Source organism: Pleurodeles waltl, chromosome 3_1 (assembly GCF_031143425.1).
Source record: "Pleurodeles waltl isolate 20211129_DDA chromosome 3_1, aPleWal1.hap1.20221129, whole genome shotgun sequence".
Lineage (NCBI taxonomy): Eukaryota > Metazoa > Chordata > Amphibia > Caudata > Salamandridae > Pleurodeles > Pleurodeles waltl.
Genome location: NC_090440.1, coordinates 1,937,867,539 through 1,937,939,627, shown reverse-complemented (window position 1 = coordinate 1,937,939,627; position 72,089 = coordinate 1,937,867,539).

Here is a 72,089-nt window from a genome sequence, read left to right as displayed (position 1 = left end):
ACGAATGGGATGTTTTTGGTTGGTTATATCAAGGAGGTTTAGAAGTGATTCTTTTACCTGGAGTTTTAAACACAGTACAGTTAGATCCTAATGAAAGACAATTCCAGGAATGAGGCTCTTGTAGATAGAAATTCATAATATTCTTCAACGAATGTTGTACCTGATAGAGATCTAGGAATTGAAGTTTTGTTGGATGAATTTCCTTGTGTTTGTGAAGATGATTAAAGGTTTTCTTCTGTTATGCGGTTCCTTCTCAGATTAAAGGACTGCATGTTTAGGACAGCAGAACAGCAAAGTGTGGTAAACTGAGTCTGTCAACACCATGAGTGACTGTCTGCCTAGCTCCTGGCTAGGTCACTGTGCCTCACCCAAACCCCCAATCCAACGGGGTAAATGATGATTATAGAAAACCTGAACATGACACTCTGACTCTCCAAGGAAGCCATGGAAACAAATCTTACCCCTTTATTGTTGCTACTCATGCATTCCAAGGTGAGACAAAGAGATCTGAGATATGTTTTCAATGCATTTATTGAAACAATCACAATCTGGCATATAAAGAGTGAGTTGTGATGATTAGGCAGATGAAACAAAGCAAGGTAATGAGCATAACGAACATGGTAAAGAAGATAAACAATCAACCCATGATGTATGTGGGTCTAGTTGTTCTGCCTGGTCCAATCTAAGGGACTATTTCCAGCCCCATACATAGAGATAGTGTCAGAAGTCGGCCTGTGCTTTAAAAATGGCAGTGCTCCCAGGAGATTGGTAGATCAGTGCCAGCCAAGCTGCATGTCACATAGCATGCACGTCCCAAGATAGTCGTGACCGGAATGCCCTCCACCCTATCTGGGCCAGTGCACCATTTATATAAGAAACCATACGGTGTTGGAAGTACAGTTCCGATACAATGAAGTGTATAGGTGGTAGAAGCTGACTCCTGAATAGGTAACACAAACTAGCATGTTCTGTACAGTGTTCTTTAGCCCTGGGCTGAAAGTACAAATTACATGTTGTGCAAAGGCTAACTTAACAAGCAGCTTGTTCCTCAATCAATCAGTGATTTCCAAAGTGTGGCTAATCACCCGCAGGGTCTCAATTCCTCCTATTCCTAGAATAATAGCAAGCTGACAAAAATATGTAAAAATCATTGCTAAAAGCAGCCTTACTAAAGCATATAAAATATGAACTGTAAAACAAAGCTAAAACATGGGTGACCAACTCGGGTCCAAGAGGTCCTTATGATGCCCTCTCCTGTCAGTTAGAGAAGACAGATTCTAAAAACCCATCTAAAATACTAGAAACAATAAAACCTCTAAAATCCTAAAGGCAATAAAGTGTTCACAACAACAAGCAGAGCAAACAATTAAAATGAGACAATTAAAAATAATCAATGTGCTTAAAAACTAAGGCGGAATTTAAAAGTCATCAGAGGGAGCCATGATGTCATCCAACACATCAATTGAAAAGGAATCCAAGGGGGATTTGGCATTTGCAGATGACAGAATCAATGCAGCCTTCGTGAGCAAATCGAAGGAACAGACACAAACCTGTTGAGGAAGTAGCATAGTTGCTGAACCAGATGTAAACATAAATGGAGTCATAGCATCTATGTCCAAGTAGGATGTCTCATAAAAGGCATCTTGAAGTAACCGTAGTCTCATAGGACAACTCCAGAAATGAACCCTCAATGGGAACATCACATGATCCATGTCTGTAGATAGTATCAATTGCTGTGCAAGACACACATCCAGTGCGCACTCAAAAGGGCACCAAATACCCCAGACACAGTCTGCACACAGTAGAACCATACTGGTTTAAAAGACAGAAAAACGTGGTTTAGTACCTGCATCAAAGATACTCCAAAGTGCTGTATCATATGTACACAACACAGCTGGATGTGCAGTAGTTCCACCACCATTCGGCTTTGAAATGGGACATCCATTGTGGAGCAAGAATAATAATAGTAAAATACCGCCAATTAATGCCAATACAAGCAGTATGCCTCCAAAAACACTCAAAAACAGGGAGTGTACAAAGGATGGAATTACTCCAAAGACAATCTGGAACTGCTAACAAAACCAGACCCAATCGCTTTAAAAAAGTGCACAATACCCAAGGTGCTGGAAGCATTAGAAATGTTCACCAAAGTGCCTTAGAAAGTTTTTATTTAAAAGCGACTGTATCTTGGCAGATGACCTCATCACTTGCAACTGGAATGTTTCAGGGGCAAATATAAGCGCCAAATGTTTTTGAAACAATAGTGTTTTTAGTCGGCTCAGCTTGTTGAAGTTAATATTAAAGGTAGGAGTGGAAGGCCACAATCTCACTACCCTAATCTCATGTGCGGGAGCAAATAACACATTACCAAAGCAGGTCACTACTTGAGAAACAGAAATCACATATGGGACACCCCCTCTCATGCCACAGGAGCCTTGATCACTCAACATTAAGTAACTTCCATTTGAAAGTAACTGACACACTGGGCTAATCAAGGGGATGGGAACTCCCTTCAAGTAACAAGCTAAATTAGCCACTGATACTCTACATTAGCTGTGTAAAATCACCTGTTTACAGATCATTGAGTGGTTCACAGATGTTTCACATTCACTATCACTAACAAACACTTACTTTTCCCCACTCAAACATTTGAAATCAAAAGGCAGTTCCCACACCTTGTGTATAAAACTCTCTCCTAAAGCTTCATATCTGCATACCAGAAAATGTTTCAAACATAATGTAAATTGAAACATTGATATTAGCAGTGAGATCTATTGTTTGTGTGTTAAATTGAAGGACAGGAATAACTATTTTGACTTCAGGTGCTTCCAGGGCACACAGTTAAATTTTGGAACCTGTAATGTTCAACTCAGCTCAACTCAGCTGGATCTAAGCTGAAGTGCATGTTGTCAGAACATGTCATTTTGTATAATATTAATTGCAGATGACACAATATTGCTAAGTATGTAAATCCAAATGGACAATGTTTTCATTCCATTTTCAACCGGCTAATGCTTTCTCTAAATTTGCCTGATCAGTTGGCCTTAAATGGGCAGCAGCTTCCATTTGAGAAGGCTTCCATATTTCATTGTATATTGCATACAAGAATAATTTTGAGCGTGGTGATCTAGGACCTAACAAGAAATCTTGTAAATCTATGTCATCAGAGGAGAGAGAGAGGCGCTCTTTTACAGCTGTCAAAGTGGAATGTTGCAACCATTGCTGATATATCTTACCCACCCTGCATATATTGACAATACCTTCATGTTGTCTCGATATAATAAGGGTCCGGCATGCTTGCTTTAAAACCTCGTGTAGAGTTTATAAAACATGCATGCCCACCATTTGTGTCCACTGGCCACAATAACAACCTGTTGGGACCTGAAAGTGTAGAATTAGATGTACCATTTCTAACCATACCATTGAGCTGATATTCTGGGTAATTAACCAAATTTTGGCAATTGCTAAATTTTGCAACTGAAGGAATACTGGGCACATTCATGTCTTTACCTTTTGCTAGACCTAGGCAGGTTGTCTGCTGAACAGTGTCATTAAGAAATGTCATCTGTAATGGAACCAGATATACTTTAAATAAGGTATCCATGCACTCTACTTGCCAACCTTTTGTTCTCCAAATTGATTTTAAAATAATTGTTTCTTTCCAATATTCGTAACCCTTAAAGGCTAGTTAGGAAACATTAATTTGAGTAAATTACTTTAGTAACAGTGAGCAAACTTATTCCCACTTTTGTTGCTGGTAATTTGAAATAATATAGTATCGGGTGAGTAGTATCATACCCAGTAATATATGTGAACTTATCTGAATATGTTTTAGAACTGCCCACAGGAGGAGTTGGGCAGTGTTCCCAAAGCGTGTAATTAAAGATTGTATCTGAGGGTACTCGCTCTATGTAGATTATGGAGTGCATAATGATGATAACAAATCATTTTGCCATAGTTTGCAGAGTTTATGTACATATCTTCACTTTCAAATACAGTATAATATTGAAACTCAGAAAACATTTAATCAACTGTTTTCACATCTCGATCGTCAGACACCATGCCATGTGTGATGATATCATCCATAGAAATAAAAAAAAAACATATGGAATTTGAATAATTTCTGTAGGACTAAGGGGGTCATTCTGACCTTGGCGGTCCATGACCGCCATGGCGGAGTGCGGCGGAAGCACCGCCAACAGGCTGGCGGTGCTTCCTGGGCGATTCTGACCGCAGTGGTAAAGCCGCGGTCGGAAAAGGGGAGCCGGCGGTTTCCCGACGGTTTCCCGCTGGCCCAGGGAACCCGCCATGGGGATTCCGACCCCCTTCCCGCCAGCCTGGTCTGGCGGTGTCCACCGCCAGAACCAGGATGGCGGGAACGGGTGCCGTGGGGCCCCTGGGGGCCCCTGCACTGCCCACGCCACTGGCATGGGCAGTGCAGGGGCCCCCTAACAGGGCCCCACAAAGATTTTCACTGTCTGCTGTGCAGACAGTGAAAATCGCGACGGCTGCCACTGCACCCGTCGCACCCCTTCAACTCCGCCGGCTCCATTCCGGGCCGGCTTCATTGTTGAAGGGGCTGTCCCGCTGGGCCGGCCGGCGGTCTTCTGGCGGTCGCCCGCCGGCCCAGCGGGAAAGCCGGAATGGCCGCCGCAGTCTTTTGACCGCGGAGCGGTCTTTCGGCGGGAACCGTTTGCCGGGCGGCGACCGCCGACCGCCGCGGTCAGAATGACCGCCTAAATGTTTCATATGGAACCTTATCCCAAACAATTACATCAGGAACTGGAACAGCAGAAGTGTTCACTAGGGACAAGTTTGCACTTTGTGGGAGGACAAGTGAGGCTTTAATACCTCATCTACCAGTTTAACAACAGAGCGTTCAGGAAGATAATGCCCATTTATATGTAGGAAAAAGACATTCACAAATCCAATCCACAAGAAGAGAGCAAGCAAGGTGAGTATAATCCACAAATAGGACCCTGGACAGATCAGATAAGTGTTCTTAAGCCAGTGAAAAAGTTGACGTACTCCATGAAGAGAAGTCATCAATGTCGACAAGGTAGCCAGGAGCAGCCTGTGTGAAGACAGAAGCCACTGCAGGCTAAAGGGAATTGATGGACGCCTCTAAAGGTGGTTCATCATAAACAACTCCATTGCTTTGTGAAGTAAGAAAGGAGTATAGACTTACGTCTAGTGCATTTCTGGTGCTTGTAACAGTAATTGGAATCAACAAAAGTTCATTCTCCGCCCTCCCCAGCCTAAGGAAAATAATTTCAGCATTGTATAAAGCTTGAAGAGGTATTTCCTGGATGGAAATAAGAGGGCGACTGGGAACTACCCAGGAATTCTCTGAGCCTATTGTGTAGTATTGGCCACATGATGCAATTTGACTTGATCAATGGAGACAAAACATTTGTCTTTACAACCAGCTGGTGGTGGAAGGATCACAGTTATAGTACCTTGAATTTTAAGGACTGGCACCGGTGCATGGTATGATGGGCCAAATTTATTTCTACATTGCAATTTTTTCTCAAACTAGATCCCCAACTTTAAGAATCCAGCCTGTGGATGCTGGTGTATCTCTCATTCCTAGAGTGGCAGCATACGCAGTAGACTGCTCATCTCAGAAGTGCTATAGTTCCTGTGAAACATTAATTTCTGTAAAAAAGGAGTTTCAGCTGCCAATGCACCAGGACCATCAACATCTGCGACATACATTGGGATGCCAAGCAGGACTTAATCTGGGGTACAGTCACAAAACAAGGGGCAACCAGGTAACCTTGAAACCTAGGTAGGTACTGTAGTAATAAAGGAAACCCTAAAGGGGAAGTGTAAACCTCAACTTCCACGGTGAACTAGCAAATAACCATCAATAGATTTGTTTTACTAGAAAACATAATATTTTATTTGATTATATAGCATGTAGAATCAGGAAAACAAGCTCATTGAGCTCTTATATCATGTGAATTTGGTATTACAGTGATGTTCCCAAATGACGCAACGATGCAGTGAAAGTGAGATAAGTGAATAAAAAAGTGTGCTTGTGCCATACAATGTGTACATAAATAGTAACATAGAGTTGTATGTTCCTAAATAACTTAAACACAGTACACTGATATTGTGCCAATGTTTTGACTGTCTGAGGTTAATACATCAAGGTCATCATCAGCACTAGGAATGGGAAACACCCATTGTTTAGTACTAATGCAGCAATTTGTGAACCAGTATGTCCAGAAATGGATCCGCAAAATATGGGTATTAAAACCCCAAGATATAGTACTGGTATCACCCCAAATCAATTCGGAATGGTTTCAAAAGCAAGCCAGAACATTGTATGAACCAATGTGAACTGTCAAAGTCATGACACTCCCCTGAATTCAATATGGAGTATTTTCAAAAACAAAGCAGAGCACTGCATGAATCAATGTGAACAAATTTCTAGAACATTGAAAACTTCACTGCATCAGTAAAAGTATGTGATGAAATCAGAAAGGAGCTCTAGCACATACATCTGTTCAGTATAGATGCAGGTGTGGCCACCCAAAGACCTCCTAGGCAGATTATTTAATGCTTTCTGGACTCCATACAGGTGATGAATCCAACTACAACCTGAACCTAATACTCTAGCTGTAAAGGATTGCTTTTAGTCTTGGGGTTTTCTCTCGACTATTGAATTTCCCTCAGGATGATAGGGAGGAAAATAATACACAGCTACACCCAGGCTTCCCATGGTACCCATGTATGCTTTGGAGGCAAAGGCAGGGCTCTGGTCTGAGTGAAAGGCAGCTACCACATATGCCCTGATGAAGACTTGCAAATCTTTAATAACAGTGCAAGCATCAGCCGATCGTTGAGGCCACACCCAAAGGAATCTAGTGCAATGATCTACAGCAAGTAGGATGTATTTGTATGCACCATCTGAATTCAAGGGACCACTATGGTCCAGTTACACACACACTGCATAGGCTTGTTTGAGACACATAGGGGTGTCTGCGGAGGGCACTTAATGCTGGAGCCTTTAAATTCCTGGCAAATGTTACAACTAAGGACATAGGGCCTGATTCTAACTTTGGGGGACGGTGTTAAACCGTCCCAAAAGTGGCGGATATACCACCTACCGTATTACGAGTTCCATAGGATATAATGGACTCATAATACGGTAGGTGGTATATCCGCCACTTTTGGGACGGTTTAACACCGTCCTCCAAAGTTAGAATCAGGCCCATACTGTTTTGTCTGTTTGTACAGACCATGCCACCACTAACATTTTTGTAATCGCAGCTACAGTTCCAGTAACGACTGCAGGCCTGACTCCTTCATCAGTCAGTGAATTCCTCACAATGTGTATTCCAATATGTTGTTGACTCAATGTATGTATTACATAATCCTGTGGCAGTTTGTCTTTGAGTTCTGCTACCTTTCCCCAAAGCACTTTATGCTTGATAATGTTTTGAGTGTCAGCCCAGGATGCTTGTTTCCGGTCCAGGAAAGACCTGGTTTGGTAGTTCTGGCTGGACTGTTCCCATGGGGAACAGGGTCAAGACTGATTTGCATATGGCTGGGTCCAAACTGGGGTAACATGGTGAGCAAAAGAACTGATGGATTAAACCCAGATCTGTGACTGGGGGTGAATGTTTGATTGGTTCTGCATTCTGTCCATCATTTGTTTTTGTTGCGCTAAGTGGGCAGGTATGCCCAGACGTGGGTCCCGCGCTCACTATGCCACGGAATTCAAGCTAGCCTGACTGATGAAGGGTGATACCCTTAAACCGGTCCCAGGATGCTTGTTTCCACTCCAGGGAGGACCTGGCCCGGCAGTTCAGGCTGGACTGTTCTCATGAGGAACAGAGTCAAGACTGATTTACATATGGCTGGGTCCAAACTGGGGTGGCATGGTGAGCAAAAGAATGGATCGATTAAACCCAGATTTTTGACTGGGGGTGAATGTTCAACTGGTTCTGCATTCCATCCATCATTTATGTTTGTTTGCTTTTGTTGCCCTAAGTGAGCCGGGTATGCCCAGATGTGGGTCCCGGGCTCACTCTGCCACTGGATTCAAGCTAGCCTGGCTGATGAAGGGTGACACCCTGAAACCGGTCCCAGGATGCTTGTTTCCAGTTGAGGGAGGACCTGGCCTGACAGTTCGGGTTGGACTGTTCCCATGGGAACAGGGTGAAGACTGATTTGATTATGGCTGGTTCCAAACTGGTTTGGCATAGTGAGCAAAATAATTGATGGATTAAACCCAGATCCGTGACTGGGGGTGATTGTTTGATTGGTTTTGCATTCCACCCATCATTTGTGTTTGTTTTCAAGTGTTTTGAGTCTCTGAATCCATTCAATCGATTAAGACACCAGTAATGCAGAATTTCATTAAATGACCAGATGCTGTAGTACGAATCACAAATTATAAGTGTCAGGAATTTGGGATCTGTATGTTCCAGTGCCAAAATCAATGCTTTGAGTTCAGTTACTTGTGCAGTGCAATCACCAAGGGACTGTGTAAAGCTTTCTTGAGGGTGGAATTCTTCATCCCTCATAACTCCATAAACAGCTGTACAAGCTGTGGAGTATTGGTGTTTAGTACCTACAGCTGGTTGAGCTGAACCATCAGTGTAAATAATATATTTATACTGGTCAAGAGGCATAATATTAGTGGGCACGGGGTATTCCAGTCCATACCAGGGAACCTCTTGAGTTTGCAAATTAGGGTCAAAGACATAGGCCCTCATTATGACTTTGGCGGTCTTCCATGAAGACCGCCAAAGCCGTGGCCGCAAGAAGACCGCTCACCATATCACGGGTACTGCCCAAAGTGTGGTGGAAATCCAGCAGTAGTCGTGCTGGCGGGCAAAGGCACTCTGGCGGTTCTACCATCGGTCCTGTCCTGCCAGCAGGACACCGCCCGCTGTATTATGAGCCATAGTACAGCCTGGCGGTGTCCTGCTGATGGGACGCTGCCAGCGGTGGAAGCACCCCATCCTGTTCCCTGCCGGACACCCTTCTCCCAGGAACAGGTAAGGTGATCGTCCGACAGGAGAGGGGTGTGGGAGGGTGTGCCTGTATGAGTGTGTGGTGTCTGCGTGTGTATGCGTGTCTGAATGTGGAAGTGAGTGCGTGTCTGCATGTTAGTGTGTATGCGAGTGTTGTGGTGAATGCATGTTTGGTGTGAGTATGTGTGTTTGGATGGGTGTATGGATGCGTGTGAGTGAATGCGTGAACGAATGTTGTTGTTAATGCGTGTTTGGATGCATGTGAGTGAATGCGTGTATGAATGTTGTTGTGAATGCGTATGAGTGAATGAGTGTATATAAGTGTACGTGAATGGGCGTATGCGTGGTGCGTGTGGATGTCTGTGTGCATGTATGCAGAGAGGGGGGGTACGGTGGTTGAAGGGGTGGTCTAGTGCTTGCTGGGTGGGGGTGGGGGAGCTGTCTACCGGTGACAGTGAATAAATTCCCTGTCACTGGTAGCCTTTCTGCCATGGTTTTCGTGACAGTGCTACTGCAGCAGAGACCATGGCGGAAAGCCGGTTCCTAATACTGCCGCAGTCCACAGAAATGATAATCTCTGGCCCTGCGGTTCCAACCACCGTGGCGGAATGAGTGGAGATGTGGTGGGTTGGCAGAGGCTAACCCACCACACTCATAATGTGGCGGTCTGCACCGCCAGCCTGTTGCTGGTGGGACTGGCACATTTATCCTGCTGGTCAAAAGACCGCCAGGGTCAAAATAAGGCCCATAGTCTACATCAGTGGCAGTCAAGCAAGTGGCCCATTGTATCCATCTAGGATGTAAAGATTTTGCATTTGGAACACTAGCCTGTGTAAAAGCCTTCAACTGGCATGACAATAATAATGTGCTTTCCCCCGAGGCAGTGGTCTTTCCTTAATGACAGCCATCTGAACTAATTTTGTTAGTGTATTGAAAATGCATTTCAGCATTGGAATATAAATGCTATTTATACGAAGCATTGTGTCACCTTCATTGAATGTGACATAAATTAAGCCAATGCCATTCGGAACTATCCAGATAACCAAGATTGTTTGGTTTTCACATGTGAGTAGATGTTTTGCTTCAAGCATGTCAGTCTGTAGTGATCTTAGTATTTGTGTGTGTTCTGGTGTTCAATGTTTACTGGAAAAATCTGGACAAATCAAATCATAAAGTAATTTTTGCGTTGGTCATAATCTGGTATGTACGTTCTGCCAAATCTGAAAAATCCTAACAAGGATTGTAGTTTTTTGTTGGTATTTAGTGGTTGTAATTGTGCACACTTCTGTGATACCAGGCTCTTCCCCTCATTTGAAAGCTCAACTCCCCAAACCAGGGCAAATACAGGACACAGAGAAAAGCAATTTTTGTTTTCTTAAAGTTGAATTTTTAGCCCTATTTAGCAAATCTCAAAACAATGTGATCTGCTGTTGCTAAATGTGTGTTTAAGTCATCATCCGTCAGATATATGTCATCGACATAGGACAAAGCTTCTGGATCAATATAATGTAATATGGATGTTACACAGGCAGACAACAGTCCTGGACTGTTCTTATATACTTGGGGAAGTTAGCAAAATCGGTGCTGAGAGCAGAGGGTTGAAAAAGTGGTTAGATCCCTGATTTCAGGTGACATGTTTTGGCAGAAAAAAAACAATTGGAAATAGCCAATGTTGGGCCAGATGTAGGAAACAAAAATTTAGCGACTCGCAATTTGCGAGTAGGTGCGACTTGCAAATTGCGAGTCGCTAATGGAAATGCAGGTACAATGTCAGTGTTCAAATAGCGACTCGCACCCGGAGTCGCAATGCAAAGAGCGAGTCCGCTGTTTGCGAGGTCGCTTTTTGCGACCGTGCAAAAAATGAACTCGCAATTTGCGAGTGGGTGTCGCAAATTGCGAGTTGCTTGTAAATTCGTTGCAGGTGCTGCAGAACACTCCAGAAACCACTCCAGAACACTCTGGAAACACTTCCTGGCACATGATGATGACAACCCAGCTAGGAAGTTTACAAATACACCTGGGAGAAGGGAGGATCACACCCTTTTTAACTGCTGAACTGCACACAGGAGAAACAGCAGCTGCAATGGAAGGAACTCCTAGAAAGAGAAAACTTAAATTCCCAGAGAAGGAGCTGGAGGTGCTGACAGAGGAATGCTGTCAGCACTAATGAATTATTTGGAAAGGCAGCCCTCAATGTGCCAGAAGCCACCAAAAGACAACTGTGGCAGGAGATCCAGGAAAAAATCAACTCCCTGGGGGTGAGCCACAGGAGTGTTGAAGAAATAAAAAAAAGGTGGTATGACCTCTGCTCTCGGACCAAGGAGAGGGTGGCTGAAAGGCTCTGGGAGATGAGAGGCACAGGAGGGGGACCATCTTCAGTACCACCACCCACACCCCTGGAAGAAAGGGTGGAGGAGACCCTGGAGCAGGAGGCAGTGTCAGGATTTGGAGACCTGGACACCTCAGAGCCCACCACATCAACCGTTGAGTACCATGTGACATGCCTGTACCCCTATCAATGCCATACCCCCACCCACCATTTACACAGGGGCATGCTCAACCAAGATAGCTCCATTTCAGGGTAGCAAACACCAGAATGATGCATTATGGGAAATGTAGTCAAGTAGGCAGTTCATAGGCAATTGTTTATTAGGAAGTGTGCAACAGATAGTAGACACTGACAATCTGTTCCCCATGTCCCACAGGTCTCCCACAAGACACCACCACAACCCACAGCAGCCAGCCCCATGAGGACAGCGCAGGAGCCGCCAGCACTCCCACCTGCACGGCCAATACCATCCCTGTTATGTCCACACCTGCTGCAACTGTGTTCCAGGAGGCTGCGCCAGCAACAGGCAGGAGTGATACAGTTGAGCACACAGGGCAGCCACCGCTGCGCAGCCGACGCAGGTACAGGAGATCAGGGCTGCAGGCTGCGTCCGGCCGTCAACCTACCAGCAACAGTGAGGCACAGCTGCTGCGTGGTCAGCGCCTGCAAAATAACATATTAGGGCGGGTTAGTGGTGTGCTGCACCGCTTTGTTAGAAATAACGAGGCCAGCATACAGCATCTGAATTCCAGAATTGACATTATTGCCTCAAACACTGGGGACCTAGCCCTGTCCATGAGGGATCTGGCGGCAGGACTACTGGCACAGGCCGAGGGTGGGCGGCGCAGGGACCGTCAGCTCCTACAAAGACTAGATCGGATGCCCACATCAATCGGCAGACTGGCCGTGAACACCACTGGCCTGTCTAGGAGGACAGTTGGCCTCCAGGTCGAAATGGGCCATTTTGCTGGAGATGTGGCTAGGGGCCTGGGCCGTATCACACATGTGATAGACTTAATGGAGGCACGGCATCTGTCCAGGGGCACAGGGGAAACACCCCAGGACAGCGAGGAGGGCTCTACAGTGAGCAGTGTCTCTGCCACTGACACCAGGGTGCTCCAGAGTACCAGTACCAGGCAGAGCACTTCAGAAGCACCAGGGACCAGCCAGGCTGGCAGGGGCCGCCGAAGGACATAGACATTACCCTGTCCCTGTTGATGTGGCACATGACATCAATGTGCCCCATGCATGGTTTGCATTTAGATGACCATGAACAGTTATTATTTGTAAATAGTTGTATTTCTACACAAATTAAATAGTTTTTTGGTTCCACTTAACAAATGGAGTTTTTGGTCAATAGGTGAGTATGGTTGGAGTTGACACGTACCTTCCAAAGTATTGGCTTGCGATGTGTTCCCGTCTCAGTCTGCCTTGATTAGCTATATTCCGATCCCCATGATGGCGATGTGGTTGCTCTTGCTCTTCATCCTCAGGATCTGGGTCTGCAGGGGTGAGAGGTAGCCCACGTCGGGTGGCTATATTGTGAAGGATGGCGCATGCGACCACAATTTTGAATGCTGTAATGGGGGTATACTGGAGGGCACCTCCACTGCTGTGGAGGCATCTGAATCTTGCTTTCAGTAATCCAAAAGTGCGTTCGATAAGGTTCCTGGTCCTCTTATGTGCATTGTTGTATCGCCTCTCACATTCATTGCTGGGTGTTAAGAACGGAGTCATAATCCATGGCCGTAGAGCATATGCACTGTCACCTGTTGGGCACAAACATTACACTGTTAGAAAGTCCTGGTTGGTGTGCACAGTGACCTGTCTGTATGTCTACAAGGTGTATGCAGCTCTACCTAGGAGGTATCCGTCTCCAAATTCCCCACGTTCCAGGCGTTGGTGTATCCCACTGTGCCTAAAAATGTAGGAGTCATGGGTACTGCCTGGAAACTTAGCTACAATGTCAGTGATGACATAATGGGCGTCACAAACAACCTGTATATTCAGTGAGTGGGTACACTTTTTGTTGCGGAAAAGATGTTCCAGGTTTGCAGGGGGGCATATTTGAATATGTGTCCCATCTACACATCCTATGACATGGGGAAAGTTAGCAATCCGGTAAAAGTCCAGCTTGGTGCTGTTTATTTCTGCCTCATTCCTTGGTAGGTATATGAAGTGAGACATGTGTGTGAGTAAGGCATCTAGGAAGGCCCTGAGGAACCTTGACACTGCACTTTGAGATATCCCACCTGCCACAGCAATGACCCCCTGATAGCTCCCTGAGGCCAAGAGGTGCAGTGAGCATAGCACTTGCACATGCGTAGGGATGGCGCAGCCGCGCAGAGTCTGGTGTTCTAGCTGTGGTTTTAGTAAATCAATTAATTCTAGTATGGCTGCGCTTGTAAGGCGGTATTTGTCATAGATCTCTTCCTCAGTTTGCTGAAAAAGAGTCTGCCTTGTTCTATATATCTTCTCCTGTCTGTGGCCCATTTACGATTTTGCACAGTCGCAAATAGCGATTTGGGCCATTTGCGACTCGCAAAACTTTGCTACATCTGGCCCGTTGTTTTCTATTTTTTGTGGACAATATTGTTCATTAGTGCTGTGCTGTGTGAATTTTGTATTGCAAAGGTGTGAGTATAACTATTTAAATGTCTGTAATCTGAGCCTATTCAATAGGAATTATCTGGCTGAGCTACTGAGAACAAGGGGTTGTTGACAGGAGATAAGCAGTGTTCAGTTACCCCCTGGTACTCGAGCTGTGAGAGAATCTCCCTCACAGGAGCTTTTGCTTCATGTTTTATGGGGTACTGTGGTTGCACTTGCGGGCTGGACCTTATGTGTATTACATTATATGGAGAGTCCCTATCCCAGCCCACATGGCTGAGGTATATTGCTCGGGCTTGTGCAAGAGCCCAGTCTGCAGTGTACGCTCACTTTACTTGCTGTGGAACGATGACTGAGAAAGATGGTAAAATCACATCTTCCCTTGTTGGATGGTTCAAACAAACCACGGTGGCCAATCTTTTTCAGCAAAGAGAAAGTGTTAATATTTCCCAGAAAATTACTTGAATTGTCTGCATTATGTCCCTCTCAATTTTTATGTTAAATTTACAGACTCAGGCCCTCATTACAACCCTGGCGGTCGGTGTTAAAGCGGCGGTAAGACCGCCAACAGGCCGGCGGATATAAAAATGGAATTACAACCACGGCGGAAACCGCCAACATAGACAGACACTTTAACACTCTGACCGCCAAGGCGGTACAAACAAACAGCGCGGCGGTAACCGCCGACAGAGAGGCGGAAGACAATGTACCGCCCACCCTATCACAAGATGCCAATCCGCCACCTTTTCCGGGGCGGAACCAACGCGAACAAAAACACGGCGTAAACAGTACACAGAAGGGAAAACACTCACCTCTCCACACCCCACGAGGAACCAGGACGCCATGGAGCCAGAACTGCAGATACTGCCGTCGCTGTTCTTCCTGCTCCTCTATCAGGAGCTCCAACGACGGCGGCAAAGACCACAGTGAGTACTGCACCTACAACACAGGGGAGGGGGAAAGGGAGGGGGGAGGGAAAAGAGAGTGACACACACCCACGCAACACGCAACACCCCCACCCACAACACCATACACACAAATACATGCTGCAACATTACATATACACCCCCACCCCCACTGGAAGAACGCAAGGACAAAAGGAAATGAGTTGAACAAATGAAATCAATAAAAATCCAGTAGTCAAAACTCGAAATACAGTATATACAATTATGTACACCAACTACACAAGTCCGGATAGTGCAACAATCATTGTCCGTGGACCCCTGGGCCCAAAATGCATGGGCGAGGCCCACACTAGATACCAGACTTTAAACAGAGAGAACACTGCAGGGGCATCAGATCGAAATGAAACAGGCACCTCAGGGGGAGGGGGGGCACCTCAGCCTGAAGAATGCATGACACCACTGCTCCACGAGGGGGCTCCATGCCCACTGCTGTATACTGGAGAGTGCAAAGCCACAGTCTCTCAAGTCTCTCCAGTGGGTGGTTTGCCCACTGCTGTATCCTGGGGAGTGCAAAGCCACAGTCTCTCAAGTCTCTCCAGTGGGTGGTTTGCCCACTGTTTTATCCTGGGGAGTGCAAAGCCACAGTCTCTCCAGTGGGTTTTGGGGAGTGCAAAGCCACAGTCTTCCAAGTCACTCCAGTGGGTGGTTTTCCCACTGCTTTATCCTGGGGAGTGCAAGGCCACCGTCTCTCAAGTGGATGCTTTTCTCCACTGGTTCTGGAGGGGGCTTTGTGCCCAGAGTGCTTCATCCTGCCAAGGACTGAGGAAGTGGATGTGATACTCCACTGGTTCTGGAGGGGGCTTTGTGCCCAGAGTGCTTCATCCTGCCAAGGACTGAGGTAGTGGATGCCTTTCTCCACTGAACGTGGTGCATCATGGAAGCTGCCCAGGCTCCTGGAACTGACCACCAGCCTCGGAGGACTGACCACATGGCTGCGGTGGTGCCACTGGCTCAGGATGTCACGGGCCGCTGGCTGTGCTTGCGGCGGTGTCAATCGCGGCGGTGCTTGGGGTGGCCTCGGTGGGAGTGGTGCTGGCGGCGGCCTCTGTGGTAGCGGTGCTGGTGGCGGGCTCAGTGACTGCGGTGCTGGTGGCGGGCTCAGTGACCGCGGTCCTGGTGGTGGGCTCAATGACAGCAGTGCTGGTGGCGTGCTCTGTGGCGGTGCAGATGGCGGTGCAGGTGGCGGTCATCTCCGCCGTACAGGTTTGGCGTTGACGTGGACAGAAGGTGTGACACTGGTCCCTCAGTCCGTGCCACCATGCCCTCTCCTGACATGCCTTTCATTTTCTGGCCCTTCCCCACCATGGATGGTAGCGCAGCTGTCTTGCCACTATCCTCTTTCGTTTTCCCTGAGCCCTTGGTGGCAGGTGTTTTCTGCTTCTCCCTCTGGGATGTGGGCAACTTTTTAACTTTTGCAGGTGGCAGAATGTCCTTGCCCTCGCTCCGTGGCACACTGGCAGCCCTGATGGTTGGCGCACTCAAGGTGAGGTGCTGGGTTGGGACCTGGAAAGCCTGGGCCTAGGGGACGGACGGAGGGGAGGTGTAGGGAAGAGGTCACTATTAGCCAGGAAATGTTTTTTTACACACTGGGACGGGTAGATGGAGGGGGTTTGGAAGTGGAGGAAGAGGTAGTGGTTGTAGGAGGTGTACGTCTGCTGAATTTGGGTGAAGGTGCATGGGCTGGAGGCTGTTGTGAGGTGGATGGCTGTTGGGTGGATGTGTGCCTGCGTTTGTGTACTTTGGGAGGAGGGCTCACAGACACACTGGTAGAGGACACGGGATGTGTGAATGGTAGTGGGGGTGGTGAGTGCACGTGAGCGGTGTGTGGTGATGGGCGTGCTGGTGATAGAGGTAGTGGCTGAAGATGTAGTGCATGCAGGTGTGAGTGGAGACGAGACTGGGAGGGAGGAGGGGGACACAGTGGAGGCAGTGGATGTTGGTATGTCTGCATGGGTATGATGCTTGTGTGAGTGCCTGTGGGATGTGTGGTGCTTATGTTTGCCTGAGCCACTTTTGTGTGTTGAGGTGTGTGCATGCTGGTCTGATGGTGTGCTTGGGATAGGCTGAGGTACAGGGGATTGGGTCTGGGTGGAGGAAGTTGGAGGGGGGAGGCTGGACACAGGGACAATGGCTGCCATCAGTTCTGAGACCAGAGCCTGAAATGCTCTCTGTTGGGCTGCCTGGACAGAATGAATGCCCTCCAGGTATGCATTTGTTTGTTGCAAATGCCTCTCAACACCCTGGATGGCATTCACAATGGTAGACTGCCCACAGTGAGGGATCTCAGGAGGTCGATAGCCTCCTCACTGAGAGCAGCAGGGCTGACTGGGGCAGGGCCTGAGGTGCCTGGGGCGAAGGAGATGCCCACCCTCCTGGGTGAGCGGGCACGGGACACACGCTGAGGGGCTGCTGGGAAGGCGGTGCTGGTAGGGGGGATGGTGGCTGTACCTGTTGATGCAGGGGCAAATAGGGGCCCGCTCCTGCAAGGGAGCTCCCATCAGAGGAGGAGTCGCTGTCGCTGCTGTCACCTCATGTCCCTGCCGTGGAGCTCCCCTCTGTCCCACTGGTGGCTTCAGACTCAGTTGTCTCACCCTCCAGGGCCAAGTGGGATGCAGCTCCCTCCTGCTCCGGTGCCACTGCTCCTCCGCCTGATTATGCTATTGCACACAAGAACAGGGAGACCACAAAAAGGGGGGGAGACAGAAGAAAGACATGTTCAGTGCATGCAATACCACTACCGTTGGCGGACACTACAGACACAGCAGCCCTCTGTACTACGACATGCACTTATAGTTCCTAGATTATTCACAGGGCCATGGGCTACAAGGCCTATGCCCGATTGTTGCACACATGCAAGTCACAGGAGCCTGACTAGGGGTACATGGTTCTTACCACTGATGGGGTTGGGGTGCCACATAGCCTGCCTCACAAGGGACCTTGCCTACCAACTTCGCCCTGGCCTAGGGGAACCCACTGCCCACCTCCCCCACCCAGACACCTCGTAATGCGCGCAGAGTCAGATGAATGTGACTGTACTCACCCCCTTGTTGCTGCTGTGATTGCCGCCAAATATCCTTCTTCATGTGGGCGCTGACCTAGAGGAATAGTACAGGGGAAAAGCAAAAATATTAACCCTCCGGGTCGTCACAGTCATTGGCCCACGTTCCCACCCTTGCCCTGATGCACATAGACTCACCGTCCGCTCATGCATGGCTCAGTCCCGCTCCCCCATGTATCTTCCATCCACACCACTCCAAACAGGCATTGCCCATGCAGCATGCTCACAGTGTACTCACCTGTTTGTCTAGAGGACCGTAGAGTAGCGTGTACTGGGGGAGAAACCCATCCACTAACTTCTCCAACTCCTCCGAAGTGAAGGCAGGGGCCCTTTCCCCAGACACATGAGCCATTGTCGCTTCCAGACTGAGGTCACAGCAGCACTTGCAGTGTAGGTCCTCTCCTGTTGAAGGTCAGGTATCAAGTGAGTGAACAGACAGAAAATGGCGGTCACGTTCGCGGCGTGCATACCGTCACAGCCGGCGTACATCATCATTGGCTCCTGGAACCCATAGGGTCCAATGTTAACCAATGCAGGATTGCGCCGCGGTCTTCGACCGCTTACCGCGACAGTGTAGAACGCCAGCGCAGTTACCTCATATCCCTTTGTCCCACCTTACAGGTCAGGCAGCTGCCATAATAACTGCGTCACACCTATTTAGGCCTTGCATACACACAGTAACAGGCACATTGCGGATTAATGTGTGCTAATGACATTTTGTGATACCTCAGTGTTGGCTGACTCTCTGCTAGCTGTTTTCCTCCATAGGGCACGTCCGCTGGGGCAGGTGATAAGATGGCGGCATCCTCCGGTGTACAGACCGCTGGTGGACCTGTCGACAATGGAAGAGAGACACGTAATAGTCACCTACAGACTTGATCGTGTAACAATCCATGAACTGTGTGCCCAGTTGGAGCCAGACCTGATGTCAGCTATCCGCCGTCCCACAGGGATACCCCCTCTAGTGCAGGTCCTGTCAGTACTCCATTTCCTGACAAGAGGGTCTTTTCAAACAGCAGTGGCCATTGCATCAGGGATGTCCCAGCCAATATTCTCTAACGTGTTGTCCAGAGTGTTGTCTGCCCTGCTGAAACACATGCGCAGCTACATCGTTTTCCCTCAGGTGGAGGATTTGCCTACAGTGAAAGGTGACTTCTATGCCCTGGGACATATCCCCAGCATCATAGGTGCCATTGATGGGACACATGTGGCCTTGGTACCCCCCGCAGGAGTGAACAGGTGTACAGAAACAGGAAGAGCTACCATTCAATGAATGTGCAGATGGTGTGTTTGGCCGACCAGTACATCTCCCATGTGAATGCCAAGTTTCCTGGCTCAGTGCATGACGCTTACATTCTGCAGAATAGCAGCATCCCTTATGTGATGGGGCAACTCCAGAGGCACCGTGTGTGGCTAATAGATGAGGACATGGACCCTATACCCTGTGAATAGTTGTCTAGTTGTCTGGGTCTGGGGTTGTCCCTACGGGTTAGTGTGTGTCTAACAGTTGTCCCTCGACATTTGCAGGTGACTCTGGGTACCCCAACCTGTCATGGCTACTGACCCCAGTAAGAAATCCCAGGACAAGGGCAGAGGAACGCTACAATGAGGCACATGGGCGAACTAGGAGGATTATAAAAAGAACATTCGGCCTCCTGAGGGCCAGGTTCCGGTGCCTCCATATGACAGGTGGTTCTCTCTACTACTCACCAAAGAAGGTGTGCCAGATCATCGTGGCCTGCTGTATGCTGCACAACCTGGCTTTGCGATGACAGGTGCCTTTTCTGCAGGAGGATGGGCCAGCTGGAGGTCTTGTGGCAGCTGTGGAGCCTGTGGACAGTGAAGAAGAGGAGACAGAAGAAGAGGATATTGGCAACAGAAACAACGTTATCCAGCAATTCTTCCAGTGAGATACAGATAAGAAGATATCACTGCCTCACACATCTCATACTATTGTTTGACCTATCATAAGTCTGTCACTTTCACCCAGTGTATGGACCCTGACTTGTCACTTTGCCTTTCCATTTAACAGATGTGGGTCCCACTGTGTGACCTCTGCTATATTTTCTCATGGACTACAGCTGTCTTACATCGGTATGTTGACAATAAAATTGACATTGCTATATTCCATAGTTATTGCAAATACACATTTGTGAAAGCACAGACTGACTCCAGATTGTTTTGGTGATTGATGTGTGTTTATTTTTGTACAAATAAGTGGAGGGGGTTGTAAAATGGTCAGGGGGGATGGTGGAGGAATGTCCATGGCAGAGTCCAGTCTATTTGGTTCACAGGTGCATTGTCCAAAGAAGCATAGGAAGTGGAGCTAGGGCAGTTTATGGATGGGCAGGGTGACAAAGTGGGACAGAAGGATGACATTCAGGGGGGTCTCATTTCCTGGCGGGGGTCTTGGCAATTTTCTCTGTCTTGTTCCTGGATCTCAGGGACCGTTTGTGGGCTGGCTCTCCATCTGCAGGGGGTGGGGTGCTGGTGTCGTGGTCCTGTGGCGGTGCCTCCTGTCCACCGGCCCCGGCGGAGGTGGTGGGCTGTTCATCATCCAGGCTAGTGTCAGGGGCCTCTTGTTGTGCCACAGTGTCCCTCCTGGTGTTCACAAGGTCCTGCAGCACCCCTACAATGGTGACTAGGGTGGTGTTGATGGACTTCAGTTCCTCCCTGATCCCCAGATAGTGTTCCTCCTGCAGCCACTGGGTCTCCTGAAAGTTGGCCAGTACCGTTGCCATTGTCTCCTAGGAATGATGGTACGCTCCCATGAAGTTGGAGAGGGCCTCGTGGAGAGTGGGTTCCCTGGGCCTGTCCTCCCACTGTCGCACAGCTGTCCTCCCAGTTTTCCTGTTTTCCTGTACCTCTGTCCCCTGAACCGTGTGCCCACTGCCACTGCCCCCAGGTCCCTGATTTTCTTGGGGTGGTGGGTTTGCCTGGGTTCCCTGTAGTGGTGGACACACTGCTGCTTGACGTGTCCTGGGGACAGAGGGATGGGCCCGCTGGGTGGGTGCTGTGCTGGTGTTTCCTGAGGGGGGAGGCTCTGTGGTGGCTTTTGCCAGTGTCAGGGGAACCGACTGTCCTGAGGTCCCAGATGGACCGGGCTGGTCATCTTGATCCAGTTGTACAGAGCTGCTGTCATCACTGTGGGCCTCTTCTGTGGGGGGAGTGGACATGTCTGGAACCTCCTTTCCGGTGACGTTGGGTAGGGGTCCTGCAGGGGTGTAAAGGCATGATTATTGCATCTGTGTGTGCCATCGTGTGCAATGGGTGAGTGACCCTGTACTCCAGTGGTTGCATTCTTGTCTAGGTCCTTGTGTGATATTTGGTTTGGGGTCTGTGTGGGTATCTGTTGTGGACGTGCTTTGGTGATGGGTGTCCATGCTTTGGTGTTGCATGCAGGGCTTGGTGTTGGGGTGGGTGGGTTGTGATAGTGGGACATATGTGAGATGTTGGAGTGATGAGGGTGAGGGTGGGGGTATGTGATGGCATGCAGGTAGGGTGAGGGATAAAGTAGTGAATATTTGCCTTACCAGAGTCCATTCCTCCTGCTACTCCTGCGAGGCCCTCAGGATGCAGTATTGCCAAGACTTGCTCCTCCCATGTTGTTAGTTGTGGGGGAGAGGGTGGGTGCCAGTCCTCTGTACTGCAATCTGGTGTCTGGAGACCACGGAACGCACCTTCCCCCGTAGGTCATTCCACCTCTTCCTGATGTCATCCCTAGTTCTTGGATGCTGTCCCACTGCATTGACCCGTTTGACGATTTTGCGCCATAGCTCCATCTTCCTAGCAATGGAGGTGTGCTGCACCTGTGATCTGAATGGCTGTGGCTCTACCCGGACGATTTCCTCCACCATGACCCTGAGCCCCTCCTCAGAGAACCTGGGGTGTCGTTGAGGTGCCATGATGTGGTGTGGGTGATGTGTGGGGTGGTGTGTGTTGTGATGTGTGAGGGGATGTTTGTGTGTGTTGTCTGAGGTGCGTGGATGTTGTGTGAGTGATAATTTTGTGTGTCTGTGGATGCTACTGTTGTTTCTGGTGGTGTCTCTCTCTGGCCTTCTTTTGAAAATTTGGTAGCAAGGGTTTGTGGGTGATGTGGGTGTGTGTTTTATATTGGATTGGGTGTGTGGTAGTGGTGTGTGTATGTGGATCAGGTGTGTGTATTTCGATTTGTCCAATGTGGTTGTGTTTTGTAAATGTGTGTGTATTTTGAGTGCAGCGGTGTGTACCGCCAATGGAATACCACGGTTGAAAGACCGCCACGTGGATTAGTGGGTCATGATAGTGTGGGCGTATTCCTGTTGGCGTGACGGTGTCGGTTTTGTTATCACCAGTTTATCACTGACCTTTGGTGTGACGGACTTGTGTAGGTGTCTGGATTTTGGCGGATTCCGAGCTGTGGGTCGTAATAGCTGTAGCGGAATTCCGCCGCTGCGGCGGTGTGTTGGTGGTCTTCTGCAAGGCGGTAAGCGGGATTTACTGCCAGGGTTGTGATGAGGGCCTCAGTCTGGGGGGCGGTACACCTGTACGGGGTTTCAACTTCTATGTAGTCATTAGTTACTCTCACATCCAGAAACTCTTGAAGATTCTGGTGAACTATTGTGACCTCCGCTGCACTATCTAGCAGAGTTAGAACCCCCTGTTCTGCAGTAATGTTCTCAATATGTTTGGCATACTTTGCTGAAATTCCCGCAACATTCTTTTTTTTAAATTGGAGTTTTTTGTTGAAGAAGTTTCTTTTCCTTCTTTATGATGATGTCAGATGAGCATTGTGAGTCCTTTTTTGGTTTCACATACTCCTCTTGTCTGAGTTCTGATTGCCTTGATTTCTCGGACTATTTGTTTGATAAGTACTGAAAGGAGCGGGAAGGGAGTGTATCAGTATACAGATACCAGTCAGGTTGTTTCAAATGATCACAGTTATACAAATTATAACACTTTCCTGAGTCCTCAGGCCGTGGAGAATCCATGTGATTTTATATTTATTATATTTTTGTTTGTCCCAGCATTTTTCAGAAGATTCCTGTGTTTGCTTGGTATTATCCTTTTCACAATTACTTTTAAGCTGTGGCTTATTTGGTCTGGCCCTCAAATTATTGCGAACTATACCTGTATAGGTCTCTGCAATTATTTTTGGTAAGTCACAGTCCTGGTCTATTAAGGGAACATGCGCAGGATGTTGGCAAACCACCAATATTGCTGGCTCCTCTTTCAATTTCTTAAAATAATTGTGGATACTGTAGCAAAATTGCCAATTACTTTCATCCCCAAATCCAAGACAGGGGCAGCCTGGATTCATTTTGCAATTGTTTTAACACCTCCTGTAAAACCGCAAGAGATGGTGTGCCATGAGTTATGTTATATATTGCAGCAAAAACTGTGCACCAAGTACCACAATCATCAATAGAGGGTATCATCCCAAGTGGCAAGCACATTGGGAGAATTATCTGTTTAACTTGGGATCCCATATCTGAAACACTTCTTCCAGTCAATTTGTTTTTTGAGCAATCCAAAATGGAATTTCCTCCCGTTTGGTGGGTACTTTACCCATTTTAGTATTAATCCCAGGTGTAGCCAATTGATGTTGGACAGCTAGAGCAGCCCTCGCTGGGGTAATATTCAATGTACGCCTTACAAATTGTGTTAAGCATTTATATAGTCTGACTATTTTTATTTTAATATGGGCAGATCTGCGGCTGCTGCTAAATTTTGTATATTTGGATATGGTGTTTAGGCAGCTAAAACCAGCCATGTGGCCCCTGTCATTACTGAGGGGACCCAATACGTGTTCAACAACATGTGGTAGGGCACATTGGAGCCAATTTTCATGTTCCTGATATGTCAAGGGTATTTGTAATTATCCTATGCTCTATATTGTGCTGGTGGGTTTGCCACTGTTTATCTATGAAATATATTTGAGTTGGCATTGACTGCAGGAATGGTGACCCATGAATAAAATGTTTCAGTTTTGTATGCATTGTGTGCCTCAATCACGAATGTAACATCTCCACCCCCAGTAGCTAGCCCATTTTGAAGTAAATGTTGTGTGACAGCATGTCTACAGGTTACTGTAATAACTACTGGATTCTGTATTTTTTTAAAGCGGAATTCAGAGAAGGAAACACTAAGTGGGGTATCCATTTAAATTCTCAATATTGATGCTACCTATACAGCTGAGGAGGATGAAAACTATTCAGGAGATCCGTTAAACAAGTACCTGACCTTGATAGGTAGGTGGCGCCATGTTTAGTGGTTCCTACTCAGATAGTAGGACTGCGTGTAACTAAACAAGCAGTTTGTCCCTCATATTCCTAGAATAAAAGAAAGCTGATAAAAACATATAAAAATCATCACTAAAAGCTGCCTTCCTAAAACAAATAAAATATGAAATGTAAAACGAAGCTAAAACATGGCTGAACACCTCGGGTCCAAGAGGTCCCCACAAAACCTCATGACATTGTTCTGAAAGGAAGAACAGTTACACATAAGGTGAAAGTGTACTTCAGGATCTTAAAGATATGCTAGACATTATGTAAGGGAGAAATAATTACACCAGTAGAATGTTCAGAATGGGTGTCAAGTATTTTATTGCACGAAAAGTAGTAGGTAGATGAGATTGTGTGTTGATCTTCTATCATTAAATAAAAATGTAGTCATGGAATGGCATCCTCTTACAAACATTTAGGAGATGCTAGTACAAATGATCATAAGACTGCCTATCATCAAATTCGGTTAACAGAACAATCACAACAACTCACCTTAGTCATAACCCCTTTGAAGCTTTTAAATATCTGAGGAAGCCTTTGGTCAGGCATCTGCTTCCAATGTCTTCCAAAGGCTCATAGTTTCTCTCTTTAAAGATTTTCAGGGGGCTTAATATATCAGGATGATAAGTTCAAAAAGAATTCAGTTGGGGAGATGACCAAAGAGAAGCTGTTAAGGAAGGTAAAGATTTCATTCTCAACAGTTATGTTTTTAAACTTTTTGTTCAAGGTTATTCTTGTGAGGTCATTGTTGATTCAATTGCTATTGGATTAGGTGCCATACTATGACAAAGAGGTAATGGTAAAGAAGAGACACTTGCTTTCAGCTCGCAGACACTTAATGGAGCTGAATTGAGATACAGTGCAACTGAAAGGGACGCATTAACATTTGTGTGAGTGGTCAATAGACTGAAAACATACTTGTGGGGTCAGAAATTCAAACTCTTGACTGATTACACACCCTTGGTTTACCTCATGGGGGACAAAGGTTTTGATTAAGTATCATTTAGGGTAAATGCATTGATTACTTCTTTACAGAGGTTAAATTTTGAGATAAGCTATGTCCCTGGAAGTGTGAACTTCCAAGCAGACTGTTTGTCAAGACTTCCTCCTAATAGCAGTCAATGTGAAGATGACATTGACGGTTCCTAGTAAATATGTAATCGCCACATTGAATACACCTGAAAATGTGAATTTGAAAGATTCCCAATATCAAGAGGTAATTAAGATTATAAACACTGGAACAATAAATTTGTCAGGTATTGTCAGAATTGAGAATCTTGAATAATTATGACAGTCAATTTATTTGTACCATCAGAAAATCTGAAAAAGAGATTGATTAATACTGTTGATTAAGGTCACCTAGACATGACTACTACAAATTTATTTGCAGTCATTATTGGTGGTTTCAACAAAATGGTTGAAAATCTTGTCAATAATTGTTGTTGTGAATGCTTGCTCTCTGACAAATATTGGTATACAAAACAAACTCCTCTGGTAAACACTGACATGCCCGAAAGACTTTGGGATAAAACAGTTATTTATTTCCTTGTGCCTTGTCACCATTGATTATTTTTAAAGATGGATGTATTACAAATCTATGAGAGAAATGACCACTGATGTTACAATTGAATTTCTAACATAAGGCCCTGATTTATTTAAGAGGGCCTACTGCCTCCTTGCGGCACATTAACATCATTGTTTTTACACTAATGTGGCTCAATGAGGCAAAATTTGCTGCACCATATTTAGAAAAAGGTGCAATGCATGCATTACACCATTTTGTAACCCCTTGCACCACATTATGCCTGCCCCAGGCATAATGTATGCAAGGGGGGCATTCCCCCATTAGGGAGGCCACAAAAATGGCACAAAGAAATCTTTAAAAGATTTCTTTGGCCCATCTTTTCAGCATTTTTAATGCCTGCTCAGAGCAGGCATTAAAAGGGGGTACACCATTGGTTACAATGGGCCCCTATGTGCTGTTCAGGGTTAGTGTCAAAATGTTGGTGCTAACCCTGAACAGTACATCAATAGCGTAAACAATTCTGACGCTATTGCCCCCCACCGTGCGCCATGGTGTGCCGTGTTTTAAATATGGCGCACACATCGTGGCAGTAGTGAGGCGCTAAGGGCGCAAGGAAAGTTGCGCTGCACTGTTCGCAGCACCACTTTTCTTAAATCTGCCCCTAAGTTTTGACATTAGAAGTCTGGTCTCAGTTAATGGCACACAACTGGTGCCACACAAAATGAAAATATATTTAAAAGAAGGTGGAATTAATCAAATTAGTATGTGATTATGTTCATCTCACTATAATGGAATTTTAGACAGGGCAAATACAATTATCAAGGAAGGTGTCCACACACAAACTGCATCTGGTTTACTAGATGATGACCTGCAGAGCAAAATTTGGAGTTACATAACACTTCACATTCAACAGCTAGTATCACACCATTTGAATTGTTGCGTGACGGAGTAAGTCTGTGTAAAACCTTTCCCCCATGGAGGGCTGGAAAACGTAAAGTCACCAATATTACAGAGGTTAAACAATGAGTAAAACTGGAACAATCATAAACAAAGGAATACTATAACAGAAAATTCAAAGTCCAAGACAAGAACATAAAAATTGGGGTTTAAGGGGTAATAAAAAAGTTGTATAACTCGAGGAGAATCACATTCTTCATCCTTCCCAGATGGGCTTTAGGCCAGCCCACAGCACGAAATCTGCCCTGATTGGAATGACCGAGGAAGTCAGAAAACGTATGGACCTAGGTTTGCCGTCCGCTATCGTCCTGCTGGACCTTAGCGCAGCTTTCGATACTGTCGATCATGATAGTCTACTACACAGATTAAGGGAAATTGGGATCTCTGATAATGCCCTTAAATGGTTTTCACATTTTTTAGAGGGGAGAACATTTCAAGTCCTTGATCGTTCCTTCCTTTCAGATAATTTCAAAAGCCCTTGGGGAGTTCCGCAGGGCTCCTCTTTGAGCCCTACACTTTTTAATGTTTACATGATTCCTCTGGCCAGAATAGTGGAATCTTTTGGGCTCTCATTAGTGTCATATGCTGACGACACGCAGCTTGTGGTATCCTTTTCCCCCACCCATAAATCCCTCACAGCTCAGCTTGGTCCCTGCCTACGGGCAGTTTCCAACTGGATGGAGACATGCAAACTCAAGCTCAATGGGGATAAAACAGAGGTTATGATCATGGGACATCACTCTCTCCCTCCTCAAGTTACCCTGATACTTGAACTGTTAGGAGATCTCCCAGCACCAAAGAATCAGATTAAGAGTCTAGGGGTATGGTTAGATCCCTGGCTCTCAATGGATGTACAGGCAAAGAAAATATCGTCCACAGGTGTTGGAATATTCAGACTTCTCAGGAAGGTATTCAAAATTGTCCCTTTTATTGCAAAAGGGCTCATAATACAAGCTCTCATCAGTTCCCGTATAGACTATGGTAATGCCCTATTTTTGGGCTCCCCAAAATATGTTACAAAAAAACTACAGGTGCTGCAAAAACACGGCCGCTCATCTCCTTTTCAACCTCCCCAAACACCATTCGGCCAAACCAACCCTTACGGCCCTGCATTGGTTGCCCATAGAGCAACGTATAAAGTTCAAGACGCTCTGTTACTTTCACCAAACCCTTCATGCGAAGGGCCCTCATCTCTTATACCATCTACCCAGGTTCTAAGAGCCAAGCAGACATCTCAGATCCTCTTCGGCAGCCCTAGCAGTCATTCCCCCTATAAAGAAAACCAAATGGGGCAGAAGATCTATGGCTTTCCTGGGTGCCAATCTTTGGAACTCATTGCCCATTTCTCTTTGGCAGACCAGGGATGAATTACATTTTCGTCGTCTCCTAAAGACCTTGGTGTTTTAACTCCTGTGTATTGATGCCCTCCATACCTACCTTACAGAGATCACTATCAAGAGCGCTGGGAAGCCTTAGGGCAGCCAAGCGCTATACAAATTAAATATAACGTAACATATAACCAAGGGTCAATCAAAGTTTTAGGTTCTAGAGTTAATTTTTAAGTTGGAACAGAATTCTGTAATTTTGAAGAAAAAAAAGGTTGGTAGAAAAGAAGCAATATGATTCCCATTCACCATGCTCAAGCTGATTTTATTTTTATAAACAAAGTGAATATACAAAAGGAAGCGCCTTCATTATATGTCTGTTCAGTCAGAACGTGTTTTAACTAGAGACACTGAGAGCAATTTGTAAACGCAGCAAATACATGCTCATTCTTGCTATTTAGGCTAAACACTCTTCTTAGCCTGCGGCCCCGAAGACAGGCATCTGCCCTGAACATGACACGCAGAGTGAAAATGTGCCTTTTAAATATATTTCTTCTGTTCTTTTCGCGCCAGAGGTGGCACATAGCTAGACTCGCCAGTGCTCATATGAAGTTATTCGTGCAAAGACACAGCCACAAACACTAATAAACACAACCCACACAAAGACACACAACGACAAAAATGCACCCACAAATAAAGACCCAGACACAGCCACACATTCTCAAAAGAAACACAGACTCATATCACATTGACAGAAAAATGCAGAGGTACTCAAAGATGCATAAGCAGACACTTGCACACAGACACAGGAAGATACATACGCTCCACCCACACACATACAAACACAAACGCACACACGGAGATACGCAAATCGTAAAAATCATTGCCTTTTGGTCCATTTACAAAGGAAAGATTCAGTTCTCAGGCAGCAGAAGGATTATTGTTTTGTATCCCAGATGAAAGCAAAGCTTTTCAGCAGCACCTAAAATAAGGATATAATTGAAACCACTGATAGCATTAGAGCTAGGAATGTTCATTTGATACTTGTGACTTTACTGACAATATAATGGTTTCACCATTTGATGGTGAATTGGTGAACTCATCAGATAAGCCTGAATATCCAAAATAAAAGTGGTCTCTGTACAATCTTTCAGAGCCTGCCATTTCTTATGCTCCCTCTTAAAGCTCCACCAGCCTTCCTTGGCTTTAAACCTTTTGGATCAGGGGTGTTTCCAACAATGGGAAACAGCATACTGCCAATTAAAAGCAGAGACATTGGTGCAAAGACCACAAGTAATACCATGAGCACGTGAGACCATAAAATTACTGTTGAGTCCTTTTGGGCTCCACGAAGCTCATTTTGTTATCATGGTGCATACATCCCTAAAAGGGGGTGGTATCAGCTTTTAAGGAGTGTCATCTGTTTACCACCAGTGTACACTCATCACACTAGACCCATAAGAGCTAAAGATTATGAAGGAAGATAATGTACTATATATTTCTTTAATTGCACCCTCATTACTTCCAAAATTTAACAAAACATCTGTTCTACTCTACTGCAGTGGATTCAAAACCGTCTACCCGTTGAGAAAAGCCTGGTTTTACTCCAGCTACTTTTTTGTCTTCAAACATTTCTGCAATTGTAGGATCTTAACCAGTTTCTATGTGTGAAATCCTCCCTCGTGGTTGCTGGCTCAGATTTTAGAGGCAATAAAATGGAGTGATTCTCCATTTTCCTAATTAGATCTCTTAGATTTATTTTTACTTTCCTAAAGCCAGCATAAGAAAGCACTGATAGCTCTTGAGGTTTGCAAAAGGATGTCAACACTAATCTGAGAATGGTTTGTCATGTGGTCAGACCTCTGCCCTGATTGCCATCATAGAATTAGTCTGTAGCAGTCTATCTATGCCTTCAGGAAGTTCATCTATTGCCATCATTGTCTACCTTTGGGTCTAATGCCAACAGCGTTGTTCCCTGAAGGGTTTGAAGCATCAATTTCACCAGAAGTGTTTTCTGAAGAGGGAATAAGAGAGCCCTCCATATCTTTAGTCAAAATGCATAAGATCATTTGCAATTGACAACAGCTTAGATTATAGTGCTGACAGATGAGCATCCTATCAGAGGTTTTCTGTAAACTTGACCCCTAAATATTTACAGGAACAGACTTGTATACTTGCATTGACAAAGAAAACTTTCTTTGTGCCTTAGAGAGAATCATTGTCTTGGTTTTGTCCATATTGATAGTCCAAACGATTCATTTTACAGTGTTCACTAAGCCCTGTGACCGTGTGCTTTCGGCCTATCAGGGTATATTATCAAGGCATCAGTGCACATTAGATAGGGTAGATATAAGGCCCCTAAAAGAGTCAAAAGCTGTACAGAAGTCCACAAAGCAGCAGCATAACTTCACAGCTAACTCAATGGACCTCCAAGCTAGTGACCAGAGAACCTGACAATGGTCTGTTGTAGATTGGGTATTACAGAATCCTCATTGCTCACTGGGAATAATTCATTCTATTTTTGCCACCTTTAATGCACTTCAATACAATACTTGCAAAAGATTTTGCAATAGTGTCAAGTAACAATATTAATCTGTAATTGGGGGGCAGGTGGGGCGTACGATCTCCTTTTTTTGTATATAGGTGTAATAAAGGCACATCATCATCAACTTGGGATCCGACCACTTGAGACTACCCAACAAAATTAGGGGCTTATAATGGAGGCTCACCATAGAGGGTTAACACCAAAAATCAAAGTGTGGGAAGATTTTCAGGTCCTCCAGTGCTGGTACTTTCAAAGAGCTGATTATTTCAGCAATATCTTCGACCCCTTGCAACTGTAATAGAACTAAGCCTGGAGCATATTGCCAAATCAAATTTGGACCCCATTTACAGTACGTCTTTATTACAAAGAGGAGATATAATGGACTCATTTGTCTCCAGCACAGCATAGTTCAGTGTATCACAAGTAATCTTGAGTTCCTTGATGGAGTGGCCAGGCAAGATGACCCACAGGATGTGCTTCCAGGGCACTCTGTAATCCCCCTGTCAACATCCTCTATAATCCTGCCCTAAATTCTATTTTGCTACCATTGCTTGTGCTCTTCTACACAGGATGCCCACGGAGCTGGCTGCGATCGAAGACTCAACCAGGACTGAAGGCCGGGGTGATGAGGTGGTTGCTGCAAATCCTGAGACCTCATTTTACCCTTAGTGCTGCCAGAGTCCCCGACCATAGCAACCTTCTACTTGAGTAGTGATGGTGTCTGCATCACCTGTTGTTGCCGGGAGCTGATCTAGAGTAGTCTCTGCCCCAAGCAGGGAGTGTGGCCTGCCATTGTAATTTTTAGCCTGGAGTGTACTCTGGGAGCGGCTACTGATTTCAGCTCATCATTTCTTTTGCTGTTTCGGGGGACGCCCCATTTTAGGTGTGGAGCCCCAGACGCTGGAGGCCTTCAATGGCTTATTTGATTGTTGCGACTTGTGAAGTGGGGGAGGAGTGCTGTTGGCGGCGGGTGCCTGCAAGTGATCCTGTTCTACACTAACCAGCGTGTAGCTGGTGACGCTGACTTCTGCCCCTCTACTCTATAGGTGACGCCGGAGATTGTCCCAGCACTCCCCTCCGGGAGGGGTTCGTGGCTTGTCTTGGGAACAACCGCCTGTCACAGCTGGTGCTCCTGGAGAGTCAGGTGGTTGGACACTGGCTGCTTTCTGGGACGGCATTGACCAACTGTGGAGAGGTTTGTGCCCTAAAGACTGTTTTGTGCACCCCAGGCTTTACCCTTGGGTGCAACTGCAGGGAGTATTGGGTTGGTTGACACCTCCTCTTTGGGCTCAATACCTGGTTTCCTGTGAGGCAGCCAGGGCTTGCTCTGGCTGCAACCCTCCTTGGCCCTTTCTCTTCAAGGCAAGGGTAGTCGCTTGTTGTTTCCTTCATTTATCCCTGATGCACGACTATAGCTGTTGCTTAATGGAGGCCCTCCATTGGGGTCCCGTGGATTAACAGTGTTTGCCTTGCACCTAAAGAGCTTCTGACTTTGCCACACCTATGTAATTGAAGCTAGAGACTGTGGTGGCGGTGCTCTTCTTCATAGTGGGTGTTGCTGTTGGGACCTTGTGAACATGTCCTAAATGGTGTGATTGACAAGAAGGGGAAATCTGTACCCCAACAGGGCAACATCATCACCCAGTAAATCATGTGGCAAGCCATGTCATGGGGTGGTGCGGGGCAGACCAGCTCTCTGCTCCTCGCATTTTTCAGTACAGGGAGAGAAACTGTATCCTAAGGGCTACCAAGAGGTGGGGACTTTGCAGTATGAGAACCAAAGATTGCCGTTTAGCCGGACTATACACAAAAAGTACAATCCCAAAGAAAATCATTAGTTAACAGAAACTTATGGCAATGTTTCTTAAATACATGCTCTTCTATCCCGCACACTTGCGTGTGACAGCCAATAGAAAAATTCCTCCCATGAGTTTGGGTCTACTCCCAGCTGAATGAGTTGAGGTGGTTCAGGTGGATGGACCACAGGAGGCCGAGAGCTGCCTGGAGCCCCAGGGACTTCTGCACACCAAACTACTTGTGTATTAGTACAAGACGATAGCTCCTAGCAGGATGACTGGCTGTTGTACTCTGTGGAGAGCATTACACAATGGCACCCCCACTGGGGGATATAACACTGGATAATCCAACTGGAGGCATAGAATGACGTGGGTGCTTTGCTTAGGGGTTACTCCCTGTTTTCGCCTGTTATCACCGCATGATTCTGAACTATGATTTGCTTGGAAACAATTCTCATGTGTCTCTTCTTAGCATGGTTGGGAGGATCGTCTTCCTCTCTGATGATGTGGCGGGTCTCTTTAGGGGGGTATAGGGAGGAGGGCTGATTGAGATTAGTTTTGATCACTTTAAAATGGTGGTAACACATTTTTATTGTGCAATTATGTTGCACAGGAAATTTAACTCTATGGGGGTTTAGGGCAGTTGGGGTAATACCCCTCTGAGGCACCTGTCGTAGTTTGGACTCTTGCTCTGAGCAAGACTGCTGGTCTCAGGATGACAGTACTTTTGTTTGTAGGTGACTAAGGGGGTCATTCTGACCCTGGCGGTCTATGACCGCCAGGGCCACGAATGACGGAAGCACCGCCAACAGGCTGGCGGTGCTTCCTAGCCCATTCTGACCGCAGCGGTAAAGCCGCGGTCAGAAAACCGTGGCTGGCGGTTTCCTGCCGATTTAGCCACGGCTGGGCGAATCCGCCATGGCAGCGCTGCAAGCAGCGCTGCCATGGGGATTCTGACCCCCTTCCCGCCAGCCTGTTTCTGGCGGTTGTCACCGCCAGGAAGAGGCTGGCGGGAACGGGTGTCCTGGGGCTCCTGGGGGCCCCTGCACTGCCCATGCCGCTGGCATGGGCAGTGCAGGAGCCCCCTAACAGGGCCCCAGCCAGCTTTTCAACTGCACCCGTCGCACGGCCGCAACACCGCTGGCTCCATTCGGAGCCGGCTCCTGTGTTGCAGCCCTCATTCCCGCTGGGCCGGCGGGCGCTAACATTGTTAGTGCCCGCCCGCCAAGCGGGAATGTTAGAATGGGGGCAGCGGTATTTTGGCCGCGTGGCGGCCAAATGCTGGTTCCCGCCTGGCGGGCGGCTACTGCCGCCCGCCAGAGTAAGAATGACCCCCAATGTCTCTTCCTACAACTAGTTGTACCTGTTGTCCAAACCTTACCAGCTTACTAGCAGTACCTCACCAAAAACATAATAGTAAAAGGTGATTTGTAACAGTCGCTTACACATGGGCTCAAAGTACAATATCTCAGGGTTGTCGTGGTTAAACGGAAATTACCCTTTTCTCACAGATTTATTATGTCTCATACAAACAAAGGCAATAACAAAGATGCAGTGAAGTTATAATAGTTTATATTCAACATAACTGCAATTTGTGATAAGTTGCATGAACTGCAATGATTAGGATAATGAATATACCAAGCAACAGTATTGTGAAGAAGAGAGTCATTGTTATAAAGACCCCCACCATTGTGTAATATATGAAAGAAATATATGTATATGTATAAGATGGAATAAGCCCTAATACCCTAAGGAGAATAGTTCTAACCTCCTACCTAAAACGAGAGCTGGGTTCGTTAAACCTAACTCCTGTTATCCTGTTAAAACAAACTAGGATTCACTACACCCTCCCCATTGCCGTAACAGGTATGATGAAGGTAAAGTAACCCAAACGCTAAAAAAGCTGCTACTGAACTAAAAGCCAAAAAAAAAAAAAGAAAACTCAAGCTAAAAATTGTCTTAATGACAAAATAATTGCTGTGTGCTAAAATTAGTTTAAAAACATTCAGAGATGTTAATATCAACCATGACAAGTATAGAGTATAATCGCTTATTTTGGAACCGGGAACTGGCAAGCAAATTCATCAAATCATGTGTGATATGCAGGATCTTGAAGAATGTCAGCGAAGTCACCATCCAATGATCTTAAAAACGAGTCAACATCGTCTGAAGTGAAATCGAGAGCTGGACGGACAAACGGATCCACAGAGCAGAAGTGAGCCACATTCACCGGTGTATCGATACTCGCTGCAGCGTCCTCATCCATGTTAGATCTTATAACAGAAGGCATATAGGTGGCCTCGCGGAGCAACCTCAGTCTCAAGGGGCATGACCATGTATGAACCCTCATCGGGGACATCAGCAGTTCGTGGTCCACAGGAGATGTTGGTGCAACAGCAAGACAGACCATAGGCAGATGTTCAAAGACACACCATATGCAGCGGAATACCGGTTGTACACACCAGAGTAGAGGCCGGAATGACAATGACCAGTCAAACTCCAGTTCCACCAGCAAAGGTGTACCGAAGATCCGAACCATGCGTTCACTGCACAGCGGGGTTGACGGGAGCGGCTCCATTGCTCAGTGTCGCTGGAAAGAAACAACCACCGCGTATCAGAAAAAATAGCAGTAGCAGTCCGCCAATTAAAGCCAAAATAATTGGGAAGCCACCAAACACACTGGAAACGAGGGAATGGATGGCTGATGGGATGACTCCGAAGACAGTCTGGAAGATGGACACGAAACCAGACCCGACAGCCTTAAAGAAATGAACAATCCCAGTCGTGCTTGAAGCATTGAATATTCTGGATATCAGTTCTCCAAAGTGTTTGGGGAAATTGGTATTTAAAAGGGATTGTATCTCGGCTGATGATCTCGCAATCTGGAGAGCATACGTCTCTTTTGCGGATGTCAAGGCGACCTGTTTCTGAAACAATAGCGCCTTTAGTCTACTCAACTTGTCATAGTTCACATTAATAGTATCTATGTGGGGCCACATTTCAGATACTTGTATCTCTCGTGTGGGGGGAAACAAAACATGGCCACAACACGTAACGACCTTCGTGACTGAGATTGCGTAGGCAATTCCAGGTCGCAAGCCGCAACAGCTTTCATCATTCAGTAGAACATAACTCCCATTAGAAAGTACATGAAACACTGAACGAATCAAGGGGACGGGAGTACCCTTAAAAAAACAGGCCAAATTCGCGACCCCCGCATTGCAAAGTCCGTGAAGAGACACCTGCTTGCATATCATGGAATGACAAACAGCAGTCTCACATTCACTTCCGCTAAGAAAGACCTCCTGTTCACCGTTCAGACATCGATACTCAAAGGGCAACTCCCACTCTTCCTTAATAAAGCTATCCCCCAGCCGTTCATATTGTCCCACTGCAAGATGTTTCAGGCAGCTTGAGAAACGAAAGGTCGAAAACTGTAAATTAATAATGCTGTGTAAGAGCCAGATAGTTGAAGGACTCTCTGCTACCGTGAAGGACAACTTATCTAACTTCTCTACTTGAAACAAGGTGAAACGAGCCTCCCTTTTAGCCATTGTCTCTTGTTCCCTGGAAAAATTAAAAGCAGTGAATAGTTCACTCCCATTAATGTATTTCCATGGAATGTGGCCACTTCTCAGTGTCTGCAATGCCCAACCCAGCTGCATGATGGAACGTAGCTGTGTTTGCCCATGATATAACCGGGACAAATCAGTCTGAGTGATATCAATAGCAGATGACACTATATTTGACAGTGAATAAATCCTGTTGGACAGCGTGTTCATGCCATTGTCGACAACAGCCAATGTTTTTTCCAAATTCTCTTTATCAAGTTGCCTTAAACGTGCAGCAGCCTCAATTTGGGAAAGTTTCCAAATTTCATTATACATGGCATATAAAAACCGCTTCGAGCGTCGTTTCCTAGGACCTAATAGGAAATCCTGTAAGTCTATATTGTCAGAAAGAGTGTTCAGGTGTTGTTTAACCACTGTTAAAGTGTTTGTCTGTAGCCATTGCTGGCACAGCTTACCCACACTGTATGTTGTTATTATACCAGTATGTTGACCTGATAGAAAGCGAGGGTCTGGCCTATGAATGGAAAAAACCCCTGAAGAGTTCAAAAAACGCCTTTGACACTCATCAGTGTCGGTGGGCCATACCAACCATCCGCTGGGACGGGAAAGTGAAGAATTATAAGCACCAGCCTTAACCATTGCATCTAGCCTGTCCTCTGAAACATTAAGAAAGTGTTGCCAATCTCTAAATTCTGTCGGAGTAGGGATACTGGGCGTGTTCAGATCTTTAATTTTTGCTAACCCAGACATGAGGTCTGCTCAACAGTGTCCTTTAAAAAAATCATTTGTACAGGAATCAAGCATGCTCGAAACAAAGCCTCCCTACCCTGTATTTGCCAGTCTTGTGTCCCCCATACACTCTTCAAATCGATAGTGTTTTTCCAATATTCGTAACCCTCAATTGAGAGCCGGGAAACAAAGGGATCTGAATAAATCAGTTTCGTATCCGTTAGCAAAAGTTTTCTAAATTGCTCTGGAGGTAATTTAAAATAATAAGATTCAGCTTTCTTTGTATCATGCCCAGAAAAGTATGTGAATTTGTCACTGTAATACTTTGGACTCCCCACCTGTGGTGTTGAACAGTGTTCCCATTGTGTGTAGTTAAAGAGAGGCCTATATCTAGTTGCACGGTGCAAGTAGTGATGTCCCCAATTGTTATAGCAGAACATTTCCCCATAATTCATTGTATAATCATATACATCATCACTTCCAAAAGCGGAGTAGTCCTTCATTTCAGTTAGCATTGAATCAGCTGTTTGGACATCCCAATCATCAGAGACAACATTAGGTGTAATAACATCAGACATTGAAATTTTGAACACGTATGGTATTTGAATTATCTCTGTAGGCCCATATATATCGAACGGAACTTTGTCCCACACAATGCCATCAGTTATTGGAATAGCAGTAATATTGACAGGGGACAAATCACGTCGGACCTTATGTGAAGAATGATGTGGCGTTAAAATTTCATCAACAGGCTCCACCGCGGAGCGATCTGCGATATAGTGACCATTAATTAGTAAAAAGAAAACAGTCACAAAACCAACCCATAAAATTAATGCAATAAATGTCAAACAGAACCATAGATAGTTCCATGGATATATCAAATAGTTTGTCTTAAGCCACCGATATAATTTGCTACTTCTCGAAAGTTCGTCAGTCTCAGATGAGGATGGATCCGAAGAAAAATCATCAATGTCTACAAAATAGCCAGAGGAAGTCTCTGCAAACACAGGACCCGGTGAATTCTCATTCATCGCTCGTGGAAGTTCTTGATAGACAACGTTATTAGTCGTGGAAGTGTTCGTGTAAAATACTGCCAAATCCTGAAGCGGGGTGGTCACCGAAGTTGTTACTGGAACCAACAAAAGTTCATTTTCCGCCCTCCCCATGGTCAAGGAATTGTCCGGAACAGCAGTTGACATAGTTGTATAGTCAGCAGTAGTGATATTCATCCTACTATGTAGATGGATGTCCTGTTGGGTAGTGAGAGGGGATCGGGAACTACCGAAGGGACCTCCTGGTCTACTGTGAAGAATCGGCCACATAGTGTAATTTGATGTCATCAATGGAGATAAATCTGTTTGATTTGGAACCAGACAATGGTGGAAGGATAACAGTCCTGGTGCCTTTTATCCCCAAGACCGGTACAGGTGCTCTGTATGATGGACCAAACTCTTTTTTCACAGCGATCTTCTCACAAACCAGATCCCCAACGTTAGGAATCCAGCCAGTCGAAGTTGTCGCCAATTCCCTTATTCCCAAGGTGGCAGCACTTGCAGATGATTTATCATCACGGAATTGTTGAAGCTCCTGTAAAACAGTGAGACGTTCTTTTATGTCAAATGGTGTTTCTGCTGCCACCATACCAGGGGCATCAAGATCGGGGACATACATAGGTGTCCCAAAGAGAACCTCATATGGAGACTTTCCCCCCAAGGACCGTCTTGGCAGATTATTCAGTGCTCTCTGGACCCCATATAGGTGATGTAACCAACTGCGGCCTGAACCTAATACTCGAGCTGTTAAGGACTGCTTTAGATCACGTTTCCGCCTCTCCACGACCAAATTTCCCTCTGGATGGTATGGTGAGGAGTAATGGAGTTCAACACCCATCGTTCTCATGGTGTCCCTGAAAGCTTTAGCGGCAAATGCAGGGCCCTGGTCCGAATGGAATGCTGCAACCGCATATGTACCGATAAAGATCAGCAAATCCTTTATAACAGTCCGGGCGTCAGCCGACCGCTGTGGCCATACCCACGGGAATCTAGAACAGGAATCCACAGCCACTAAAATGTATTTATATGCACCATCAGGCTGCAAGGGACCACAATGGTCCAGGTATACACAATGGAGGGCCTTGTCCGACACTAAGAGAGATGTCTGCGGAGGGCGTTTGATATTTGAGCCCTTAATCTGCTGACAAATGTCACAGCAAAGGACATACTGTTTAGTCCGTCTGCATAGACCAGGCCACCAGTATCGTTGTTGTAGAATTGTGATAGTGGCCTGAATACCAGCATGTGCAGAAGTGACACCCTCATGTGCAGCTTTAATCAGCTCTAATCTCAGGTCTTCATTGGGGATCACTCGATCACCTACCCCTGGAATTGTGGCATAAGCAACATTCTGTGCACTGATATGGTAAGTATAGTTCGTAGGGTGTCCTTTTGGAAGGGTCTTACCTGCAGCCTAAGCTTTAACGGCAATCAATATGTCATTATCCAACCTCATCCGAGAACGAGTCACTGCAGCCACAGAAGCCGTAGCTACTGATGCTTTGGCTGCTTCATCAGCCAATATATTGCCAGCAACGTGTATTCCTACACGTTGGTGTCCTAATGTATGAACTACATGGACACATGGTAGCTTCTCCTTAAGATCAGCCACCCTTCCCCACAACATTTTGGGGGTCATTCTGACCTCGGCGGTAAAAGCCGCTTACCGCCGGTCAGAAGGCCGCCACAATACCGCCGCGGCCGCGGTCAGCCGCCACGGACATTCTGACCCACAACTGCAAAACCTCCGAAAATCCGCCCTCCACTGCAGTCCGCCACATCAGCGGCCAGCGGTAAACTGGAGAAGACCAAACCTCCACCGCCACGCCAACAGAAATACGCCCATCCCATTATGACCGGCAAATCGACGCGGCGGTCATTCAACTGCGGTATTCCATTGGCGGTACACACCGCCACGGTCAAAATACACACACCTTTACAAACCCCTACCACATTGGACAATTTGAAAGGCACACACCTGAAACACATACACACACCACTCCCACACATCCAATACCATATAAAACACACACCCACATCACCCACAAACCCCTACCAACAAAAACCAGAGACGAAGGAGAGAGAGACACATCAGAGAATAGATAGCCAGACACACAGAGGCACACCGCAACATCACACACACCACATAGAAGCACAAAGCACCACACACCAACACACACATCATCACATACACCACCCCACACCTCATACACACCACCCCATGGCACCACAAAGGCACCCACGCTTTTCGGACCAAGAACTCCGGGTCATGGTGGAGGAGATCATAAGAGTGGAACCCCAGCTCTTCGGCTCACAGGTCCAGCACACCACCATAGCAAGGAAGGCGGAGCTCTGGCAGCGGATCGTGGACAGGGTCAACGCGGTGGGACAGCATCCCAGAAATCGAGAGGACATCCGCAAACGATGGAACGACCTACGGGGGAAGGTGCGCTTGATGGTCTCGCGACACAACATCGCAGTGCAGAAGACTGGCGGGGGACCCCCACCCACTCCACCCGAATTCACAACATGGGAGCAAGAGGTACTCAACATCCTGCATCCTGATGGCCTCGCTGGAGTACACAGAGGAATGGACTCTGGTAAGTACAAGGCCAACCACTTCACCCCCCCCCAGCATGCTAACCCCCACCCTCACCCCCAACCCCCCAGCACACATCCTCCCTGAGAATGTCTCCCCAGCACAACCCACCCAACACCAACCCCTGCATGCCACCCCCAAACTATGGACACCCATCACCTAAGCATGACCACTGCACATACCCATCACCCCCCCCCCCACAAAACACCCTCACAACATCTCCCCCAAGGGAATGCCAGCACTGGGGGACAAGGGCACCCATAAAACGCAAGCTAATGCACACACAGAAACAATAACTATACCCTCTTACCCCATGCAGGACCCGAACGACAACACACCGGTCAGGAGGGACCAGAAATGTCCATCCCACCCCCGGAACAGGCCACTAGTGATGACAGCAGCTCTGTCGACCTGGAACCTGACGACCAGCCCGGACCATCGGGGACCTCTGGGCAGTCGGTTCCCCTCACCCAGACACAGGCCACTGCAGACCCAACCCCCTCTGGGAACAACAGCACAGCTCCCACCCAGCGGGCCCATGCCTCTGTCTCTAGGACAGGTCAAGCAGCGGTGTGTCTACCACTACAGGGCCCCCAGGGTAACCCACCAACCCAACAACAACAGGGACCTGGGGGCAGTGGGAGTGGGCACACCGTCCAGGGGACAGAGGCCCAGGGAAACAGGGCAACTCGGAGGGCTGCTGTGCGACAGGGGGGGGAGGAGAGGCCCAGGGAACCCACTCTCCAAGAGGCCCTCACCACCATCATGGCTGCCTACCACCCCTCACAAGAGACGATGGCGACGGTACTGGCCAGGTTCCAGGAGATCCAGGCACAGCAAGAGCAACGCTACATGGGGTTCAGCGACCAACTCAGCAACATCTCAACCGCTATGGGGAGCATAGTCCAGGCCCTGAACCGCATAGAGGACACGTTTCGGGACCATGTGGCATCACACAGGGCCCCTGTCACTAGCCAGGAACAGCCTACCACCTCCGCCGGCGCTAGTGGACAGGAGGCCCCACCACAACGACAGCCCACCAGAACCCCACCTCCTGCTGAACAACAACCGCCCCGCAAAAGGAGCCTGAGATCAAAAAAACCGACAGAGTAGGATGTCAAGTCCCCCGCCAGCATCACATACCCCCTGAAGTCCTCCCACTGTCCCACATTGCCACCCTGTCAAACCTTGAACTGCCCCTGCTCCATCCTGCCACAGGCATATGGACAATGCACCTGTGAGACTGAGAACTGTACTCCGCCATGGACATTACTCCACCCCCACCCATCACTGTTTCACTATCATGTACCAATATCTATGCACTAATAATAAATCACACATTGCACTGAAATCAATCAGGACTCAGCCTGTCTTATTTACAAATGTATGACACATTACATATCAATTACGTATTGTGAACATTGTGAATTACACATACCGAGGTAACTTAGCATTAGTCCATGGGCCAACCAAGCCGAGGTCACGCAGTGGCTCATACAGCACAGAAAAGGGAAAATCAAACACGATGATGTGGCACACCTTCTTTGGTGAGTACATCAGGGATCCCCCAGTCATATGCAGGCACCTAAACCTGGCCTTCAGGAGGCCAAAGGTCCTTTCGATGATCCTCCTAGTTCGCCCATGGGCCTCATTGTACCGTTCCTCTGCCCTGGTCCGGGGATTCCTTACTGGGGTCAGTAGCCAAGGCAGGTTGGGGTAACCAGAGTCACCTATTAGCCACACACGTTGTCTCTGTAGCTGCTCCATCACATAGGGGATGCTGCTATTTCGCATCACATACGCGTCATGCACTGACCCTGGGAACTTGGCATTTACATGGGAGATGTACTGGTCAGCCAAACAGACCACCTGGACATTCATCGAATGATAACTTTTTCTGTTTCGGTACACCTGCTCATCGTCTTTTGGGGGTACCAAAGCCACATGGGTCCCATCAATGGCACCAATGATGTTGGGGATATGTCCAAGGGCATAGAAATCACCCTTCACTGTAGGCAACTCACCCTCCTCTGGGAAAATGATGTAGCTCCGCATGAGTTTCATCAGGGCAGACAACACTCTACTCAAAATCTTTGAAAACATAGGCTGAGACATTCCAGATGACATGGCCACTGTGGTCTGGAATGACCCAGTTGCCAAAAAATGGAGGACTGACAAAACCTGCACCAGAGGGGGAATCCCTGTGGGTTGGCGGATGGGGGACATCAGGGCTGGCTCCAGCTGGGCACACAGTTCATGGATAGTGGCACGGTCAAGTCTGTATCGAAGTATTATATGGCGTTCTTCCATTGTCGACAGGTCCACCAGCGGTCGGTACACGCGAGGATTCCTCCTTCTCATCCCAAGCACGGTGCCTAGGAAGGACAACATGGAGCACAGAGTCAGCCAAACCACAGGTACGTACAGACAGCTTGCACAGTTAAAGAATGGCAATGGGTTGAAAGGCGTGTATGTGTGGCAATGCAAGGCCTAGGCCTGTGTGTCGCAGTCAAAATTAAGCCATGTAGGCCCTTGAAATGGCGGCTGCCTGACCTGTGAAGTGGGACAATGGGATGTGAGGTCAATGCGCTGGCGGGGCACACCGTGGCGGTAGGCGGTCGAAGACCGCGGCGCAAAGCCGCATTGGTTAACATTGAAGCCTATGGGTTTCAGGAGCCAATGACGAAGTGCGCCGGCGGTCGCGGTACGCACCGCCGCGGTATGCACCGCCGCGGGCGTGACCGCCATTTTCTATCTGCTTAATCACTCGAGACCTGATCATCCACAGGAGAGGACCTATACTGCAAGTGCTGCTGTGACCTCGGTCTGGAAGATACAATGGCTGCTGCGACTGGGGAAGGGGCCCCTGCCTTCACGTCTGAAGAGTTGGAGAAGCTCGTGGATGGGGTCCTCCCCCAGTATGCACTACTCTACGGTCCTCCAGACCAACAAGTGAGTACACCGGGTGCACATGGAATGGGCTATGCCTGTGTGGATTGGGGTGGATGTAAGTTGGTGGGGTGGGGGGCGAATGAGGAGTGCAACGCCCGACAGATGAGAGCATGTGCCATATGGCAAAGTTGGTGGGGGGGGCCAATCACATCTAACATGCAGGTCATTGATGATTTCCTCCTTTCCACCCTGTACATGTCAAATAGGTCAGCGCCCATCAGAAGATCAAGATTTGGCGTGCCATCGCCAAGGAAGTCCGGAACTTGGGGGTCCACAACAGACGGGGCACCCACTGCCGCAAGAGGTGGGAGGACATCCGCCGCGGAACAAGGAAGACCGCAGAAACACTGCTGGGGATGGCCTCCCAACCTAGGAGGGGTGCCAGTCGCACCATGACCCCCCTGATGTCCCGGATCCTGGCGGTGGCCTACCCAGAATTGGCTGGGCGCTTTAAGACATCACAGCAGACACAAGGGGGTGAGTATCAGCACATTCTCCTATCTTTCTGCGCAGTGGAGGCGTCTGGGTGGGGGAGGAGGGCTGTGGGTGACATTAGGCCAGGGCGCTTTCTGTAGTGTAGTCCTCTCCCTTAGGCATGGCCCTGTGCCCCCGGCCCCCACCTCGGTAGGGTGACAAGTACAGCCATTGAAGGTCCAGCATCTCCCATGTGCGCGTTTGACGTCTCTTGGCCTGTTGTCCTAGTCAGTAGTACTGAGTAGTGTACCCCGAATGCGCGGCTTAGTGCATTAGGCTCCTGTGTCTGTCCTCTCCGCCAACGGTGTTGACATTGCATGCACTCAACCTGGTCTTCTTTTTTCTCCCCCCACCCTTTCTCTTCATCTTCTTGTGCATGTGTGTATTAGCATCATCAGGCGGAGGAGATTTGGCATCGGAGCACGAGGGAGCTGCAGGACACAAGGCCCCGGGGGGCCAGGAACAGACACCGAGGGCACCAGTGATCCGGAGGGCGAGGGGAGCACCACGACGGGGACCGCTGGTGAGAGCAGCGAAAGCGACACGTCCTCGGATGGGAGCTCCCTAGCGGTGGCGGCAACATCCGTGCCCCCCGCCTCTACAGGTACAGCCGCCACCCAGCGCACCAGCCCCGCCCTCCCAGCAGCCCCTCAGTCTTCGCTCCGTGCCCGTTCGCCCAGGAAGGCGCGCGTCTCCTTCGCCCCAGGCACCTCAGCCCCTGCCCCTGTTGCCCCTGCTGCCCTCAGTGCAGAGCTCATTGACCTGGTAAGGACGCTCATTGTTGGGCAGACGACCCTTTTGAATGCCATCCAGGGTGTGCAAAGGGAGGTGCAACAGAGCAATGCGTACCTGGAGGGCATTCATTCGGGTCAGGCTGCCCATCAACGAGCGTTCACTGCTCTGGCCTCAGCACTGACGGCAGCCATTGTCCCTGTTTCCAGCCTCCCTCTTCTTACTGCCTCCAGCCTTTCTCTGTCTCCTGTTCCTCAGCCTATCCCATCCACACCATCAGACCAGCCTGCACACACCTCAACACCCAAGAGCAGCTCATCCAAACACAAGCACCACAGATCCCACAAACGCTCACCCAAGCAACACCCAGATGCAGACATGCCAACAGCCACTGCCACCCCTGTGTCCCCCTCCTCCTCGTCTCCCTCCCTGTGACGTCTACACTCACACCTGCATGCACCCCAACATCAGCCAGTGCTTCCATCACCACCTCACCCTCCAGTACAGTCCACACTCGTGCAGTCACCACCCCCACTGCCATTTCCACGTCCCCTGTGTCCTCTCCCACTGTGTCTGTCACCCCCTCTTCCAAGACACATAAATGCAGGCAGCCACCCACCCAACAGCCATCCACCTCACGACAGCCTACAGCACCAGCACCTTCACCCAATGACAGCACACCTGACTCTCCTACAACCACCTCCTCTACCTCCACTTCCATCTCCACTTCTCCTACCCTTTACCTTGGCCCTAAAAAACTTTTCATGGCTAACCTTGACCTCTTTCCCCCCGATGAGCTCCCCCATCCATCTTCAAAGAGTCCCAAGAGCACCGCAGCCACCACCAGCCCAGCTTCGGGTGTCACTGTTGTGCATGGGTTCTGGAGCCCACCCTTTGCCAGCAGTGACACATCGATCAGCAGCAAGGACACGTCCAGCCCCCCCCCCGGCAAGAGGACCCACAAAAACAAGGGCCGCAGTGCGAGGACCGACAGGGCTGCCCCCAAGGAGCAATGTGCGGCCACTTCACCACCCACACCATCTAGGGGAGGCAAGGGCCCGAGAGCCCCATCAAAGGAGCGGAAGGGCAGCAGGAGCGCGGAGAAGGTGGACCCCACATGCCACATCCCAGCTGGGAAGGAGGACACTAAGGAGGCCAGGAGTCCGTCCCTGAAGGGTCCAGAAACGTCACGGTCCGAGGGCGACTGAGCAGGGAGTCCAGGCCAGGTCTGGCTCCCTTGACCTGCTGGATGAGCTCCGCTGAACAGGGCCCGCGGGGCAGAAGAGCACCGCTGAACAGGGCCCGCCGTGGAGAAGAGCACCGCTGAACAGGGCCCGCCGTGGAGAAGAGCACCGCTGAACAGGGCCCGCTGTGGAGAAGAGCACTGCTGAACAGGGCCCGCGGTGAAGAAGAGCACCGCTGAACAGGGCCCGCCGTGGAGAAGAGCACCGCTGAACAGGGCCCCGCCGTGCAGAAGAGCACCGCTGAACAGGGCCCGCCGTGGAGAAGAGCACCGCTGAACAGGGCCCCGCCGTCTCAAGCACCGCTCCGCTGGGCCCTTCTTCTCAAGCACCGCTCCGCTGGGCACCGCCGTCTCAAACACCGCTCCGCTGGGCCCTTCATCTCAAGCACCGCTCCGCTGGGCACCGCTGTCTCTCCACCTCTCCGCTGGGCCCTTCCTCTCAAGCACCGCTCCGCTGGGCCCTTCTTCTCAAGCACCGCTCCGCTGGGCCCTTCCTCTCAAGCACCGCTCCGCTGGGCCCTTCTTCTCAAGCACCGCTCCGCTGGGCCCTTCTTCTCAAGCACCGCTCCGCTGGGCACCGCTGTCTCTCCACCTCTCCGCTGGGCCCTTCCTCTCAAGCACCGCTCCGCTGGGCACCGCCGTCTCAAGCACCGCTCCGCTGGGCCCTTCTTCTCAAGCACCGCTCCGCTGGGCACCGCTGTCTCTCCACCTCTCCGCTGGGCCCTTCCTCTCAAGCACCGCTCCGCTGGGCCCTTCTTCTCAAGCACCGCTCCGCTGGGCCCTTCTTCTCAAGCACCGCTCCGCTGGGCACCGCCGTCTCAAACACCGCTCCGCTGGGCCCTTCATCTCAAGCACCGCTCCGCTGGGCCCTTCTTCTCAAGCACCGCTCCGCTGGGCCCTTCTTCTCAAGCACCGCTCCGCTGGGCCCTTCTTCTCAAGCACCGCTCCGCTGGGCACCGCTGTCTCTCCACCTCTCCGCGGGGCCCTTCCTCTTAAGCACCGCTCCGCTGGGCACCGCCGTCTCAAGCACCGCTCCGCTGGGCCCTTCATCTCAAGCACCGCTCCGCTGGGCCCTTCTTCTCAAGCACCGCTCCGCCCTTCCTCTCAAGCACCGCTCCGCTGGGCCCTTCTTCTCAAGCACCGCTCCGCTGGGCCCTTCATCTCAAGCACCGCTCCGCTGGACCCCGCTGTCTCTCCACCTCTCCGCTGGGCCCTTCCTGTCAAGCACCACTCCGCTGGGCCCTTCCTGTCAAGCACCGCTCCGCTGGGCACCGCCGTCTCAATCACTGTTTATGGTTCACTGTGCCCACCATGCCTCCTCCTTGACCAGTGGAGACTGTCATCCACCTGATGGACTGTGGCTTTGCACTCCCCAGGATGGTACAGTGGGCAGCCCACCCACTGTAGAGACATTGAGAGACTGTGGCTTTGCACTCACCAGGATGGTACAGTGGGCAGCCCACCCACTGTAGAGACATTGAGAGACTGTGGCTTTGCACTCCCCAGGATGGTACAGTGGGCAGCCCACCCACTGTAGAGACATTGAGAGACTGTGGCTTTGCACTCCCCAGGATGGTACAGTGGGCATGGTGGCTCCTCGTGGATCTGGCGTCGTGGACTCATGTGGCTGTGGTGCCCCCCCCTTCCCTTCCCCCTGAGGTGCCTGTAGTTTTTACATCTGATGCCCCTGCAGTGTTCTCTCCAAAGGACTCAGGTCTCCTGTGTGGGCTTTGCCCTTGTTTCTCAAAACTTTGGCCCACGGACATGATGAATTCGTAGGATGTGCAGGACTTGTTACTTCAGTTATACACTGATGTGTATGTCATTAGTTTTCTTGTGAATATCTTTCATGGTTGTACGATAATTTTCAGGAGCTTTTTGGTACATAAATATTTATTCCAAATTTGATTATGTCCTAGCATTTTTCTGGGGTGTTTGGGTGGTGTCACTGTGACTTGTTGCTCTGCATTGGTGTGTACATAGTTGGGGGGGGGGTCGCATATGTGTGTGCCCGTAACCTTTCGTCCTCCCCCCTCCCGTGTGTCGTAGGTGCAGTACTCACCGTTGTCGTCTGCGCCGGACTTCGTACTCGTGGTAGATGAGAAGGTAGACGAGAGCAGGTAGGATGTTTAATTCGGGTTCCATGCTGTCCTCCTTCCTCCTGGAGTGTGTAGTGGTGAGCGTTTTCCCGTCCGTAGTCTGTTTCCGCCGTGTTTTTATCGGCGGTGCTCCCACCCCGGAAAAGGTGGCGGATTGGTGAGTTGTGATAGTGTGGGCGGTACATTGTCTGCCGCCTGGCTGTTGGCGGTGACCGCTGCGCTGTTTGTTTGTACCGCCGTGGCGGTCGGAGTGTTAAAGTGGCTGTCTGTGTTGGCGGTTCCCGCCAGGGTCAGAATCCCATATTTTTTACCGCCAGCCTGTTGGCGGGTTGGCCGCCGCTTTAACACCGACCGCCAGGGTTAGAATCACCCCCTTTGTGTTTAATGGTGTTCCCTTTAGAATCTCTAAACCCGTTCAGTTTCCAATGAGTAAGATATTAATTGTATGACTGGACGCAGTAGTATGAATCACAGACGATCAAAGTCTGTGTTCCTGGCTCAGAATGTTCGAGCGCTGGAAAAAGAGCCTTAAGCTCGGCCAACTGGGCTGTGCAGTCCCCTAAGGTCTGAGTGTAGGTATTGTGAGGATGGAAAACTCCGCCTTCCATTACCCCGCACACGGCTGCGCAGGCTGCCTAGTATTGATGTTTAGTACCCACAGCCGGTTGTGCCGATCCGTCAGTATAAATGATGGTATTATAACTGTCTATCGGCAATATATGTAGAGGAGCGGGGTACTCCTGTTCATACTGGAGAAATTCTTGTGTCTGAAGTCGTGGGTCAAACACATAATCAACATCAGTGGCGGTCAGAGATGTTGCCCATTGAATCCAGCGTGGATGTATTGCTTTAGCGTTTGGAACGCTCGCTTTAGTGACAGCCTCTAAGGCCGGCACCGGGGAGACAACAATAATGCGTTTCCCCTGGGCAAGTGGTCTCTCCTTTATGACGGCCATCTGAACTGCTGTCAGAATTTTTTCTATAGGAGCAAAACGTTTCTCAGCATTTGAGTACAAATGTGATTTGTATGCTATGGGCACTGTGTCACCCTCATTAAAGGTGACATAGGTAAATCCAAGGGCACCAGCTATTATTCTGATGACCAAATTTGTTTTATTGTCACGTGTGTATAAGTGTCTAGCTTCTAGCATGTCCCGTTGTAGATCCCTAAGGATGCGTGTGTGGTCAATCGTCCATCGTCTGCCGGAAAAGTTGGGCTGAATCAAGTCATAAAGTGGTTTGATGCGTTCTGCATAATCTGGAATGTATGTTCTGCCAAAATTAAAGAAACCCAGTAATGACTGTAATTTCTTAAGTGTTTTCGGAGCCTGCAGTTGAGCACACTTTTCTAGGAAGTGCGGGCCAGGCTCTTCCCCTCGTTTGATAGCTCATATCCCAGGAACAATACACTAAGAAAGGCTATCTTGCTTTTCTTAAAATTAAATTTATAACCGAAGTCTGCAAATCCCAAAATGATCCGATCGACCCTCGCAAGATGAATGTCGAGGGCGTCGTCAGTGAGATAGATATCATTCACATAGGACAATGCATCGGAATCAAGCTCGTGCAAAATTGATGTCACACGGGCTGAAAACAGTCCTGGGCTATTTTTATAGCCTTGGGGTAAAAGACAAAAGCGTTACCGAGAGCCAAAGGAAAATGCACTTAGATCTCTACTTTCATGTGCTAAATTCTGGCAGAAAAAAACCATTAGATATATCCAATGTAGTTTTATATTTTTTACGCACTATATTGTTTATCAGTGCTGTGCTGTGTGAATTTTGTATAGCATATGTGCGTGTATGACTATTCAAGTGTCTATAATCAACCACTATTCTATATGAATGATCAGGTTTTGCAACGGGAAATAATGGATTATTCATTGCCGATGTACAGGGCTCAATCACTCCCTGGTACTCAAGTTGTGCCAGTATCTCCGTCACCGGAGCTTTTGCTTCATGCTTAAGAGGGTATTCTGGTTGCGGGTGCGGTGTTGACCTAACGGGAATAACATGACAAGGAGAGTCCTTGTCCCAACCTACATGATTACAGTATAATGCAGGTGCCTGCGCTAAAGCCCATTCAACAGCATATGCTTTTTTGTCTGCCTCCGGAACATGATCAGAGAAAGAAGGCAAAATGACATTTTCCCCATGTGGGAGCTTGCAGACATGTTCAGGTGGCCAGTCTCTCTCGGCCAACAGGATATCACTAGTAAGTTCATCCCAAAATATCACACTAATAATGCGTTCCACGTCTCCCTCTATCTGAATTGTTAAGTCATAAACCCGATCGGGTGGGAGTACGCGGCCATCCGCAGTCTCAACAGCGATGTAATCGCTAGTTGCTGTCGCATCCAGATGATCTTTCAGACTCTGGTGACATATTGTGACCTCTGCCGCGCTGTCCAACAGAGTCACGGCCCACTTCTTGTTCCTCAATAGTGTTCTCAATACTACTGCCATTTTTAACAGTAAGTACTGCCACTTTCTTCTTTTTAAATTGTGGCTTTTGCTGAGGAGTCTTTTCTTCTTTTTTAATGGTAGACTGTGGCAAGTCTTTTTTTTCTTTCACGTATTCCGGACGTCGATCTTGACGGCCCCCTCTCTCGCTACGTTTATCCGGTGCGTCCTGAAAGGAACGAGAAGGACGTGAATCAGTATACCTGTCTGGAGTTCTAATGTTATCCCTATTTCTGAGATTATACCTCCTTTCGGAGTACTCCGGATGTGGAGAATCAGCTCTTTTATTTCTTCTGTCTTTGAAATCTTTTTGTTTGTCCCAGCGCTTTTTAGAGCCCTCTTGTGCCTGCTTTGTACCCTCCTTATGGGTGGTACTTGGTAATTCCAATTTTTTAGGTTTGGCTCTCAAACTATCCCGTCCTATACTAGTATAGGTATCGGATATTATTTTCGGCAGCTGTCTCTCTTGTTCCATATTTGGAGTTTCCCGGAGACGCTGGCGTATTGCCAGTGCCACCGCTTCCCCTTTAATATTACTTAGTATTATCGAGAAGACGGCGTCAAAGTTACGCATCAATTTCATCCCCAGATCCAGGGCCGTTGCGGCCCCTTGTTCATTTTGTATTTGTTTTAACACTTCTGGCAAGTGTAGGGGTACCATGTGTAGTAGTATAAACGGCAGCGAAGACTGTACCCCATGTGGCACATTCATCCACCGAGGGAACCATCCTAAACGGCAAGCACATAGTGAGCAGTCTATGTTTTTCCTGTGGCCCCATATGGGGGAACACAGCTTCCAGCTGATTTGTTTTCTGGGCAATCCAGAACAGTATTTTTTCCCGTTCCATGGGCACTTTACCCATAATAGAATGCACTGTTTGTGGATTAATCCCAGTAGCCAATTGATATCCACCAGCTACTGGTGGTGCTGGACGCGCTGGTGTAGTGTTCAATGTTCGCATTACGAACTGAACCAATCGTCTATATAATGCCACTAATTCATTATATAATATTCGTAAATCTGCGATCGGCATATTCTGTATGCCTGGGTGAGGTGTATATGTGGAAAACATAGGCCATGTAGGTCCCTCATTACTTAAAGGACCTAGCCTCACTCGTCTTAGTACATGTGGTAGGGCGCCTTCAAACCAGTTCTGATGCTCTTGATATGTGAGCGATATTTCATGATACTGGTATGCTTCGTATCTTACAGGTACGTTCGCAATGTCATATGTGTGAAATGTGTCTGTTAGTTGGTCAGCCTCAGGAAAGGTAACCCAACAGTAAAACGTTTCTGTTTGGTAGGCTTCAGTCGCTTCTATAATCAAGGTAACATCCCCACCCTCTTCTGTAAGGCCATGTGCTATTAAATGTTGTGTAAGTGCATGTCTAGCATTTGCAGGAATGTCTATGGTATTAGCCATAGTTGTTTAGAGAAACGTAACACCAAAAAATAGGGAAAGCCTTTCCTTTTGATGAGTTCGAGCTCGAACAACCTACAGCTTAATTAGGTGTTACCTGTTCAGCTGAGGAGGATTCTCCCAAAGACCACGGACGTCTCCGTATAATGGTACTTAGGGTACCTGTTGTCTGTGAGACAGTGATAGTCAGGGTAACCGTAAATTAGTGCCTAAACACCATCGTTGGTGGCGCCATGTCGTAGTTTGGACTCTTGCTCTGAGCAAGACTGCTGGTCTCAGGATGACAGTACTTTAGTTTGTAGGTGACTAAGGGCCTCATTATGACCCTGGCGGGCGGCGGAGGCCGCCCGCCAGGATCCCGCCCTCCAAATTACCGCGCCGCGGTCAAAAGACCGCGGCGGGTATTACGAGTTTTCCCCTGGGCTGGCGGGCGGTTCCAGTTAAACCGCCCGCCAGCCCAGGGGAAAACGACCTTCCCACGAGGATGCCGGCTCGTAATCGAGCCGGCGGAGTGGGAAGGTGCGACGGGTGCTACTGCACCCGTCGCGTATTTCACTGTCTGCAAGGCAGACAGTGAAATACATTTTGGGGCCCTCTTACGGGGGCCCCTGCCGTGCCCATGCCATTGGCATGGGCACGGCAGGGGCCCCCAGGGGCCCCGCGACCCCCCCTACCGCCATCCTGTTCATGGCGGCTTTCCCGCCATGAACTGGATGGCGGTAGGGGGGGTCAGAATCCTCATGGCTGCGGAGCGCGCTCCGCAGCCATGGAGGATTCCAATGAGCAGCGGAAAGTCAGCGGGAGACCGCTGACTTTCCGCTTCTGACCGCGGCTGAACCGCCGCGGTCAGAATGCTCATTGGAGCACCGCCAGCCTGTCGGCGGTGCTCCCGTGGTCGGTGGCCCTGGCGGCCACCGGCCGCCAGGGTCAGAATGACCCTCTAAGTCTCTTCCTACAACTAGTTGTACTTGTTGTCCAAACCTTACCGGCTTACTAGCAGTACCTCACCAAAAACATAATAGTAAAAGGTGATTTGTAGCAGTCGCTTACGCATGGGCTCAAAGTACAATATCTCAGGGTTGTCGTGGTTAAACGGAAATTACCCTTTTCTCACAGATTTATTATGTCTCATACAAACAAAGGCAATAATACAGATGCAGTGAAGTTATAATAGTTTTTATTCAACATAACTGCAATTTGTGATAAGTTGCATGAACTGCAATGATTAGGATAATGAATATACCAAGCAACAGTATTGTGAAGAAGAGAGTCCTTGTTATAAAGACCCCCACCATTGTGTAATATATGAAAGAAATATATGTATATGTATAAGATGGAATAAGCCCTAATACCCTAAGGAGAATAGTTCTAACCTCCTACCTAAAATGAGAGCTGGGTTTGTTAAACCTAATCTGCCAAAGCCGTGTCCATGAGAGGAGCCCCCAACCCTCGTTACCTTGGAATGAGGTCTCTATCTCAGACTCCGCAGGGACACGAAGACTGGGTCAGCGTCAAGATGACTGCAGCATCGGTATCAGCGATGGTGGCGATACCCTCTGGTCGGAATCCCTCTGATTATCTGTCTAAAGTGTGTTGTATTTATACAGATCTACAAGGTCCCCTGACATAAGTGTTATTCATAACAATAGATAACAGGCATGCTTGGGACGGCAATTAATATCAACAATCCCTCGAAAGTATAGAGAGGGAAAATCCCTAAGTGTGAATACCTACTGTATGTTTGTCTTTCGTGCTTAATCTTGACGCCTTGGCGCAGTGACACTGATAATAGAACCCATATAGTGGCCTAACTATAAACAAGGCCGCCATCTTAAAGGAAATAAATAATTAAGGGCCAGATGTAGCAAAATTGCAAATTGCGACTTGCAATTTGCGAGTCTTTCCGACTCGCAAATTGCAAGTCGCAATTTGCAATGCAGAACGGTGTCTCAGACACCGTCTGCTAGTCGGTATGGGGTCGCAAAGACCAACCTCATTAATATTAATGAGGTGGGTCGCAAATTGCGGCCCCATACCGACTATGGGCACTCGCAAACATGGAGGCCTGCTGTAGTCAGCAGACCTCCATGTTCGTGACTGCTTTTAAATAAAGCAGTTTTTTTTTTTTTAAGTGTAGCCCGTTTTCCTTAAAGGAAAACGAGCTGCACTTAAAAAAAAAATCCGAAACCTTTAGTTTCGGTATATTTTCAGGGCAGGTAGTGGTCCCTTGGACTACTACCTGCCCTGAAAAAATAATTTGTGGTCTATTCACAAAGGGGAAGGGGTCCCATGGGTACCCCTTCCAATTTGCGAGTGGGTTACCATCCACTTCAAGTGGATGGTAACTGCGACACCATTTGCGACCGCATATGCGGTCGCAAATGGTATTGCATAACACAGCGAATCGCAAATAGGAAGGGAACACCCCTTCCTATTTGCGATTCGGAAATGCATTTTGCGAGTCGGTCCAGACTCGTAAAATGCATTTCTGCATAGGAAAATGCGATTTGCGACTCGCAAACGGCAATTTTTGCCGTTTGCGACTCGCAAATCCTTTCCTACATCTGGCCCTAAATGGACTAAGACAGAGCAAGCTAAGTAGGTTAAAAGTCACTAAGTGACGGGGCACGAGTTTACAAGCCTACGGCTAAGCTAACTCCTGTTATCCCGTTAAAACAAACTAGGATTCACTACACACCCTTGAGACTTTTCAGTTCCAGGCAGAGTGGCATGGGAGGGGGATGAGCTCCCACAGTCTAGGCCAAAGCGTCAAGTTTTGCAGGACTGTGCTGGAATATTCCTGAGCTTGAACTGGCTGAGCCACACAGTTCTTAATATATGCAAGGTAGGCGTTCCTTCGTAATACTATTGTAAAACTGACACAATGATATTTAAGAATTTAGAAAAAAGTGCTGCATTGTCAGCAAGCGGCATGTGGAGCCTGAAATGCGTCAAAATTTCTGAGCATTGACAGTCCTACAACTGTCCTTTCTCAGTGAGGCAGTGCAGTGCTGATAATTTACTTGCTGCACCGTACAGTACCACATTTCTGAATATCTAGGTCCTTGTGTCCTGTCCACATAGCGGCCCCAACGCACTGCAAAGTGTAGACAATGAAGTTTCACATTGAAACGCAGTCACTAATCTATCAATGGCAGTAGCTAATGAACATCAGTGACTACTACTGTCACATTTCAAAATGTGTGAATGAACGGGACCACATTACCTGTACTGTGTGACAGATTTAAAAAAATACGCTGTAGGCCAGAAAAGCCAATATGAATTCCAAGCCAACACAATAGAGACGTTTGAGTTAAGTGGCTCCTCATTGGCGTACATACACTCCATATCTGTTAAGACTCATTTTCTGGCTAGTGTGAAAAGGTATTTTGTAAGTGTGTCGCGCATGCCAGTATTCATGTATGTGTATCAAAGTGTCAGGAATAATAATTTAGAAAGCCCATGTGTGCCATCCATTGTGGTTGTAGGCCTCATGCAGGGTAAATCACTATACAGGTCCACAAAGTGATATCAAAAGTCCAAAATCAACATATGTCTCAGCCATGCTGACAGTCCACATACAGACATACACTCTGGTATACAGCCACCACAACAGATGCAAACAATGTGTTTGTACATCTGTTCTGGGGGTAATTCGACCAAAGGAAAACCATATGAAATCAGCAATGTTCAAGTCACAAAAACTAAAACAACGTTGGCAAATATGCCAGTCAACAATCATCAATATAGACTGTAATGCAACCTGGACAAGGCACCATAGTATACTCAAGATACTATTATCAGCATTCCTTTGACACAGCAACAATGATAGAACCATTGCAAATAGGCACATAATCCACATAAATTTACAGTACAGCACATTTGTGAAGACCAAGGTATTGTGTACAGGTCAGTCACGGCATTAGTGTGTCCTACATTGAGATGCCCCACATTGCATCACTATATATCAATTCCAGTGCACCATGACTGATTGATTGAAAAGCAGCAGCTGAAGGATGACAATAAATCATACAACTATACAGTGAACATATTTAGAATGCACCACATGTACTCACAGGATTCCACTTTCGAAAAGAAAAGGGAACTATTCAAAGACTGTCATTGTCAGGGAGTGCAGGAACAACATTAATGGTTCCACAGGGACAATGTATGTGTGAGTGTGAAACAGGTTAGTACTGTCACAGCCTACATAGGGATGACTAAAACCTCCAATTTAAGAGCAATATACTGTCACTCACAGTGACAAAGGACCTTCGAAACACCTATCACACTAAGCTACTTCCCAATCGGGATTGTGTGATTGTGGCTGTGCCAAAAGTAGCAGTGCAAGCATATCTTTCGATATGATGCAGAGAACGGGAAAAGACATGTGGAATAACATGTGCAAATCCATATGTAACCAATGTAGTACAATTGTGGTAGAAATGTGTATGAGTCAGACACCTACACATAACAGACATGTACTTGAATGTGGGTCGAACATTCACCATGATCATTGACTGATTTTTCTTTTTTTTGTCTATTCAGCTGACCAAGGGTATGGCCTGCAACTATAAGTCATGACCCCATTTGCACATCCCCAGACTGAGGCAGAGCGCACCTATAACCAAGCACTGGGTAAAACCAGGGGTATTGTGGCACAGACTTTTGGGGTCCTAATGTCTCGCTTTCGGTGCTTGGAAGTGTCCAGGTGGAGATTACTATACTCCCCCTGATGGTCTGCAAAATGATTGTGTTGTATACTGCACAACATCTGCGTAAGGACAAAAGCCCCATGGGACGTAGGCCCTGAGGACCAGGAAGCATAAAATGTGGATGAAGATGAGAACAGAGGGGAAAATGTTGCCACAATTGCAGGTACCTGGCAAAGAAACCTGATTGTACAGAGCTGTTTCTCTGAAATGTGATGTAGCTTGATGGCCATATTCTTTTTTTTTTTAGAAAATACCATCCAATGTGAATAAATGTATGAACACTACCTATTTGTAAGCAATTTCATTTGTGAAAATCAAAACACTCACATCTAACCTAATAAAATTTGACTGATCACAAAGGTATGTAGCTGGGTGTTGTACTCGCCCCAGGACAACATCATGTAGACCAAAATATGTGTGCATATCATATGTGTGCATATCAACAACATGTGCCAAATGCATGTTCTTCAGGAAGACATACACCAAACAAAGGTAGCAATGTGGAACAGGAACAGTGTGCACATGTTGTGAGTAAGTGGGCTGCTACAGTGTACTGACTGCCAGACATCCTACCATATTCCAAAGGGAATGTGAAGAGTGTGCAATGAGTGTGTGTGTTGTACATCTTGACATGTTTACTGCCTGACACTTGTGGAGGCCAGTATAGTGACCTTATTGTCCTATGACTGTGAACAGAGGCCCAAATGATGTGCATGGGCTCACAGTGCAACCCAGATAGTCTTCATATGCCACATTAATGTTTGCAGGCATACTGCAAAATCAATGTGGTATCTTACATAAAAAATATAAATGTGGAGTCCTGAGCTGTGCCTTTACTAGATTGGCTACCTAGGCGCAATGCAGGCACACTTGACCCATTAGACAAGGATGCAACTGTCACATGCAGGAATGGATGTGACCGTGTTGCTGTGTCCTACTGTTAAACAAACAGTGCTGTGACTCCTACAGCTCCATCTATGAGTGCTGATAAAAACAGGACACAAATAAAATCAAAGAGTAAAAGAGATTATCAAACTGTAACTACATGGAATATCACTCTTGCTAAGGTAGCATGCGCTGACGTGTTCCAGTTTAGAGTGGGGTAATCTGTCAGTAAATGCACATATGATCATCTGTTGTGAATGGCTACCCACATTCTAAGTTCATGTAACCCCTCTCTGCTGCCGAATAATGTGATGCATGGAAACGGTAAAGATGTTCCTACTTGGAAGTCATTACACTTGTTGGGCCTACTCAAGTTGGCCTTGTGATAATCAAACTATAGGCTAACAATTTTGGCAACACTTTTCTTCAGGGGTATCGTGCATGTGCCACACCTATTGTGCCATACACCAAACCCAGACAGCAGATGTGTGTATACAACAACATTATATGGTCGTTATTGGGTATTTTTAGTCTGTTAAATATATCTCACACATAATAAAAGGTGTCATACTGGCCTCGCCACATACCTTTCACATCTATATTTTCAATCTATGAGCTGGATGCCACATACACTGTAGACTGGCTGAAGCAGCCAGTATGTCATTCCCTGAGTGTGTATTGCATCTCTAACACATCCTATGGCAAGAATTCAGACAAATAGTATGATTTTTCAGTTTGTGCCTAACCATGTATAACAATGTGTATGCCATTTGCATAGGAGTACTATAACTGTGAAATAAAAAATGCCTACTACACATCTACCAATGGTCGCCAAGCATTATACAAACTGTAATACATACAAATAATGTAAAGCTCTCCACAATTCACAATATGTATGTGTAGTTCACAGATATATACTGTCAGTTCTAATTTCTACACCATGAATGCAATAAGACACACATATGCACACTGTTAACATTCACATGCAACAAATCCCAAGTGTTCAAGCAGGTAATGTAAGAAAAGATGTGCAAGAAAAGTGAGCCCTGCGGGTGTTTACCTGCATTGCACAATTCACTACACTGTACCACACACAAAAGGCTAGTTGCATCAATCAAAACACATGGGGGGTCATTCTGACCCTGGCGGTCAGAGACCGCCGGGGCCAGGGTCGGCGGGAGCACCGCCGACAGACCGGCGGTGCCCCGCAGGGCATTCTGACCGCGGCGGTTCGGCCGTGGTCAGACAAGGAAAACCGGCGGTCTCCCGCCGGTTTTCCGCTGCCCTTGTGAATCCTCCATGGGGATTCTGACACCCCCTACCGCCAGGAACAGGATGGCGGTAGGGGGTGCCGCGGGGCCCCTGGGGGCCCCTGCAGTGCCCATGCCAATGGCATGGGCACTGCAGGGGCCCCCGTAAGAGGGCCCCACTTTGTATTTCAGTGTCTGCTTTGCAGACACTGAAATACGCGACGGGTGCCACTGCACCCGTTGCACCTTCCCACTACGCCGGCTCAATTCTGAGCGGGCGTCCTCGTGGGAAGGTTGATTTGCCCTGGGCTGGCGGGCGGCCTTTTGGCGGTCGCCCGCCAGCCCAGGCCAAATCCCAAAATACCCTCAGCGGTCTTTCGACCGCAGAGCGGTATTTTGGTGGGGGAAGTCTGGCGGGCGGCCTCCGCCGCCCGCCAGACTTAGAATGACCCCCATGCTTTGGTCATTTGCGCAATGCATTGCACTCCGCAGTGTTGGTTGGAAGTTACACATCTACACCAACGTGTAAAAAACAATGCATTGTGCATTGGCATGTGTTGTGCGTCAATCACGCATTGGCTATTTCTCTACCAATGCATCAGAAAAAACAATGCATTTGTAAAAAAACATGTAGCATCCACCCAAGAAATTATACAATTGCCCTGCCATGCTGTAAACCAGGAAGTGTGAAGTTACTTTCACTTTCACTTACAGTCCTTTTGTCTGTGCTGGCTGGTGGAGGTATTTGTTGTGTGCTCTCGTGATTGTGTTTTTCGTCTTGTCGGTGTCTGTGCTGTCCTTGCTGTGTTGTGTAAATATTGTATTTGTGTATTGTATTTGTATTTAGTATTGTCCACTCTATTGTTGGGTGTAGGTCTATTTAGGGGTTTGCAGTTTTAAGGGTAGGGGGAACGGTTAGTTTTAGTTTACTTGCAGTTAAGGATGGCGAGTTTAGCTAGGTATTTGTAGTGGAAGGGCAGAGCGACGATTCTGTCTGAAGAGGAGTTTGGGGGCCTGCTATTGCTTTTGGCCCACTACGTTCCCAACATAATGTTGACAGGGGTTAGGGTGAGCCAAGGTTACCCCACCCAAGAGAGAAAAGAGTGGTGGGATGCTTATTGCCATCAACAGCCCCAAGACCAACTGATGGTCAGAAGTGCAAATGTCTATCACTCATACCATGGACAGAAAGTAACAAATATTTCCCAAAATGAAGTGACAGAAAAGCTGCATGAGATAGGCTGAGATTTTCAAGACATGGTGTGTTTGCCCATGAGCCGTGTGTTTGGAGTCCACCACACTGTCCTTCAACTCAAGCAGAGATGGGCAGATGTGGTGAGCTGGGAGGCCAATCTGATAGATCATCTTGGAATGGAAGTTGGTGAGCTTTTTGGGAAGTACCTATATTCCATAAGCTTGTAGCTGTGTGCCTTTAGCAATAAACTTTTATTGCTGTTTTGACTGGAAGGGCCAGATATGTTTTGGGGAAGTATGCCATAATACAGGCTAACTCAGTTAAAAGCAAAATCCATGCCACAGGGGCCTGTTCACAGTGGCCTAACAATGGCCCAAACAGACCATGCAGTGCAAGGGAGGCCTAGAGGCGCTGAGGGATCCGGCACTGTTCAGGGAGTGTTGTCACCTGGCCTGAGAGGTCATTCCTGACTCCAAACTGTGGGGGCCATGTATGTTGCAGGGGAGCACACTCACATTTCATCACACCACAGGTTGGACATGGTGTTTGGTTCACCCCAAATAATTTAACATACATGTATTTTGAAACATGTTTACAATATCCTTAATGAACCTTTTTACAGGGCATGAATGGTCAATGTTTATTTACTGTGCACTAGTAACATGTAAGGAGCTAAGTGAAGAAGGAAAACAAGCATGGTTATGGTCTGATGTCTGTACCATTGTTCAGCACACGTATTGAGCTGAGAAGGCCCCAGCAAAATTAATACATTGCAGAGTGTGGTCTATCAAATTATACCATTCACATAGCCATAGCCATCAAAGCCAGGTACCCTTGCACCATGTAGGAAGGAAGGATGGTCTGGTACATTCTGTGCAATCTGTGTACCCGAGACATGATTTGTCTGAGATTGTCTGTAAACACTGCAACATGGCATACATATGTTCATCAGCAGGCCCTGTCAACTTTGCCATATGCCACATGTTCCACATGCAGACAATACCAGACATTTATGAGGTCAATGTACTGTACTTCACAGTGTGCATGTTCAATATTCACAGAATAATGTACCATGCTTCTGTCTGGTAGATGGACCCGTACCATACACCAATGCTGAGGTGGGCACCTTCAGGGATCCTGATGCTACCAGTGAGTGTCACCTGAATGTTTTCTGTGCTCTGGAAGGATTATGTATGATCTCTGGTATTGGTTGCATTGAGATATGTAAGGGGTATTATCATTCACCTGAAAACAAATTTCCTTATATGTTAAATCACACATGAAGTAGGACAAAGTTGCATGTTCAATAGACAGGGACAAATGTAAATGTGCAGGTATTGCCAATTTATGCAGCCTACATGATTGATGGTAGGCTGTAGAAACAAACACCGCAGCGATAACTGCCAACAGACAGGCGGAACACAATGTTACGCCCACCGTATTACAAGGCACCAATCCGCCAGCTTTTCCAGGGCGTTACCAACGCCATCAAAAGCACGGCAGAAACAGTCTGTGGAACGGAAACCACTCACCTCTCAACATCCAACGAGGAACCAGGACGCTATGGAGCCTGTGTTACAGATCCTGCCCATGTTGGTTTACCTCCTCTTCTATCAGGAGCAGCAAAGACGCCGGCGACGACCACGGTGAGTACTGCACCTAGCACACAGGGGAGGGGAGGAGGGAAAAGAGAGTGACAAACACACGCAACACCCCCACCCCCACCCTCACCCACAACACCATACACACAAATACATGCATCAACATTACATTTTCACCCCGTCACACCCTGGAATAACGCAAGGACCAAATGAAATGATTGTAACGAGTGTAATCATTGAAAAATCAGATAGGCCAAAATTAAAATCATAAATATATACAAATATGTATACCAACTACACAAGTCCGGATAGTAATGAAATCATTGTCCGTGGACCAGTGGTCCAGTGGTCCCAAAATGCATGGGCGAAGCCCACACATGATACCTGACTCGAAACGGAAAGACCACTGCTGGGGCATCAGATCGAAAATAAATAGGCACCTCAGGGGAAGGGGGTTGGGGGGGCACCTCAGCCAGATGAACGGACGATGCCACTGCTCCACGAGGGGGCTCCATGCCCACAGTTTGGTCCTGGGGAGTGCAAAGCCACAGTCTCTCAAGTCTCTCCAGTGGGTGGTTTGCCCACTGCTTTATCCTGGGGAGTGCAAAGCCACAGTCTCTCAAGTCTCTCCAGTGGGTGGTTTGCCCACTGCTATATCCTGGGGAGTGCAAAGCCACAGTTTCAAGTCTCTCCAGTGGGTGGTTTGCCCACTGCTTTATCCTGGGGAGTGCAAAGCCACAGTCTCTCAAGTCTCTCCAGTGGGTGGTTTGCCCGCTGCTTTATCCCTGGGAGTTTAAAGCCACAGTCTCTCAAGTGGATGTCAGTCTCCACTGGTTCTGGAGGGGACATTGTGCCCAGAGTGCTTCATCCTGCCAAGGACTGGGGTAGTGGATGCTTTTCTCCACTGGTTCTGGAGGGGGCATTGTGTCCAGAGTGCTTCATCCTGCCAAGGCCTGGGGTAGTGGATGCAGTCCTCCACTGCTTCTGGAGGGGGCATTGTGCCCAGAGTGCTTCATCCTACCCAGGAGTGGGTGAGTGGATGCTTTTCTCCACTGGTTCTGGAGGGGGCATTGTGTCCAGAGTGCTTCATCCTGCCAAGGACTTGGGTAGTGGATGCAGTCCTCCACTGCTTCTGGAGGGGGCATTGTGCCCAGAGTGCTTCATCCTGCCATGGACTGGGTGAGTGGATGCTTTTCTCCACTGGTTCTGGAGGGGGCATTGTGCCCAGAGTGCTTCATCCTGCCAAGGACTGGGGTAGTGGATGTTTTTCTCCACTGGTTCTGGAGGGGGCATTGTGCCCAGAGTGCTTACCATGCAGTGTGGTAGGTCCCATTCCCTCACCTGGGTGTGTGAGCCACGAGATTGCCTGGGAACAGGTAGCATGATACTCCATGGAGGCAGAGACACACTCTACCCTGCTGCGACTTCGCCAGCCACCTGCAGGTACAAACAGTGCTGGGTGTTGTGCCTCATGCACGCTGTGCAGGTTCCAGGACGTCTCCTGCAGCCTCGGATGGCTGGCCACTGGGGATGATAGCCATGTCAGCTGTGGTGGCACTGTCAGAGCACGTCGCTGGGCTGGTGGCAGTGTTTGCGGCGGGGTCTGTGGCGGAGATGCTGGCGGTGGTGAATGTGTCAGCACCTGTGGAGGGACATAGCAGGACGTCTCCTGCAGCCTCGGATGGCTGCCCACTGGGGATGATCCTGGGGACTGTTGCTGAGGCAGCAGATGTGCAGGTGGCGGTGCAGGTGACGGTGCAGGAGGCCTTGCAGGTGGCGGTGCAGGTGGCGGTGTCCACCGCCGTACAGGTTGCTGTTGTGGTTTCCAGAAGGGGTGACTCTGGTCCCTCAGCCGGAGGCTCCGTGCCCTGTCCTGACTTGCCCTTCGCCTTGTGTCCCTTCCCCACCTTTGATGTCACTGCTGGTCCCTTGGCACTGTCCCCTTTTGGCTTGGAGGAGCCCTTGCTGGGTGGTTGGTGCGGCTTCTCCCTACGGCATGTGGGCACCTTCTTCACCTTGGCAGGTGGCGGAATGGGCTGATCCTTGGCCTCGTTAGGTGGCACACTGGCAGCCCTGATGGGTGCCGTACGCGATGTGACAGGACTTGCTGAGACCACAGTGCTGGAGGATTTGGTGGCTGAGGTGCTGGGCTGGGACCTGGACATCCTGGCCCTAGGGGAAGGAGGGGGGGAGGTGTAGGGAAGAGGTCAATGTTAGCCAGGAAGAGTTTCTTAGACACACTGGGACGGGAAGATGGAGGGGGTTTGGGAGTGAAGGAAGAGGTAGTGGTTGTAGGAGGTGTACGTCTGCTGAATTTGGATGAAGGTGCATGGGCCGGAGGCTGTTGTGAGGTGGATGGCTGTTGGGTGGGTGTGTGCCTGCGTTTGTGTACTTTGGGAGGAGGGCTCACAGACACACTGGGAGAGGACACAGGGGATGTGTGAATGGTAGTGGGGGTGGTGATTGCACATGAGCGGTGTGTGGTGATAGGCGTGCTGGTGATGGAGGTAGTGGATGAAGATGTAGTCAATGCAGGTGTGAGTGGAGACAAGACGGAGGGAGGAGGAGGACGTGGATGAGGGGGACACAGTGGAGGCAGTGGATGTTGGTGTGTCTGCATGGGGATGGTGCTTGTGTGAGTGCCTGTGGGATATGTGGTGCTTATGTTTGCCATGTCTACTCTTGTGTGTTGATGAGTGTGCATGCCGGTCTGATGGTGTGCTTGGAATAGGCTGAGGTACAGGGGATTGGGTCTGAGTGGAGGACGTTGGAGGGGGGAGGATGGATGCAGGGACAATGGCTGCCATCAGTGCTGAGGCCAGAGCCCGAAATGCTCTCTGTTGGGCCGCCACGTCAGAATGAATGCCCTCCAGGTATGCATTTGTTTGCTGCAAATGCCTCTCAACACCCAGGATGGCATTCAAAATGATTGATTGCCCAACAGTGAGGGATCTCAGGAGGTCAACAGCCTCCTCACTGAGGGCAGCAGGGCTGACTGGGGCAGGGCCTGAGGTGCCTGGGGCGAAGGAGATGCCCACCCTCCTGGGTGAGCGGGCACAGGAAACTCGATGAGGGCCTGCTGGGAGGGCGGTGCTGGTAGGGCGAGTGGTGGCTGTACCTGTTGTTGCGGTGGGCACAGAGGTGCCCACCACTGCAAGGGAGCTCCCATCAGAGGAGGAGTCACTGTCGCTGGTGTCTGCTCCTGTCCCCGTCGTGGAGCTCCCCTCGCCCTCCGTCCCACTGGTGCCTTCTGACTCCGTAAATTCACCCTCCAGGGCCATGTGGGTTGTAGCTCCCTCCTGCTCCGGTGCCAATGCTCCTCCGCCAGATGATGCTAATGCACACAAGGACAGGGTGACAAAACAAAAACGGGGGGAAATACAGAGGAAACACATGGTCAATGCCTGCAACACCACTACCGTTGGCGGACACAGCACACAGGGAGCAGCCCTATGCACTAACAGTGCAGGGGAAAAGCACATGCCCATGGCGGACTCTGCCTAGACCCATTTCATGCACAGCTGGAACCCATAGGAGCCTGACTAGGTGTAGAGGGCAAATACCACCTTTGGGGTTGGAGTGGGACTAAGCCTGCAAATCAATGGATCTACCTTTGCACGTCTTGCCTGGCCTAGGGGAACCCACAGCCCACCTCCCCCACCCAGACACCTCGTCAAGCGCGCAGTCAGCTGAATGAGAGTGTACTCACCCCCTTGTGGTTGCTGTGATGCCCTCAAACAGCCATCCAACTCAGGATATGCCACTGCCAGGATCCGGTACATCAGGGGGGGTTATGGTGCGACGGGCACCCCTTCCACGTTGGGAGGCCATCCCCAGCTGGGCCTCTGCCGTCCTCTTGCTCCAGCGGCGCAGGTCCTTCTATCTTTTCTGGCAGTGGGTGCTCCGTCTATGGTAGACGCCCAGGGTCCACACTCCCGCGATGACACGCCAAATATCCTTCTTCTGGTGGGCACTGACCTAGAGGAATAGTGAAGTAAAAATGGATGTTACTCCCCCGTACAGTTCTTCTCACACATTGGCCACAAACCTCTCACCCTGTCACAGAAAAACATACACTCACCACCCTCACATGCTGGCCTGTCCCACCCCCTGTCTCTTCCATCCACGACACTCCATACAATCATGTCCCATCCACCATGCACACAGTTCACTCACCTGTTTTTCTGGAGGACCGTAGAGTAGCGTGCCTCCTGTCCACTAGCGCCGGCGGAGGTGGAGGGCTGTTCATCGTGCAGGCTAGTGTCAGGGGCCCGTTTGTGTCCCCCTGTGTCCCTCATGGTGTTGGCCAGGTCTGCCAGCACCCCTGAAATGGGGACCAGGGTGGTGTTAATGGACTTCAAGTCCCCCCTGATCCCAAGGTAGTGTTCCTGCTGCAGCCACTGGGTCTCCTGAAACTGTACCAGTACCGTGCCCATGGGCTCCTGGGAAAGGTGGTATGCTCCCATGATGTTGGAGAGTGCCTCGTGGAGAGTGGGTTCCCTGGGTCTGTCCTCCCCCTGTCGCACATCAGTCCTCCCAGCTTCCCTGTTGTCCTGTGCCTCTGTCCCCAGAACTATGTGCCCACTGCCACTGAACCCAGGTCCCTGATTGTCTTGGGTTGGTGGGTTTGCCTGGGGTCCCTGTAGTGGTAAACACACTGCTGATTGACGTGTCCTGGGGACAGTGGCATGGGCCCGCTGGCTGGGTGCTGTGGTGGTGTTTCCTGAGGGGGAGGATCTGTGGTGGCTTGTGACTGTGGCAGGGGAACCGACTGTCCAGAGGTCCCTGATGGGCCAGGCTGGTCATCTTGATCCAGGCGTGCAGAGCTGCTGTCATCACTGTGGGCCTCTTCTGTGGGGGGACTGGATATGTCTGGCACCTCCTGTCCGGTGACATTGGGTATGGGTCCTGTTGGGGTGTAAATGCAGAGTTTTAGTATCAGTGTGTGCCATCTTGTGCATCGGGTGAGTTACCCTCTACTCCTGTGCTTGCATTATTGTGTTTGCCCTTGTGTGAATAGTGTTTTGGGGTCTGTGTGGGTATCTGTACTGGACATGCTTTGCCAATGGGTGTCCATGCTTTGGTGTTGCATGCAGGGCTTGGTATTGGGATGTGTGGGTTGTGATAGTGGGGCATATGTGAGGTGTTGGAGTGATTGGAGTGATGGGGGTTAGGGGGTGGGTGGGGGTATGTGATGGCATGCAGATAGGGTGTGGGGGATATAGTAGTAAAGATTTGACTTATCAGAGTTCAGTCCTCCTGCTACTCCTGCAAGGCCCTCAGGTTGCAGTATTGCCAAGACTTGCTCCTCCCATGTTGTTAGTTGTGGGGGAGTAGGTGGGGGTCCACCGCCAGTCCTCTGTACAGCAATCCGGTGTCTGGATACCACTGAACGCACCTTCCCCTGTAGGTCGTTCCACCTCTTCCTGATGTCATCCTGTGTTCTTGGATGCTGTCCCACTGCATTGACCCTGTCGATGATTCTCCGCCATAGCTCCATCTTCCTAGCAATGGAGGTGTGCTGCACCTGTGATCCGAATAGCTGTGGCTCTACCCGGATGATTTCCTCCACCATGACCATGAGCTCCTCCCCAGAAAACCTGGGGTATCTTTGAGGTGCCATAGTGTGGTGTGGGTGATGTGTGAGGTGATGTTTGTTGTGCTGTATGATGTGTTGTGTTGGGGTGTGTTGTTTGAGGGGCATGGATGTTGTATGAGTGATGTTGTGGTGTGCCTGTGAATGCTGGTGTTGTGTTTGCTATTCTCTCTCTCTCTGCTTTTTCAAAAAAAATTCGTTGTAAGGGTTTGTGGGTAATGTGGGTGTGTGTTTTATAGTGGTGAGAGTGTGTGGGTGTGGTGGGTGTATGTGTATCAGGTGTGTGTATTTCGAATTGTCCAATGTTGTTGTGTTTTATAAGTGTGTGTGTATTTTGAGCGCGGGGTGTGTACCGCCAATGGATTACCGCGGTTGAAAGACCGCCGCGTTGATTTGTGGGTCGTGATAGTGTGGGTGTATTCTTGTTGGCGTGATGTGTAGGTTTTGCTATCACCAGTTCATCACTGACCTTTGGTGTGGCGGACTTGTGTGGGTGTCTGTATTGTGGCGGATTCCGAGATGTGGGTCGTAATACCTGTAGCGGATTTCCGCAGCCGCCACGGTATGTTGGCAGCCTTCAGCACGGCGATAAGCGGGATTTACCGCCAGGGTTGTAATGAGGGCCTATATGTTTATGGGAAACTGTGAACAGTGAACATCTTTTCAAACGTAATAGTCCTCCTATTGTGAGTTCATATCACACTATGCCCATATATGCAGAATATGTTTCTCATTGCTACCACAATTGGTACGGTGTGAAGGATTAAAGGCATGTTCAGACATTCATGCCATTCAAACAGCAAAATGTTTTGGATCCATATATGTACTACTAGCTAGGAGTCAAGCAAAAGTTTGGAATCCAATAAACTTGTATGACCATGTGAGCAGGCTAGGCATCACAAAACAACATTCCTTCCTAGGATATATGTTGCATATATATTTGTGAAGTGGCAAAGTTTAAATGCATCATTTATTAGAGCAATACCAGTGGCCAAATGGCACATCCCCATGTGTTGCTGTGAGTGTGTAAGTACATTGTCCATAGTAATAATTTACTTGGGTTCACCACTTAGCCCACATTTATCATGATGTATGACAACTGTCATCCAGCATCATGGGTACCTGAGCATCCCTCAGAGTACTGCATATCAGTGACATGTGAGATGGGGTGACAGAGGGGCATGTTTCAAAATGACATATGGTTTTAAGGATGTAGGAGAGAAACTCGATGTGAACATGGCTTTTAACGGTTCAGCTTCAATCTGCCCGTCTGATACAAATTGCTAGTGTAGTTGTCCCCATGGCAATGTATGGACATTTTGTCTGGCAGGTCAAGACAGGATGTGAGCATTCCTGCCTCAGTGCAGACAGAATAGTTATGACTAGATGTTGGAAATATCACCACTGCACCAATAGTAATGCAATTAAATGCCTGACTCATGACCTCATGTACCCAATTTCCTATATTTGATACATGATCACACATTTCCAGTGTTTTGTGAAGAAAAAGGCCAATGTGTAAAGGACCACATGCATGCCTGCACTGTGTTGTCAGCATGAAGCCCATTGCACAGACCACCTACTGGTGGCGTTACCCCTACTGCCTCCCAAAAAAGCTGTCACCCTTGATTCATTTTTGGCAAATACCTGCAAGACACAACACAATATACTTATACATATTTGATCCACAGCATGCATACACACACTCAGCACATGGATATGGTTTGAGGTGATGTGCATCAAGGTAACATTTCTTGCTGAAATGTATGGACAGGCAATAAGATATGTAAAGGACCACAAGGTATTTTATGAATTTCATTAAATGAGCTATGTAATAGGGTTCCTGGTATTTCTTGAGTCAATATTGGAAAAGTGCCCAACAGGTTTGTTTAATTTGAGGTAGCTAGTGTTATGCCATTAATTGTGTTTGACCACTGACTTTGTGTTTCACCATTGCGCATATTAGTTGTTCAATGTTCACCAGTAGCACATTACATTCTGTATTCAGTTCAGCTGCCTATTGGCTTTATCGTGGCGTTAGACATTGCAGCTGAGACATTGCAAATGAGCTGTGTTTCTCCACATGGTAGACCAAGCTGTGTTATTCGTATTTTGTTCACACCGAGCCCTAGCGTGATAAGAGAGCGCATATTTTGGTGTTTTTCTTTAGTGCAGAAAACAGTCTGACCTTGAGGGTCTTGTCTTGAAACGGTGGCCAACTTTCGACACATTCCTGTCAAGGTTTACCTAAACAAGCCAGCATTTTTGCTATAAACGGTGTCCCTGGGCAGCAGCAAGGGGAAGTTTTCCAAGATTTCAGTCAGGAGCGGACGTCTGCTGCCTGACCTCCCGTATGGGTGGAAAATCTCTTTCTCGCAGTTGAACAGGAGTCATCAACTTGCAGGCATAAGAAAGATGAAGAGGAGTGATAGGCCCTACGGTGATGAATTTTGACTTTTATTCTTTGCTTTGAAATTATGTTATAATATAATCACATATACTTGCTGTGTACATTACAATTGAGAAGTACTTTGATATATTTTCCTTTCATTGCTGTGACTACTTTTAAATATGTGCTTCGAACCTACTGATCTCGTCTCTCAGGAACCTTGTGGTGAAGTAATAATAATAAATGTCTTCTTTAAACTAAGAAGTGCATTCCAGAGAAATTTTGTCAGATTGTCATAAGATAAGTGAAAGCAAAACATTTTGGCGTGAGTCGTCAGTCTGGGAGTCGAATTGGAGATTGGAGGTGCACAATTTAAAAGTGTCATTGTTTTTGTTGTTTAGAGAATAAAGAAGCACGGCAGACAATGTTTGAAAATGCATGTGAAGTTAAACTGCCTTTTGGTGCTGTGAGAAACATGTTTTCTTGTTTATCAGGACTTTCTGAGTCTTGGGATGAGTGCTTGGATAAAGCAAAAGTGTTTTCATATTTAGAAAATGTGCTTTTTGAAAGAAATGATGTTCCTTTTGTTCTTGACAGAAGGGTTTGGATACTTTTGTCTGCTTACAGAAAAATGCATGAGAGATGTAAGCAGTTAGAACATGAAAATAAGAATTTACGTGAGCAAATTAGCCACAACGAATTATTGCAAGATAAAACTGAAATGTATAAAGCTGTTGCAGGAGAATCTGGCTTTTCACATTCCAGTAATGAAGAGGTTAAAAAAGGTGGGGGCCAGTGTGAGTCTCATGTGCAGAGCGGAGATCTCTGTGCGCAGATCAGCCTACAGTTTTTGGCAGGAGTTGAAGTGCATTCCTTAAAAGAATACAATGAGCACGAAGTTGCCGATTTTATATTCAGACCGCTTTTGCAAAGTACGATGTGTAAAATAATTCAGACAAGGCAGAGGTACTGTCGCAAAATGTGCAGTTTCTGGGAATTCAGTGGAATCCAGAAAATAGACAAATGTTGTCACAGGTAAAACAAATGATTTTAGAGTTTCTTACTATTTGCACTAAGCAAGAGACACCGAGTTTCACAAGCTTGTTTGATTTTTGGAAACAGCATAGCCCTCATCTGAGTAAAATCTTAACACTTTGGTACAAAGTAACTAGGGAAAAACATGAGTTTGAATGGAGTGAGAATCAGCTGTGTGCTTTTGATTTGGCAAATGAAATAATTCAACAGACTTTAGATTTGTGCGCAGTGCAAGAGGGAAACACTGATTTACATGTAAATCAGGAACAATTTGCCACCTTGAGTATGTGGCAGGAACAGGGGAGAACAAGAGTGCCCCTGGGGCTTTGGACTAGAAAACTATCTGACTTTGTGGAGCACTGTACTCCTTTTGAAAAACAGCTTTTGACTTGTTATTTGGCTCTAGTGAATACTAAGTAAAAGACATTAAATTGTAATGTAATTCTGAAACTTGAACTATCAATCATGCAATGGGTGATGAGTTCACCTAAATCTCACAGTATAGGACAGGCACAAGAGGCTAGTATCATACACTGGATCTGGTACATACAAAACAGGGCTCAAGTAGGACCTACAGGCATTGCAGCCCTACATGAACATGTGTCACAAGCCCCTTTGCCGGATGAGGAGAGGGTGCAGGGAGTACCACAGGTAAAAGAGTCACTAGTGAAATTGAGTGCACCATTTGAATTCTTGTCTCCTGAGGATAGAAAGCGTGTTTGTTTGACTAATGATTCATTGAAATGCATGGATACTAAAAGCAGTGTTATACAATCCAGTTACTGAAAAGTTGTTGTCTACCACAGGAGAAGGAAAAAGTAACCAATATGCAGAGTTGTACAATGTGGGTCAGACTTTAAAGCAAGAGCTGCTTGAGATGTGTCATTTTTACACTGATTCTTGGTTCACGGCCAATAGATGAGCCGTTTGGTTTTTCACATGGCTTGTACATAACTGGTTCATTTATTCAAAGGAGTTGAGGAGCAAAGACTTGTGGATGTTAAAACAGAGCATAGTCAGAGATACTAATTGTCCCATTGACTCATTAGAACGCTGGTTCAATTCCCTTGCAGATGTTAAAGAGAAACGTTCAAAGGCAGAAGTGTCAACCCAGAATTCTGACTTGGTGTGGATGACTAAGTGGGCGTACCAGAAATGTGGACATCTGGGAGAAAAAGCCACTTACAGGTGGGCAGAGATTAGAGAGATGCACATTCCCTTAGATTTGATAAAAACTGTGATTTTGCAATGTCCTATTTGTCAGCACACACAACAGAGATCTGTCCCACAATCGGTCAAAGATCAGTTGGGGAGAGGAACGTTACCAGGACAGATATGGCAAATAGATAAGGTTTTAGGGGGAGTGATTGCTGCAGATTACCAAGTCGAAATCAAAGCTATTCTGATAACTAGAAGAGAATCCCCAAATGACCCTCCAGAACCTACAGAAATCATAACAAATGGCCCCAATAACGTCCTGCTGATTATAAAACAAGGAAAAGAAAAAGTAGGGCACATTTCAGATGACAAATGTTATTTGCAAGAAAAGTCATACTTTTTTCTTTTGCATATCCTACTACGACTCGCCACTGACCATGAGTGTGCTGTGTGGTCTCCCTTCGGGTGTTTGCATGTGGGGTCGGGGAGGGACCGCACCCCCAACCTGAACCTGATTGATTAAAGTACAAAACCCATGGATCCATTTTGCGCAACTGGCGT